At 34.1% G+C, this 60845-nt stretch overlaps 6 protein-coding genes and 1 non-coding gene across 8 annotated transcripts; 6 read left to right on the top strand and 1 right to left on the bottom strand.

The window, feature by feature from the left end:
• Positions 1 to 3017: 3017 nt before the first annotated feature.
• On the bottom strand, positions 3018 to 3764 carry LOC110697364. The gene has a single exon (XM_021874746.1). The coding sequence runs from the start codon at positions 3762 to 3764 to the stop codon at positions 3018 to 3020; it is 747 nt and encodes a 248-aa protein (XP_021730438.1).
• Positions 3765 to 4873: 1109 nt separating this feature from the next.
• TRNAS-UGA lies at positions 4874 to 4955 on the top strand. The gene has a single exon. It is a non-coding gene; the product is annotated as a tRNA-Ser (tRNA).
• A 3441-nt stretch (positions 4956 to 8396) lies between these two features.
• On the top strand, positions 8397 to 17173 carry LOC110697156 (subtilisin-like protease SBT1.3). The gene is made up of 3 exons (XM_021874499.1): positions 8397 to 10128; positions 10245 to 10670; positions 16156 to 17173. The coding sequence occupies exons 1-3, from the start codon at positions 8940 to 8942 to the stop codon at positions 16851 to 16853; spliced, it is 2313 nt and encodes a 770-aa protein (XP_021730191.1). The 5' UTR covers positions 8397 to 8939; the 3' UTR covers positions 16854 to 17173.
• Positions 17174 to 17455: 282 nt separating this feature from the next.
• Positions 17456 to 23025, top strand: LOC110697157 (glycosyltransferase family 64 protein C4-like). 2 transcript variants are annotated; one of them, XM_021874500.1, is made up of 6 exons: positions 17456 to 18124; positions 19756 to 19794; positions 19951 to 20347; positions 21137 to 21300; positions 21388 to 21458; positions 22651 to 23025. In XM_021874500.1, the coding sequence occupies exons 1-6, from the start codon at positions 17865 to 17867 to the stop codon at positions 22809 to 22811; spliced, it is 1092 nt and encodes a 363-aa protein (XP_021730192.1). In that variant the 5' UTR covers positions 17456 to 17864; the 3' UTR covers positions 22812 to 23025. The 2 variants fall into 2 exon arrangements, with proteins under 2 accessions (XP_021730192.1, XP_021730193.1); XM_021874501.1 differs by lacking the exon at positions 19756 to 19794 and having other exon boundaries at positions 17501 to 18124.
• A 2800-nt stretch (positions 23026 to 25825) lies between these two features.
• Positions 25826 to 28811, top strand: LOC110697155 (receptor-like serine/threonine-protein kinase At4g25390). Its single transcript, XM_021874498.1, has one exon. It carries the CDS (start codon positions 26505 to 26507, stop codon positions 28563 to 28565), a length of 2061 nt encoding a protein of 686 aa, XP_021730190.1. The 5' UTR covers positions 25826 to 26504; the 3' UTR covers positions 28566 to 28811.
• Positions 28812 to 45477: 16666 nt separating this feature from the next.
• LOC110697154 (transcription factor bHLH120-like) lies at positions 45478 to 51700 on the top strand. The gene is made up of 4 exons (XM_021874497.1): positions 45478 to 46277; positions 46572 to 46976; positions 47080 to 47182; positions 51470 to 51700. The coding sequence occupies exons 1-3, from the start codon at positions 45873 to 45875 to the stop codon at positions 47158 to 47160; spliced, it is 891 nt and encodes a 296-aa protein (XP_021730189.1). The 5' UTR covers positions 45478 to 45872; the 3' UTR covers positions 47161 to 47182; positions 51470 to 51700.
• A 6160-nt stretch (positions 51701 to 57860) lies between these two features.
• Positions 57861 to 60704, top strand: LOC110697152 (transcription factor bHLH118-like). Its single transcript, XM_021874496.1, has 3 exons — positions 57861 to 58457; positions 58696 to 59040; positions 60251 to 60704. The coding sequence occupies exons 1-3, from the start codon at positions 58122 to 58124 to the stop codon at positions 60314 to 60316; spliced, it is 747 nt and encodes a 248-aa protein (XP_021730188.1). The 5' UTR covers positions 57861 to 58121; the 3' UTR covers positions 60317 to 60704.
• The last annotated feature ends 141 nt before the right edge of the window (positions 60705 to 60845 follow it).

Genomic DNA, 60845 nt, shown 5'->3' with positions numbered 1-60845 from the left:
ATAAAATTTAAAAAAAATTACAAAAAGTTTAAATAAAATTACAAAAAAAAAAAAAAGAAAAAAAAATAAATAAAAAAATAACAAATTACAAAAAAAAAAAAAAAAAAAAAAATTACAAAAAGTAGGGGTGGCGTCTGGCCAGGACGCCACAGCCATGGTGGCGGCGTCTGGCCAGGACGCCACAGCCATGGTGGCGGCGTCCTGACCAGACGCCACCCCTACTTTTCGTAATTTTTCCCCCGGATTATCTCGCTTTCCGGCGACGATGACGGCTCTTCGGTGTCCCTCGGCGATCCACTCCAGCTCCACATTCTTCGTGAGAGTGAATTACGGTTTCGGTAAAAATTAGAAAAAGGGCAAAAGAGTCAAAGTAAAAATATTTGTGGGCTTTATGTGGAGATTTGCGGGCGACGTTTAACAAATCCCCTTTACTTCTGGAAACTCTTCCAGATTCCAACACTCCTCTTCTGTTGTTTTGATTTGGCCTACCTCACTCTCTCTCTTCTCCCAAAAGCGGTCTCTTTTACCTCACTCTCTCTCCTGGTTGAAGCCCTAATTTCTGTAGATCTGGTTGTTCTTCTACTTTCTTCTTCCAAAAACCCATAAAAATGAGTTCCCAAAACGAAAAAAAAACCAGATCTGGACGTTATTGCGACCTACAAGTGCCAGCGACGTACTGGAAAGATGAGATTGATTGGAACGCGTATGGCTACTTACCTGGATATGAGGCGTACGTATGGTGTGGGTGCAAGGCTTGCTCCATACGACTCTAATGAGGAACGTGGTGAGGCTAAGGCTGCAGATCTGGGCAACAAGGGTGAGGGTTAGACCAAAAAGGGTCCTGATGTCGATGTTCTGAAGGGCGAGGAAGCTGAACCCCCTTTTGCAGCCGTTTCGCCAGCGAAAACCGTTCAGGAGGCGGTGGATGTGGGTAGATCTAGGTCTACCCAAGTTCTCTCTGGCAAAAAAAGGGAGAGATCTGAGTCCCTTGTTGACGAGGCTGTTGAAAGTGGTGGGGGTTACAACCCTTCCAACCGTGGCTCTAACTAATCCTGCAGCGTAACTCTTTTCTGACCCTTAATTTATTGATTCATTAAGATCATTTACTCTCAGTCTCTGATTTATCTGCTGGTTGTGATTAGTAGCCTGATTTGGTTGCTGGGTGCCCTAATTAGGGTATGTTTGCTATTTTGAGACTTATTGATAGTAATTGTTAACTGTTGTTGGGTGAAAAGGTGGCTTGTTTGAACTGATTTGTGATAATTAGCCTGATTTGCTTGCTGGTTGCCTTAATTAGGCTCTGATTGCTATTTTGAGACTTATTGATAGTAATTGTTGACTGTTGTTGGGTGAAGAGGTGGCTTGTTTGAACTGGTTTGTGATTATTAGCCTGATTTGGTTACTGGTTGCCCTAATTAGGCTCTATTTGCTATTTTGAGACTTATTGCTAGTATTGGTTGCCTGTGATTGGGAATTTGGGTGCTATGGTTGTTGGATATTGTTGTCTAGTTGTTGGGTTTTCCTAGTTTGTGTTATGTAGGGCTTGAGGTTGTTGATCTCTAGGTTTGTAGTTGTTCATTTGTGGGTACTTCTTTCTCTGTTGGTTGTGTGTGTCAATTTGTGAGTTCTGTCAATTGGTTGGCTATTCCTGGTTTCTGTTATGTTTGGCTTGAACTTGAGGTTGTACAAAATAGGCACCAAAGGCATTCGGGTTTGTGATACGATGAATGATGATGAACTTGTGGTCTGCATGTGTGTCCCTGTATGAGTCCCCTTATGAGATGTCTGTCCCTAGGTGAACTAAGAGTCCCTGACTGTTTTGTGTGTGGGTGAAAAATCCAAGTGATGAAGGGACTCATTTGATCCATAAAATTCATAAGTTGGAATTGCTCCAACAATTTCATATGTGAGTTGTTGTTGAGGGAACCACTTATGCAATTTCTGTGGAAAAAAAAACACCCTCTGATGGATTGATGTATGTGTCTGTGTATCACAGTTACTCTAATTTAGTAATCACTTTTTGAAAATAAACCAACCACAATTGATGTCATAAAGTCTATCAAAAGCTTGTACATGTTCAAAATAAGCTAGTTAAGACTGTCTTACAATAATAATAACCATAACAGTAAACAAAATACACCTAACCAATGAAACTCATACTATTATCAAAATAAAAACAGAAAACACTACCTACTAGGTTTCCAGTTGCTTCCTTGCTATTCATTGGTTATGTGTGGCAGTCTCACTGTCACCTTGCTCATGTGTTTGATTTGTGTTCAGTCTGCATCAACTTGCATGCCTTCATCTTCTTCATTGCCTTCACCTGTTGATATGAATATAGTGTTGAGGTAATCAACCGCTTGTTGAACCACATTCCTGTCCACCTGTAGTTGCTCTGGCAGCATGCCAAGTCTTTCCAGCTTTTTCTTCCCTTTGTGGGGTAGGGTAAAGTTATTCCCTCCTAGATGCTTCAGTATTTCTTCCATGCAACATTGTAGTGTTATCCAACAGTGCTTGTTTGACACTGGGTTGAACAATTCATAAGCCTCTTTGACCTTGTCTATGAGTTCCCCCAAGTTTTTAGGAAATGACTGGTATTGTATGGATTGTATGACATTGAACAAACCAAGATCTAGCACATTTAAGTCAAGTGACTGTGCTGGCTGGTAAATGAACTGAAATATGAACCCATCTGACTGATAGGCAGCAATAAATTCCTCATCCTTAGGAATTTGATGAGGTCTGGCATTATCCCACTGAATCCATATGTCCTTGGACAGATGGGGTGGCCATTTACTTTTGATGGCTGGAAGGACATTGTTCAGAAGCATTGCCCTGATTGCCCCTTGTTCACATTATGTGTTGCCTTTATTTCCACAGCTCCAGCCTCCCTGTTTTTGCTTTTTTTCTTTGTTGTGCTCTCATACACAAATGGAAAGATTTCATACTTTCCATCATGTAATACTACTCCATGGGTGTCAAATATGGCTTCCCTATGACTGCCATGAACATGCCTTTTACCTTGAACCTTTTGGACTGTTGGCACCTATATGGGTTAGGTTCATTTGGCAGGGATAGAACCTCCTTGTTTCTGGGTTCAAGTATAACCATTTTTCATCAATGTGTACTACTTGCTGCATATCCACAAACTTAGGGTCCCCATTCTCTACAGCAGGCAGTAGATGACTTAAAACCCATTCCAGTCTTGCTATCTTGTGGTTTGATGTCAGTGCTGGGTGATTTGTGCTTGTATGTGTTCTGAGTCCCCCTTTTTTCTTTAATTTATGGATGGTGACATGTGAGATTTTGAGAGCAGCTCCATAGCTTCTCTCAGTTGTCCTCTTGTACAGTGGGACTGATTGCAGAAACTCATCTGTGTACTCTGTTGGTTTGGGTCCAATTTTGCCAAGCTTCTTGCTTCTGACATCTATCACATTCCCCACTGCCATTTGGGATTTTATGTCTATGAATAACCTCTGAATTGTTGACCTATGCACATTGAAATTACTTCCTTGCTGTGATAAATACCCTTTTGGCAATTCTCCACCCTCTAGCTTCAAAAGAAAAGCATCAATAAGTTCCCTTTTTTCGGAAACAGTGAGCTGTTTTCTACCTTTGGGTTGCTGCATTGCTTCTTCATGTATGACATTGTTGTCATTGTATTCAGTCCCTTCCATGGTGCTTGACTGACTGTGTTCCATATTGCTTTTATCATTTAGCATTTGATCAATGCTGAAAAAATCATCATCTAAAATTTTTGCCATGTTGCCTATTCTGATGATGCTGAGTTCCCCAGATTTTAGGGCTAGTAATGAAGTGGGGTGGCTGTTTTTTTATTGCTGTGATGTAGCTGAACCAGAGGAAAAAGATGAAGATGCTGTAATTGACCTAGGACTAATTAGTTGTAGGATGATAGTTTAGGTCTAACTTTTATGAAGAAACAATGGCGTTATTAAATGTTGGAACTTTTTGTTGAATGTTGTAATGAATTCTGGCAAGTTCCATTAATACCCACCTTGAATGAAAAATTCAAAGGGAGGGAAAAATTTGGGTACAAATTGAATTTTTAAAAAAGGAGGATAAAATTTTTGGGGGGAAAAAATTGGCCCCCAAAAATTCTGGCAGATTCTCTCTCCTTCTAAAAAAACAAGGATCAATTTCCCTCCTTTTTTAATGACTTAATCACATGCCCCTGTTTCCAATTACCCACTCCTAAACACCCATTAAAAGTTTTGCCTTGGCCTCCGTAAACGGTACGTTTGTTGCAAATAACCATTAACGAAGGAAGTAGTTGAAACTAAAGATAGATTAATACGAAATAAAGTATCTTATCTAAATCTATATCGTTCCAAAATAATAATATATAAGGGGGTAGATGAGATGATTAATACGAAATACTGTGTACTATGTAGTCGTTTGACCAATTATATGCTTCATAAGAAATTCATTTCCATAAAATTTTGGGTATCATTTTTAAACGAAAAATGATACATATAGCCCTAAGGGCTATGTATAAGAAGCTAAAAAAGGAAATATTTAGGATAAAGTAACATTAATTACACCAATTTTCGCGTGATTTTGCCATGAATTCCCAACTTAATTCCATTTTAAGAAGTATATTTAATGCTTATATATAGCCCTAAGGGCTACATATATTATTATTCTTTTTAAATTTAGATCTTTCCGAAATAATAAGATATGAGTGGATAGATGAGATGATTGATACGAAGTACATATGCAGCCGTTTGATCAATTATATGCTTTATAAAATAAAATAAAAAATCATTTCCATGAAAATTACTTCAAGGAAATATGTCAAATTTCAGGGTACGAAATATTTATATTTATTAGAAGTGTCAATCTGAACACAAGAGTCGATATGTCCGAGTGGTTAAGGAGACAGACTTGAAATCTGTTGGGCTTCGCCCGCGCAGGTTCGAACCCTGCTGTCGACGGTTTTTACTTTTCCATTTGTTTTTGTTTTGTTTAACTCTTTTATCGTGGAAGACCGAAAAGGAATTTAAAAAATAATTGCCAGCCCAAATAACAAAAGGACTTTTTGGAGGTTCAGGCCCATATCAACACTGAACATTTTATACGGTCATGGAGTAGTGAGCCCAAACCAATGATATTATCTGCAAAAGAATTATCAATGTGAATTTATTTTTAAATTTATTTTTTTAATGTGAATTTTCACAGTACAATATAATAGCTACTAGCTCTGTTTTTTTTTAGTTGACACGTTTTTGACTTTAACACTATTCACACACTCTCCTTTGACCGTGTTTTGTACTTTATACGTAATGAAAAAATAGTTATGTGGGATCTTGTTAGATTCGTCACGATATGCATCATTAATGTAATATAATGTATATTACTTTTTAAATATTTTCAACACAACTAATCAACAATAAAAAAATTTCTCAATTGTAGTTTTAATACTTTTTGCGTTATTATTTTATTTTTCTATATGCATTTATTTTTTATTCCACAAATCGCCTCATTTTTATATTATTTCACAATTAATTATGAGAAAATGATATTACTCTCGAGCATCGCACGATACACGGGCACTAATCTAGTTCATTCATAAATTGGATGATTCTAAAAGATAAATTATAACATATGTTTCTTATTATGAGCAACAAAGGGATATTAATTATGAGACATAATAAAATTTTCTTTTGTTAAACACTTTAAGATATGGAGGTAGTAAAAAAAAAATATCAAATAGAGACATAGAGTAACTTTTAGTTCCAAGTTCCAACTTATAAAGTCCAAGTGAGTATTCTTTTTCTACAATACAAATTATGTTGACGAGATGACTTTGCCTTAACTGTTAAGCCCATAAAAATAGGTAACTGTGACACGGTGAGAGTTCTTATATAGGCTATTAACTCCTAAATACTTAACAAAAAAACACCTCATTCTTGGCAAAAGTATAGAAATCCCTTACAAAAAGTTCTATTGTTTCAATATTTAATAAAAAAAAATGCTCATCACTAAAAAATATATTTAATCTAGCAAGTTAAGGTCAAATACGGTCTTTAAACTGACGTAATTGTAGCATTTTAGTCCCTCAACTATTGAGTGAGGCAATTTGATCCCTTAGTCACCAAGGAGTATTGTTTCCGGTCAAATAATTTAGGGACCTTGCCTAGTCATCAATAAGTTAGCGTCACTGTTCGTAATCAGCCCACACTTACTAAGTATCATATGTGTCACAATAATAATTATATGTCACCTACGTGACTTGACACTTGGCGAAAAACTGAAATGCCAAGTGGCACTATCTCGTGGTCTGGCTGCGAGACCGACTTAAGTTATTAGTGAAATGATATTAGATATTCCCTCTGACCTCATATTTTTGCCCAATCACAAATAAATGGGTCAAATTTTAAAAACTTTGACCATAAATTCTCATCAATCAATAAGAGATAATATAATCATGTGGGGTCTTGTTATATTCGTCTCGTTGTATATTTATTAATATCAAGTTTTTATAATTTTTATGCATATTAAAATGGAGTAAATTACGTTTTAAGTTGCGTCTTGTAGAACATAAAAAGTTTAATGGGGCAAAAAAATAGGGACAGATGAGTGATAATTATAGATAAGGTGAGAGAAGGGTGAAGACACATAAGGAGACACATAGCACATGTGTGACATCAAATTATATTAAAGAGTGACACATATCGTTAGCATGTTGTTTCTATGAGTTTAATAATATAGATAGATATATAGAGGTGTTTATTCAGGTACTTGGGTCGAGTTCGATTAGGTTAATATAGGTCGAGTCGGGTCTATTTCAAAGTTAAGTTATGCTAAATTATTATGTTCATATAAGTCAAAATTTGAATCGGATTTTTTTATGATTTTTTTACGGATTAGATAGATTGGATCAGTTTTTATTACCTCTAAGTACAAATGGGGTCATCAATTGGTTGTAGGCTTGTAACGTTCTGAATATTCAAACTAAGCTTTTCTGATCCGTTTGTCTGTACTTTAATAATATCCTTTATTTATTTAATTTTTTTTAATGAATGAATAGGTACTCCTATGTTATCTACTCGTTAATTTTTCCGATCGAAAATAATACACATGTTTTTGTTCACTAATTGACTACTATTGTGACACGACACAGAGAGACATAGAATCAAATTGACTAGTATGAATGCCGTATAATAAGGTTTCAAGACCGTGATGATTAAATTATGACTACCTAATCAAAACATATCAATGGAAAGAAGGGACGTGTACATCACTGATCTTTACATACTCCTTTGTTTTTTTATAATCGATTCCAGATTAAGGCCTCGTTCATTTCACCTTATTTTTGTTGATATGAAATTATGTTTACTGAACTGAAATTATTTTTACTAAATTTAAATTATTTTTACTAATATGAAACTAATTTTACTGAACTGAAATTATTTTTGCTGAATTGAAATTATTTTTACTGATTCTTTATATTTGTTCTTTATAGTTATTGATTTTCACTAAAGTGAAATTATTTTTACCGAGTTGAAATTATTTTTGCTGAACTGAAATTATTTTTACTAAACTGAAATTATTTATATTGGATACTCCCTCTGTCCCTATTTTTTTGCTCTATTGCCAAAATTTGAGTCAAATTTTGAAAACTTTGACCATAAATTCTCGTTTTTTTTACAATAAGTAATATAGTCATGTGTAATCTTGTTTGGTTCGTATCATTGTATATTTAATTAATATCAACTTTTTATGATTTTCTCACGTGTAAAAATGGAGATATAAACGATTTAACACGTGTCTTAGAGACCGTGAAAAGTCAAATGGGGCAAAAATAAAGGGACAAAGGGAGTATTTTCTTAAAAAAAAAATATTTTCAAAATATCAAATCTTTATTATTTTTGCTTATCGGGAATTAAATATATGAATAGTTGAAGTTGTGCATTGACAAACGTGACTAAGAAAACATGTCAATTAAAAATAAACAGAGAAAGTATTTTTCCCAAAATTTCAAATTGTGGACTAGATGAGTAAATTATTTTAACCTTATATGTAATCCAATATTATTACGGAGTATTTCATTCCAAATTATCACATAATTTGCTAATATATCAGAATTGATCTTAGAAGATTATTAGAAAACAATTTCATTAGTTAGCCGATTTTTCATTGGCAAGAACCCAGAGGTGGCAGGCGGTCCTCAGATGAGGTCATTAACTCATTTGCTACATGTAAGTCGTGAGCCACAGTAGGGACCAATCTTACATACCCCTCTTAACTTTTAATGAAATCATCTTTCCACCAATCCACCATAAATTCATATTGCTAGATATTTTCCTGAATTCCTTCATTCATTTTTTTCATCACCAAAAGGCACTAATCAATTTTCATCGCCAAGAGTTTTCCCAATTTTGTAAGAGTACAATAATAAAAATTTACGCATGGTAGGAAAAACAAAAAACACGTAACGACAATATTATCCATTAATACCTATAATCAACCCTTAAAACTGCAAATATCATAATTGATAATTCAAACCCGAAGTAACATTAATTTTACTGTCACTCTCTAGTACTCCATAATTCAAAGTAGCGACAGGACCTCTGTTTATAAAACATCGAAATAAATAATTCCTGTCTAGACGAAACACTCTATCCTAGACCGAAAAATCAGTGCCTCTTCTATTACATGAAAAAATTGAAACATAAAAATAAAAAAGACCATATCATATATCATATGCCATGTTGCATTATATTGTCATCCCAAATTAATTTTCACCACCATCTTCTGTACCACCCTATTTTACTCTGCATTCATGGCATCACCCACCTCCTTTAATACATTCACATAATTACGACACTTATATTTTTGCCCACTCTTCATTTCCCACTTCACATTTTTATTTTCTCTCTCCTCTTTTTTGAGAGAAAGTTAACAAGAAAAACAAAATGTTTAAGGAATCAAAATTTTTGGTAGTATGTTTTTTGTTATTTTTATTATGTTTTAATTTTGTTGCTTCAACAACAAAGAAAACATATATTATTCAAATGGATAATTCAGCTATGCCATTGGTTTTTACTAATCATTTTGATTGGTATTCTTCCAAAATTGGCTCGATTGTTGCAGATAATGATGTCGAAGATAGCAGGGTTATCTACAATTATCAACATGCTTTTCACGGGCTTGCGGCCCAACTTACGGAAGAAGAGGCTTCAAGATTGGGCCGAGATCATGGGGTTGTTGCTTTGTTTCCGGAGACAATGTACCAACTGCATACTACTAGAAGCCCAATGTTCTTGGGCTTGGACCGGGAGGAAGTGGTTATTGACAAGGCCCGAGCCCAAGGTAACTACGACGTCGTTGTTGGGGTGTTGGACACCGGGATCTGGCCTGAAAGCCCGAGTTTTAATGATTCGGGGTATGGCCCGATCCCGGCCCGGTGGAAGGGTGCATGCGAGCGGGGTCGGGCTTTTGACCCGGCTCGGCATTGTAATAAGAAGATTGTTGGTGCAAGGGTGTTTTACAAGGGGTATGAGTCTGCCACGGGGAAAATAAATGAGGAGATGGAGTATAAGTCTCCTAGGGACCAAGATGGCCACGGGTCCCACACTGCTGGGACTGTGGCTGGGTCTCCAGTGCTTGGTGCGAGCCTACTTGGCTACGCACAAGGCACGGCCCGAGGGATGTACCCTTGGGCTAGGATCGCCGCCTACAAGGTGTGCTGGACTGGGGGGTGTTTCAGTTCAGACATCTTGTCCGCGGTTGATCAAGCAGTGTCGGATGGAGTGGACGTACTCTCCATCTCTCTAGGAGGTGGTGTGTCGTCGTACTTTCGGGATAGCTTATCAGTGGCCACATTTGGAGCTATGGAGAAGGGAGTATTTGTTTCGTGCTCGGCGGGTAATGCTGGGCCTGAACCGGTTAGTCTTACCAACGTCGCCCCGTGGGTTGCCACCGTCGGGGCGAGTACGTTGGATAGGAATTTCCCAAGTAATGTTAGGCTTGGGAGTGGAAAATCATTTAGTGGGGTGTCTATCTATAAAGGGAGGATGCATTTGTCACCTAAGAAGCTTTACCCGGTTGTGTATTTGGGGAGTAACTCAACGAGTCCGGATCCAAATTCCTTGTGCTTGGAAGGTATGCATACCAATACTTACAACTTCTACTTACTTGAAGCAGTGTAGATTGTAGAGTATAGAATAGCAATGTTTTGTACACTTGTTAACTTGTTTACCTATTTCATGGTTCAAAAGGTACTCTTGATCGACGAAAAGTTCAGGGAAAGATTGTAATTTGTGACCGTGGAATCAGCCCTCGAGTTCAGAAGGGTCAAGTAGTGAAACAAGCTGGAGGAATAGGCATGATCCTAGCCAATACTGCGGCTAATGGTGAGGAGCTAGTAGCTGATTGTCACCTCCTCCCGGCAGTTGCAGTGGGAGAAAAGGAAGGCAACATCATAAAGCGTTATGCATCGCGTGCAAATGCCACAGCAACAATATCTTTCCTTGGCACAAAAGTAGGCATCAGACCATCCCCTGTGGTTGCAGCGTTTTCCTCCAGAGGACCCAACATCCTATCTTTGGAAGTCCTGAAGCCGGATGTGGTAGCCCCTGGCGTGAACATCCTTGCAGCTTGGACTGGCAGCACAGGCCCCTCAGGCGTGTCTGCTGATACACGAAGTGTTGATAAGTATATTAGGTGACTCGTACTTCGTAGCTTTGTCCGCCCGATCGGGCGGACATTGCCCGGTCTGACCGGGCGGAAGAAGAAGAGGTGCCTGGCAAATTCGTTGAAGAAGCTGCTCTCGCGCCCGACCGGGCGAGCCTTCGCCCGACCGGGCGAGCCTTCGCCCGATCGGGCAGACCTTGCCCGGTCTGACCGGGCGGTGGGGGTTGGATACGTTGAAGCATTCGTATGGAGTTTTCTTCTCGCGCCCGATCGGGCAGACCTTGCCCGGTCTGACCGGGCGGAGAAGGAAAAATACGGAACGCGGATTTTGCGGTTTTAGGTTATCTTATTTTATTATCTTTTTGCCCAAGTATCTTTTAATTAGGGATTAATATAAAACCTCCCTAATATCAGTATTAGGGTTAAGAGAGACAGAGTGAGAGCCGTTCTTGAGAAATACAAGAATCATCTTTGTAATCTTTGCAGTTTATAGTGAAATCATTCGATCTCGGTGCCCGTGGACGTAGCTATCACATCGATAGTGAACCACGTAAATTCTTGGTGTTGTTCTTATTGTTTGCATTGAATTTCTTTATTGTTTTCTTGTTTGTTTTCGACCTTTGCTTCCGCTGTCGCACAACAATTGGTATCAAGAGCTCAGGTTCAATCCTTGGAGAGTTTCTTGAAGATAACAATGGCAGGAGATTCAACAATAAGAATTGAGAAGTTTACCGGGAAAAATAGTTTCGGGCTATGGCAAATTAAGATGAAGGCTCTGTTAAAACAACAGCAGATATGGCGTCCGTTGGCTCCAAAGAGTACTACTTCGGAGTCAGAAGATGGACCGACTGACCCGCAGTTAGAAGTTATGGAAGAGAAGGCACACTCTACCATATTACTTAGTCTTGATGATCAAATCATCACGGAGGTGGCTGATCAGGAAACGGCGGCTGGATTGTGGCTGAAGCTGGAGTCATTGTATATGACTAAGTCGTTGACCAACAAATTATTACTGAAACAGCGGTTGTTTAGCCTCCGGATGCAGTCAGGTACTTCCTTACGGGAACATCTAGAAAAACTTAACTCTATTTTGCTTGATTTACGTAATTTAGATGTTAAAATTGATGATGAGGATGCTGCGTTGATTTTACTTGTATCTCTACCGTCTAGCTTTGAGAATTTTGTAGAGTCTTTTGTTGTTGGTAAGGATTCTATAACCTTAGAAGAAGTGAAGGCAGCACTTCATACTAGGGAACTCAGAATGAAAGCTACGAGTGATAATGGGGATAATGGTAGTGGGTTGTTTGTTAAGTCCGGAAAGTCTAAAAAGAATAAGGGGTTTAACAAGGGGAACAATGCTGGGTCGGGTGCTGGAAACGGCAAGGATGGATCTAGTAAAACTACTACTAAAACATGTTATTACTGTAAAGAACCGGGTCACTTTAGGAATAATTGTCCGGTGAGGAAAAACAAGTCCCAGGCTGCTGTAGTTGAAGAGAAACCGAATGAGAGCTATAATTCAGAGGAAGATTTAGCATTAGTCAGTTCTGCTAGGTCTGATGATTTATCTGATAACTGGGTTCTAGATTCGGGGTGTTCGTTCCATATGTGTCCACGTCGAGATTGGTTTGATACATATGAACCTCGCAATGGGGGTATGGTTATAGTCGGTAACAATGCTCCATGTAAGGTCACAGGTATTGGTTCCATGAGGTTGAGGACTGTTGATGGGCGGAGGTTAACTTTGACTAATGTACGGCATGTTCCTGCTTTAGGAAAGAATCTGATTTCATTGGGTACCCTGGATGACTTGGGGTACAATGGTGTGTTTTCAGATGGGGAGTTGTGTATTTTCAGAGGTTCTGAGTTGGTACTTAAGGGTATCAAAAGGAACACCCTCTATGTTTTTGAGGGTGTTACACTGCCTAGTTCTGCGGTTTGCGCATCTGTATCTCACCAGGAGATGACTAAGATTTGGCACATGAGGCTTGGTCATATGGGGGAGAAGGGGATGCAGCTATTGTCCAAGAGGGGTCTTCTATCCGGGGTCAAGGTTGCCAACCTTGAATTTTGTGAGCATTGTGTGTTTGGTAAGAAACACAGGTCAAAGTTCAGCAAGGGTGCTCACATCACTGATGCAGTGCTCGATTACATCCATTCAGATTGCTGGGGTCCATCTAGAGTTGAAGGTATGGGAGGTTACCACTATTTTGTGTCATTTGTTGATGACAAGTCCCGATACACATGGCTTAGGTTGCTTAAGTCAAAGGATGAGGCCTTCAAAGTTTTCAAGCAATGGAAAGCTTTGGTGGAAAATCGACAAGGAAGGAAGATCAAGAAGCTACGAACGGACAATGGGCTAGAGTTTTGCAAAGACGAGTTTAATCAGTTCTGTGCAGATGAGGGTATAGGTCGGCATCATACTGTCAGGAAGACACCACAGCAGAACGGTGTAGCAGAACGGGTTAATCAGACACTGCTAGAGAGAGTCCGATGCATGCTCTCCAATGCAGGGCTTGGGAGGAGGTACTGGAGTGAAGCTGTGTTAACAGCTTGTTATGTCATTAATAGGGGTCCTCATTCTGGAATTGATTCCAAGATTCCGTTTGAGATCTGGAGTGGTAAGTTGCCTAATTTTTCGAATTTGAAGATTTTTGGTTGTGTTGCTTATTATCATGTTATTGAGGGTAAGCTGGATCCACGAGCCAAGAAGGGGTGTTTTGTTGGGTACGGGGATGGTGTGAAGGGGTTTAGAATTTTTTCACCTTCGGAGGGTCGGGTCATTCTTAGTAGGGATGTTACTTTCGATGAAAACACCATGTATTCAATTAAAAATGCAGAGATTTCAGATTTGAGAAGGGAAGGAGACAATTTATTACAGACAGATGGGGTACTTGAGGTACATCAGTCTACCATTGCTGATTTACCTCGGGTACAATATATTGATGATGATGCTGATGTTCCAGTGCCGGGTACTCCTGAACCTGAGATTACTCCTACTCATTCTAACTCTGGGGATGAGGTGGAGCAATCTAATCAGGGGTCATCTAGTCAACCTGACACCATTCTTGAGATGCCTAAACGAGTTATCAAGAAGCCTGTTAGATTGATTGAAGAGATGGAGGGAAGAAATTGCTGTGTTGATGCGATGACAGGTTATGCATTGAGTGTAGCTGATGATGTAGAGTCATTTGAACCTGCCACATATAAACAAGCAATTAGTTGTAGTGAGTCTGCGCAATGGCTTGCCGCAATGGGTGAAGAGATGCAGTCCCTTTACAAGAACAGAGTGTGGGAACTGGTAAAAGTACCGGAAGGGAGGAAGCTTGTGGGTTGTAAATGGATTTACAAGAAGAAAGAAGGGTTGTCGGAAACTGAGCAAATACGTTTTAAGGCTAGGCTAGTTGCTAAGGGGTTCAGTCAGGTAGAAGGGGTTGATTTTGTTGAGATATTCTCACCTGTGGTTCGACATACTTCTATCCGTGTGTTATTGTCAATTGTAGCACATTTTGATCTTGAGCTGGAGCAGTTGGATGTTAAAACGGCTTTCCTTCATGGCGATTTGGAGGAGGAGATTCTGATGAAGCAGCCCGAAGGATTCGAAGTTCCTGGAAAGGAACACTATGCCTGCAGATTGCTAAAGTCATTGTATGGACTTAAGCAATCCCCCCGACAGTGGTACAAAAGATTAAAGGAGATGCTTAACTCGGAGTTTGACATGAAAGACTTGGGTGCAGCTAGGAAGATTTTGGGTATGGAGATCTACAGGGATCGGGCTAGAGGTAAGCTTTTCTTGACTCAGAAAAGCTACATTGAAAAGATTTTGTCTCGTTTTGGGATGGAAAAATCGAAGCCTATAAGTACGCCAACTACTGTTAGTTGTAAGTTGTCTTTGTCTATGTCACCTCAATCAGAGGAGGAGTTGTCTTATATGTCTAGAGTTCCATATGCAAACGCGGTTGGTTGTTTGATGTATGCTATGGTCTGTACTAGGCCGGATATTGCGCATGCTGTTAGTGTTGTAAGCAGGTTTATGGCTCGACCTGGGAGGGAACACTGGCAAGGGGTGAAAAGGATTTTTCGCTACCTGAGAGGGACAGCTGATATTGGTCTTGTGTACGGGAATGATAAGGAATGCTTGGTCACTGGGTACAGTGATTCTGATTATGCAGCTGATGTGGATACCAGGAGGTCTGTGACTGGTTATGTGTTCACTTTGGGTGGTTCTGTGGTTAGTTGGAAGTCTACATTGCAGTCATCAGTTACGTTGTCAACTACTGAAGCTGAGTATATGGCTCTAACTTCTGCAGCTAAGGAGTCTATTTGGCTCAAAGGCCTAGTAGGTGAACTGGGTATTGCACAGGATTTTGCTACAGTGTATTGTGATAGTCTAAGTGCGATTTGCTTAGCTAAAGATCAAGTACACCATGATCGGACGAAGCACATTGATATCAGGTATCATTTCTTACGTACTGACAAGAGGATTAAGGTGAAGAAGATTGGGACTGCTGACAACCCGGCTGATTTCTTCACTAAGCCTGTTCCGTTTAGCAAGTTTAAACATTGCTTAGACTTGCTAAATATTGATTACTACGTGATGTAGTAGGCCCTGAGGGGCGAAGTTGGGGAGCTCCTGGTGTAGGTGTGTTGGCATTAAGGTGGAGCTTGCCCGGGGCTTGTGATGCAGGTGGAGCATTATGAGTTGTTATACTTGAAGACGAGTATGTGATGGGTCTTGGTTGAAGACTTATCGGGATGTATGGCTTATGCATGAGTCCTGCATCGGGTTTGGCTTGAGATGTTTTTTCACTATGTCTTGATGGGGTCGTTTGCTGACTACGAGTTCTCGTCAAGGTGGAGATTGTTGATAAGTATATTAGGTGACTCGTACTTCGTAGCTTTGTCCGCCCGATCGGGCGGACATTGCCCGGTCTGACCGGGCGGAAGAAGAAGAGGTGCCTGGCAAATTCGTTGAAGAAGCTGCTCTCGCGCCCGACCGGGCGAGCCTTCGCCCGACCGGGCGAGCCTTCGCCCGATCGGGCAGACCTTGCCCGGTCTGACCGGGCGGTGGGGGTTGGATACGTTGAAGCATTCGTATGGAGTTTTCTTCTCGCGCCCGATCGGGCAGACCTTGCCCGGTCTGACCGGGCGGAGAAGGAAAAATACGGAACGCGGATTTTGCGGTTTTAGGTTATCTTATTTTATTATCTTTTTGCCCAAGTATCTTTTAATTAGGGATTAATATAAAACCTCCCTAATATCAGTATTAGGGTTAAGAGAGACAGAGTGAGAGCCGTTCTTGAGAAATACAAGAATCATCTTTGTAATCTTTGCAGTTTATAGTGAAATCATTCGATCTCGGTGCCCGTGGACGTAGCTATCACATCGATAGTGAACCACGTAAATTCTTGGTGTTGTTCTTATTGTTTGCATTGAATTTCTTTATTGTTTTCTTGTTTGTTTTCGACCTTTGCTTCCGCTGTCGCACAACACGAAGAGTCAAGTTTAATGTACTGTCGGGTACATCAATGTCGTGCCCTCATGTTAGTGGGGTGGCCGCCTTGATCAAGGCTAGGCACCCAACTTGGAGTCCTGCTGCCATAAAATCTGCTTTAATGACTACAGCATATATCCATGATAATAGTAAGAGACCACTAATTGATGCTGCAACTGAGACACCCTCAAGCCCCTTTGATCATGGGGCGGGTCATATAAACCCGGTGAGAGCTCTCAACCCGGGTTTGGTCTACGACATTACCCCTCAAGAATACTTCGAGTTCCTCTGTGCCCGAAATCCAACTCCCACACAGCTCAAGATTTTCTCAAGAGGTGGTAAATTGGCTTGCCATAACAAACTTTCTAAGGCAGCAGGGGACTTGAACTACCCTGCTTTATCAGTTGTCTTTTCATCAAATGCGAGCATCTCTAGTATAACTATTCAAAGGACAGTCACAAATGTCGGTCAACCTGTATCGAGTTACCGTGCGAGAGTCACTCCATTTAAGGGTGCTAAAGTGGTCGTTGAACCAAAGGTCCTGCATTTTACCAAGCTGTATCAGAAGTTGTCTTACAAGGTTACATTTAAGACGGTTTCGAGGCAGCCAGCACCAGAAGCTGGGTACTTAATGTGGAAGGATGCAACTCACAAAGTAAGAAGTCCTGTAGCGTTGATGTGGTTGCCACCGTCCAATTAGAATCGCCGAGGATAAAGATACTTCATTAGTTTGAATTGGGACAGTAATAGGTTCAAGTTATTTACCATGGACTAGGTTTTTTTTTTTTTTTTTTTTTTTTTTTTTTTTTTTTTTTGTTACAGTAATGGAAAAGGATTTTTATTATCTCTGAATAAGACCAAGGGGTGGACCTTTTTTTACAGGAAGAGGAAATTGTATTGATATGGTATGTATTAATGAATGCAATATTGCAGTAGAGTTTTAAAAAAAAATTGGGAAGAAGCAGCTTTTTGGTTAATTTAAATTAGTGGTAAGAGTACATATATTTGGACCTTCTCAAACTTTATTTTGAAGATATTATTATTGGGTTAATGTTATTGTTCCTTTTTTTATATATATTCTGTGTCGAACCAAAAGTCTATTATGACTTGGTTATTGAAAATTTACTAGGCAATTCATAAGTTAGAATTATCAAAGAAAATGAAAAGTTTAATGAAGATATTTACCAAAAAGAAAATGTGGCAAGTAAATTGTTTAAAAAAAAGAGAAGGATTAGACAAGCTAAAAGGGATAAGGGGCGGGTGTTAATGAGCCTAGGTAACACATACAAAGTTAAGTTGAGATTCTTGATAATTTGAACTTGAAATATTAAGCAGGAGCCTATTTAAAATTAAAGTATAACAGACGATTTTAAGCAATCCAAGCTCACTCAATTATCATTCCTATACGTATACAAACATTCTATAAAAGTAGAAATTTGGTAAGAGTATAAAAACTCCTCAAGTCCATAAACATATGACAAAAAAATCAAATTTCTTCTCTTTGTTTGTTTTCTACCCAATTTCTTTCTCCCAAAATCACCTACACAAAACTGTCAATTGCTCTTTAAAAACCAACGGTACAACAGCAAGGTTAGTGACATAGTTATATTACGGCGTGCCGTTGGAATTTTCACAACGAATAAAATTCAACTACCAGATCGAACTATCCAACACCGTTAATAACAATCCTTCGCCGGAGATTCGCCGGAAAATGACGACACTAAACCTAATCGCCATTAGAGACGGCGAAAACAACGGCGGATTTTACTCTCCGGCGAAAGAAAAAGCCGCCATTAGAGGTCCTTACCATCAACGGTTCCAAATTTTCCGGCGTCTCAGTCATATCGCTAAGCTTAAGCTTCTCCTTCTCATTTTATTTGCGTTATGCGGCGTCGTTTTTTTCTCCTCCCGAATTTCCTCTTCCTTTGGCTGGAATCTTCACCCCTCTTCTTCTTCCTTTTCTCCTTCTAGGTGATTTTATTTCTTTAATTTGTTCTTTTCTGCCATAATTATAAATTTCTGTTTTTCATTTGTTGATTCTAGTTTGGGTTTTAGCATTTGAGTAACTGAATTATGATCATATATATGCCTTTTGTATTTGGGATTAAGATCTTGGTTTAATCGAGATTGGTATGAAATTAATGTCACTTATAATATGGAAAACTTTAATATATATATATATATATATATATATATATATATATATATATATATATATAAAACATATTAAGCTCCAATTACTACTATTGTTAAATTGAGTGGATATGGGATTTCTCTATACTAGGTGTGTAATTTATGAAAGCAGTATGCTTTAGCTTTTGGATGATATGGTTTTTAGATAGTGTGTTCTTAGAGTCTTAGGCATATAGCAAGAATTATGTAGTAAACTCGGGTGTGGCGGCGAATCGATGTAAATTGTAATGATTTGAAGTTTACTACTGTTTTGGGGGTTAATCTAGAGAACTAGAATGATACGAAGTATATGTTTGTAAAAAATTGTTATTTTGTTGATAAAATAGGAATTGGGGAATGATATATAGTGAAAGAGTGGTGGATCATGGATGGTATAGTGCAATTTAGCACTAGTATATTGGACCTCAATTAGGGAAGGTGTCACTCATTTGGCTTGTTGGGTGGAATGATTGCTTTCATTGCCTACTGTTTTAGATTATTATCTCGGCACTTGGTGGATCAATCAATCAATCAAAGCCTTAATCCCATAAATGGGGTCGGCACTTGGTGGATGATCATTCAAATTTCTGGATCAAAGTAGTTTTTGGGGCTTGAATAGAGATATAAAGAAGTAATAGGAGGAGATCTAAAGGAAGAGTATAGACTTTAAATCAACTTTTTACTTGGGGGAATTATACTGTGACTCTTACTTCCTAATGACTTGGGTGATTGTCATTTTGGTGGTCCTGTAGCTGGCAATATATACAATTAAGTGAATTTGATCGGAGAGTACAATATTATAGAAAGATGATTATTTTTAGCTCTTTTTGACAAATCTTATTTAATGCAAATCTGTATTGAAATTTCAATGGATTCTTGTCCAAGCATTGTATATCCATGTTATGCCTCTGATAAGGTAAGCAATGTAGAGGTGCTAATGTGATATTCAATGGGGACTAAGCTTGTTTGGTTGTTACAGCTCTTACGCTGAAGTAATGATGAAATGATGATGTAAGAGTTTGTTGAGTTCAGGGAAATCATATCCCTTTGTATGCAGTGCTTAATACTCCATACTCTATTATCATCAATACAAAATTTTTATTTTGTTTTCTATGCTTGCTTAAATTTTGATGAAAATTCAAGTGGCTCAGTTTGTTGGATGAACTGTATTGTCAAGGGAAAGAAGATTTTGAGCCAAATCTAATGGTAGATAGATTATATATTCTGGAATGTATACGAAAGTTATAAGTATATAATTATATGTAATTTCGAAACCACCGGGATCTTATAGTAACCTCTCTGATAGATTGATATTTAGTGTTATATTGCCTCTTACTATAATTTTTTTTTGCACTTGCTTTCATTTCACATTTAGGTTATATGCTGTATACTCCTGACTATATTTCCTTTATATGTGTGTGCATGTGCAGGGGTGGGGAAGCATGCACTGTAATTGCATTTCTGCTTGTGTATGTGTGTACAAAGCTACGTATACTTGAGTGTTTAGAGTCCTTAGTAGAACTTTATCATATAGCATCTTCTTGGGTTGGAAAGAAATTTAAGGTGCTGGAGTAAATTTGTTTTCTACTAATTTGTTTCCTATATCATTTTTTCCTCCTTCACAGAGGTGGATATACTGTACTCATGAATACATGGAAGCGCAATTCTCTTTTAAAGCAGTCTGTTGCTCACTATGCTTCATGTCATGGTACCGATGCAATACATGTGGTATGGAGTGAGAGTGATCGTCCCTCAAGTAAATTAAAAAACTATCTTAACAAAATTGTGATAGCGAAGTCCCGTACAGCTCGGAAACCCAACTTTAAGTTTAATGTGAACGAGGAAGATAATCTCAACAACAGATTCAAACCAATTAAGGACCTGAGGACTGATGCAATCTTCTCTGTTGATGATGATGTCATTGTACCTTGTGATGCACTAGACTTTGCTTTTACCGTGTGGCAAACTGCTCCGTCAACGATGGTTGGATTTGTTCCTCGCATGCATTGGCTGGGTGAAAAGGTAGACCTATTGATAAGTTCATATGTCCATTTCCTCCCTCCCCCGAAACTAGTTTTTGGGTATGATATCCTAATTGCTGTAGATATGAAAGATGATGAGTGACAACTTCACTGAAGCTGAATTTTGCCACCATGTGGTTTACATGTATCAAAGTAATAGTCTGTCTTAAGATGATGGGGAGTCTTTTTAGAGAGGTGACATTATAAGCTCGAACATCATTCATAATCATGCATGTTTTTTTTTTTTTTTTTTTTTTTTTTATGTTTTTTTTTTTTTTTTTTTTTAACCATCAATCAATTTCATTGGTAAGATTTTTACTGGCCAGTCAAAAGAAGTATGCTTCACCCTTCACCTTGCTTGTGGACATTGCCGGAGCTGGCTACAGAGTCCTTCCAGAAAATTGTTGCATTAGGACTTTCATTTTTGAAGGGAGATGGGAAGGAATAGCTTCATTAATTCCCAATAGAAAGGTTCTCTCAAAAACAATAGCCACAGTATTAAGATCTTAAATTGTTTCTCTAAAGGTCATCACGGGTTTTGAAATTGAAGAAACAGCTAAATCACGACTCTTATGCGTTGTTGAAAACTATTCAATAGATACATTAAGATGGGATAGAGGGTAAAAAGTTATGATAGGATTGAATAGATGATTTGTGTGAACAGTGGTGCAGAGGATTAAACTTTACTTTTGTAAGGAGATAGAATATTGAATTGAGATGATGTATTTGTCAGACTATCAAAATATTATGCTTTTGGTTCTTACGCACCCACCCTTTTTCTGTATGGCAGAAGAATACCCATGCGTATTATGATTATGGAGGATGGTGGTCTGTTTGGTGGACGGGTACTTACAGTATGGTTTTGTCAAAGGCAGCATTCTTTCATCGGAACTATCTTGATATGTATACCAATCAGATGCCAGCATCCATCCGTGACTATGTAACAAGAGAGAGGTTTGGGCAATTTCTTACTTTGAATCATTTCTCTTTCCAAGGTTAATTCCACCTTTTCACGTTCCTGGTTTGTTAATTCCATCACAGGAACTGTGAAGATATTGCGATGTCCTTGCTTGTCGCCAATGCCACAGCTGCTCCTCCCATCTGGGTCAAGGGTAAGTGCTGCTTTATTTCAAAGATGTTATTATGATCCGCCCCAAGACCATGTTTCCCTTATTACTCAGTTTTTTTTTTTTTTAATTTATTATTATTTTTTTTTATAAATAAACTAAGAGCTCAAGATAGTGGCTGTGTAGCTGTGTACTTGTCAAAGCTATGTATCTGAAGGCTATATTAGTCATGAGACTACAGCAAGGTTCTATGGGTTTATCTCAAAGTCTCGCAAGAACTTGAACCTTGCTTTAATTTTGATTAAGAGCATATTTATGCTTTATAGCCTGTGTGATTAGAATTTACACCGGCACTCCCTCTATCTCATAATGACTGTCCTGAGATTTAACCAATGCTAGCTTAATGGGAACAAGTAAAGATGATAAGCCATACCAATAGAGAGTACCATGGCCTTATGGGGCGGATGGAGTGAGTTTCTATTGATTATTTCTTAGTTTCATATACTCATAGAATCATAGGAGATTATGGGAGCCACAGTTTGCATTGCTATTGGGGACAGACTTTGTAGAGTAAATATTCGTTGCAGTTTGGTGCTGCTTAGTAACATATCCTCCTTTGAAATTTTAGCCTTCTGCATTTTCTTGTTCTGTTAATCACCTCCAAGATTTTCAGTAGAATACATTGTGTAATGGAATATTAAAATTTAATCTTTAAAATGAGCTTGGAAACTTGATTCTGTGGGCTGTCAGTGTCCGAAAGTGGGTTAGCAGAATTTGGCTTTTTTATTTTTATTTTTTATGGGGTGTGTGTGCGTGTATTGGAACAGGGAGAGAGAGAGAGGGAAGGGAAGCTCCTCACGCCCCTTGGCAGGATTCAAACATTGTTTGTGTGGTAATTGGTAAACACACCCATGATATACCCAATTGTAATGTCTATCAGTGTAACGCTGCATTGTCCCTATTAAGTGACATCACTTGGAGAATGAAATTAGTGTCGTATATGTCTATCAGTGGATCCACTGAAGTTGTTCTCTGTAATACTATTATACTTTGCTTGTGATTAGCCAGAGGAAAGATTCTTGGGACTTCAGCTGTCAAAGCCAGTTAAGCTATTGTGGCAGCCAATTGAAAAGCTATAGTCATAAATCATTCAGACTTTGTTCTTTTATTGTAGCATGCAGAAAATCTTTAGTCACTAAAATTTTGTCGCGTCAACTAAAAATTCTTTACTTTGCAGGGAAAATACATGAGCTTGGCTCATATGGCATTAGTAGTTTGAAAGATCACAGTAGCAAGAGACGTAAATGCCTGAACGATTTCATTTCCCTGTATGGTGCTCTTCCTCTTGTATCAACTAATGTAAAAGCTTTGGATTCAAAAAACGAATGGTTCTGGTAGCTGTTTTTATGTTCTTAATCCTAAGTTCAATTCATCTGATCTTGGTGTTTTGCTCATAGGTTTTTGTTACAAGTTCATTTACCATTGTTCGTTTCCTTGATCATTCGAAATCAGTATGGCAGGTCTTAATCATGTTGCATAATACAGCTGTGTATATCTGTAATGTGATCGTAATTGTGCCAGTTATTAATCAATCGGAAGTAGTTTTGTACGACACCAGCTCAATATGATCCCGTCATAGGTAGCATATTGCGTCTGTCTCGCAATCCCGAGTTATGTTGCCCCAAGGAAAAGAAATCCAACTGTCTAGTTTTCTGTACTTCATTGATTTTCTTCCAGTCTTATCAGTGCATCACTATCTTTCGCTGATAATGGTTGGAAAATAATTGAAGCCAAAAGCATTATTGGGAGTGGACATGAATTATCACGGACATAGATACTGACATTTGGTGCATAATTGTATGCAAATTAATTATCATTTATTAATTCAATCAATGGCCTTTATTCTCAGATAAGTGACAAGTTTGCAATTAGATTTTGCAAAACTTACTCGTACTTTATTCAAATTGCTTGATTCCAACTCGAAGTGTAATTGATATTAAATCACCAAAATTTGACCACACTAAAAAAAAAAAAAACTCAAAAGAAACCGACCTATCTAAAAACTAGATAATGTATTATAATTGATTATATATGAATATGACCCGACTTGAATAGTCTATGAATAGATCCGAGTAGTAGATTAGATTAGCAATCTATACTTAGGCCTCGTTTGGTTGCATTTGGGAAATAGAAACCCATGGGAAGTTAATATTCCTAAGAAATGCTAAAATCATGTTTGGTTGATATGAAGGAAATTGAATTTCCCATGAATTAATTTCCTATGTTTGTTTGGTTAAGCTTATGTATTTCTCATGTATTATGACTTCCTTAACTACTTTTTGTATAAATAAATATATTTTCTAATTTTTTTAGGGTAAATTGTAATTTTATCCAAAAATACATAAGGGAATTTTGATTGACCAAGGTATAGTGGGGGAATTAAATTCCCATGTTTTGAAGGAATTTCCATTTACCAAGGAAATTCAACTTTCCTCATATATGTCAACCAAACAACTATGCATATACTCACTTCCCATGAATTTCTATTTCCACCATTAGTAAAGTGTAACCAAAGAAGGCACTAGTATTTAAAAACTCAAACTCGAAAAGACACGTGTCTTCATCCTATTACACTTCCCTATCATCTTTTCCAACCCAATGTGCCACATGTAATCTTACATTTTTAATTTTTTTTTACAATGTCTTTCTTAACTCTTTCATTAAACACTTCATCTTCATCTCCCCTCTTCAATTCAACTTTTTCGTTTTCTCTCTTTAATTTTAGCCCGTCCACCTTTTTTTTCAAGCCTCATTTTGAATTAAAGTTCCAAAAATTTAATTTCTTTAATCAGTTTTTCGGTTACACATTACACCCATAATGATTTATTGGTATTTTCTCACGTACTCATCTCTCAATGTATTTTTTTTATGAACAACCCGTGCATTACATAGGCTAGAAGGCTAGTTAATCATTAATGAACATTCTTATTTTGTGCCGTACTGCCGTGCTAAATACTCTATGAATAATGCAAATTGATTGATGGGATTTTACCCACCTTAAAAATAATGGCACTAAGCTTGAAGAGAGTCTAATCTCAGAAGAGATGGACCGAAGATCACACATTTTCATCGTTGAATATTTCGTAAAGTTTATGCACCTTTTGCCTTTTGTCTCCCTTAACCTTGAATTCTAGAGCTGTGAGTTACATTCTTTGATTACTCACTAAGGCTATCATAGCAACTTTATGTCCCACAAAATTTTTAATTGCTATCCCTTTTTTTCCATACTTGTACGACAATGTCGACAAGGCTAGAAAGAAACATATTCATTACTAGACAAACTTTATGTGGGAAGTTTTATTTGCGTGTTTGAGACGGGGTACGCTACTAACTTCTATATGTAAGAAGTAGAACATTTTAGACAGCGTAATTTTCTGTGTTTTTGTCAACGTAATTACTTTATATTTACTCTATATTAATCGAATGATGACTGATTGGGTTCAATCTTCCCTATTCAAGCATACAGCTATACTTCCATGTCTTTGTCATATGATCATATCTAATGTGAGCTGTAACAATGACTTATTTGATCATTTCTACCCATGCAAATGTTGAAAAATCCTTGATTAATCTCACATAAAATGACATGGTTGACTAAGTCTAAAGGTGTATATTATTCATACAAAAATTATATGGTAGGAATAGAATTTCACAAATTTGACTTATATGTAAAGTGAGTATTTTTCTATAGTAATAGTCGGCAAAATTGATAATAGAGCTATGCTTCTAAAAAAGGTGGGGTATTAACAATTAAAATGAAGTAAAAAGTTGACATAATGGTTAAGAATTGTCAAAACAATATAAGGAAAAAAAATATAGAGGAGAGAGAAAAGGTTGGGTGTTTTTTTTCTAGTTCGTTGGCTTACTTTAGGTGAATATTACAATGTGTTGATTGAAGTATTAAAGTTTAAAAATTTAGACTAATGAAGAAGCAAACAAGAAATGATACCAACCAACTATATATATCTAACCTTATATAATTAGATTTTATGCATCAAAAACAAATCTCACACGTGGATAGCTTGCTTGGTTGGACCCTTTGTTTAATTAAAAGTTGGACTTAAAGAGTCCTATTTGACTATAGTATTTTGATTTTCATTTTAAGTCTTTAGAAGAGCCGAAAACGTTAAAACTAACCATTCAAGATATTGGAGATGAATGATACGTGTAAGATTTGTCAAATTAAATTAATACAAGAACAATTATATGAGTTTGTAATAAATTAGTGACTTATTAGTTTTATGGTTTGAATCCCTAACTGGTAGTCACATACTCTTAGATTGATGAAATAATAAATTGATAAGCTCATAAGTTTGATAAAACAAAGAATTATTGTTATTTGGAAGATTTCCTAAATCATTATTAAACAATACACAAAACACCTAAAAAAATTTTCTACCTACTTTTAGCTAAGTAAAGTGGATATCACATGCTCTACACTCATTGTCTAAGCAAAACCCTTGACAAAAATAACAACTATTTTTAATCTTCTTTCAATTAATCACCAGTGGAGTAGACTACACTCCAACTAATGCAGATAAATAGCCAAGTCAAATTCCAAATACAAAATAATACGTTCTTTCTTTCTATAAACATCAACCCGTAAAATTAAGCCGGAATAACTCCCTTACGACTTACGAGCCGTGGTCCGTGCATAAAACAACGCGGTCCATCCGTCCATGGATAAAACTCATAAAACAACTCAAAATCTAAATCCAAATTCAGTCCAAAAAAGAAACAAAAAGAAAAAGAAGAAGCAAAAAAAGAAGGCAGGTAAGCGTAGGAGTACAGAAAACGAGGGGGAAAGAGAAAGAAAATATACTCTCTCTCTCTTCTCGAGTAACAGAAACAGCTCCTCTGTCTCAATTCCTAAATTAGTAATCCGTACCTTCTCTTTCTCTTTCTCTTTCCTACTTTTCTTTCTCCAACGGCCATTTCACAATACCATGGCTCTTTCACTCTATCAATTTCCCAGATTTATCAGAACCCCTTAATCATCTTCTTCTTCTTCTTCTTCTTCATCCTTCATCAATGGCGTCTTCACCATCTTCACTACCCATCTTTCTCTCTCCTCCTTCACCTCACCTTCACCACCACCGTCATCACATCACTGCTTCTCGTCTCCTCCCACCTCTCCTCGGCGCGACCCTCACTTTCTCTCTCCTCTTCCTCTTCGCCTCCTTCTTCCGCCGTTTCTTCCACCGCCTTAAACGCTCCCCTTCTCTCTCCTCCTCTTCACCCACTCTTCCTCGCCGTTTCTCCTTCTCTACTCTCCGACGCGCCACCGCTAACTTCTCCGCTTCCCGCCGGCTCGGTCAAGGTGGGTTTGGGTCCGTTTTTTCTGCCACTATCTCTGTTTCTCGCACCCGGAAGCTAGCCGTTGCAGTTAAGTTGCTCGATTGTGGATCCCTTCAGGGTGAGCGTGAGTTTCAGAACGAGTTGCTGATTGCGAATAAGCTGGTTGAATCGGATCGAGTTGTGAAACTTCTGGGTTTTGCTTCGTCTCGGAAACGACGTCGTATGTGTCTGGTTTATGAGCTTATGGAAAATGGTAATTTGCAGGATTGTTTGTTGCATAGGAAATGCGAGGAGTTGATGGAGTGGTCTAACAGGTTTCGGATTGCTGTTGAAGTTGCTCAAGGTTTGGCGTTTTTGCATCATTGTTGTGATCCTCCTGTAATTCATGGTGATGTTAAACCTAGTAATATTTTGTTGGATGATTGTTTTAGGGCTAAAATTGCTGATTTTGGACTTGCTAGGTTAAAATTGGGGGAAATTAATGATGGGGTTGTAGTTAATATTGCTGGGGATAATCAGGGGATTAAAGGGGGTTTAAATGGTAGTGTTGATAATGTTGTTAATAATGTTAATGTTGGTATTGATTGCAATAATAATGTTGATGTTGGGGTTGAGGATACTGGGTCAGTGATGGAAACTGAGAGTGTGACTACTACGGCGGGGTTTGAGGAGGGGAGTGTTGGGATTGATCTGTCTCCGATGAGGATTGAGACCTCGCCGGAGATGGTGACTGCGAAGACGTCTCCTTCAGAGTTTAATGATAAGGGGTTTGATTTGGAGGGTCAGTTTAATAGGATGGATTTGGAAGAGGTTGGAAAAGAGGTGGGGAAGGCGCGGAGTTTGAATGTCAATGGAGGGGGGGCTGGGAGGGTGAAGGATTATGTGATGGAGTGGATGGGAATGGAGGTTGGGAGGGAGGGTTTAGGTAATGATTGTAATAAAGGGGGAGCTTCGTCGAGCTCTGTAGTGCCCAAGAAAGGTGGGAAGGCAAAAGGGAAGATGAAGACGTTGGATTGGTGGGTATCGATGGAAGAAGGGTGGAGTTCGAAGAAGGAGAAAAGGAGGCCGGCGAGGGAATGGTGGAAGGAGGAGTATGGTGAGGAACTTGCTAGGAAGAAGAAGAAGAAGAAGAAGAAGAAAAAGAAGAATCAAGAGTCTAAAAGTGATAATGAGGAGAATTGGTGGCCTAGGGATGATGATTTGTATGCTGTGAAGAAGAACAAGATGTATAGTAGGAGTAGGAGGAGCAGCCGGAGTAGTGTTGACTGGTGGTTGGATGGTTTTAGTGGAGATCTTAGGAATGCCCGTCATACGAGCTATGATTCAATGAGTGGGGAGATCCCCAAGAGTGGTGGGGTTAGTAGCACCCCTAGTATGAGGGGGACTGTGTGCTACATTGCTCCTGAGTATGGTAGTGGTGGTGATCTCTCTGAGATGTGTGATGTGTACAGCTTTGGTGTGTTGCTTTTGGTTCTTGTCGCTGGGAGGCGGCCTCTGCAAGTGACTGGCTCGCCCATGTCAGAATTCCACAAAGCAAACCTTGTTTCATGGGCGCGTCAACTTGCTCGTTCTGGAAAGCTTCTTGATTTAGTTGACAAGAGAATTCGTTGTTTGAACAGAGAAGAAGCTCAACTCTGCACCATAGTTGCTCTCATGTGCCTGCAGAAATCACCAGCTCGCCGGCCTTCTATGAAAGAAGTTGTAGGAATGCTCTCTGGGGAATTAGCTCCTCCTCAGCTTCCAATGGAATATTCTCAGTACTCTTTCAGGTCCCGGAAAAAGAATTTCCGGTGAGGTTTTGGTTCAATTTGTTGCAAATTATGGTTCAACACTATACTTATTATAGGGTTACTTGTTAGCACCTAGCCTTGCTGATTTTTTACTTAATTTTTTAACTGGTGAGGGATTGCATATTCTTATTCTTTTGAGAGTTCTTGTACAATAAACTGTAACTCCGAAAACCTCAATGTTGAGTTTACCTTCTTGTACAGCTATAAGTTATACTTGAATTCAAAGAAAAAAATACACGTACTTTGCAAATCTTTTGTCAATTAGGATTAGATCAGTTATTATTTCCTTGGAAGAGTTTCTTATTCTGTTTGTTTAGAATCATTCATGGTACTGGCCATCAAACAATCTTAACCTATGATTATGTGAGAATCTGTATCAGATATATCTGTTGTGGTTACAGACCACAGGTCTTAGTAATCTTTGTGGCTATTCACTATTGCCTTTCTGTTGAACCAATTTTCTTCTTGGGCCATTAGGGAAGGAGAATATATCTTAATTTTGTTTTAAATTTTTATGCTAATTCAACACTCCTTTCTGTTATCACTCTAGAATCTTGTTGTCAAGCCTATGGCTTTATCTTCTGTTAAATGATATTGACGCTCGGTTAATTTGCTGATGCATAGGAATAGAACGTTGTTGCACCAAACACAAATGAAGATGAACTATGGATTTATGTCCAATTTTTGGACCTAGCTATTTTTTTCCCTCTTTTTGTCTTTGATTTTGGTAGATCTGCTATCTGGCATTGATGCTTGCTTTATTATGGATCGTCCTGTTATTGCTTAGTCTGGTACATTTTTGCTTACACTGACTTCTGCTTCCTTGCTGAGTCTGGTATTGATGTTTGCCTTTTATTTTCTTTTACCCTGTTATTTGTTTCCCTACTGAGTCTGGTATTGATGCTTGCTTTTTCAATTATATTTTCTGCATCAACATCTCCCACAGTAACTGCATTTATCTGTCAGTATATAGTGAAGTCCCTGCTCTTGAGCTGGACTTTTTCTAGAATTCTATTATTGACTTCTTATTGCTGTTGTATCAGTGTCGTAGAGTAATTATACGGATATCTCATAGTTAGGCTCCTATTCTAAGGAAGATCAATTTTCATTGTTCTCACTGCAGCATATGTTCCATGTATTATGTACGCTTCTTAATACATGGATATCATTCCGGGTTTATTTTAGGAGCGTAGTTTTTAGTGGGGAGGACTATCAGAAGCTGATGTGAGCTTCTACATGAACTATGGTGACATGTTTGCTGCAAAAGTTTATTTATTCAGTGATATATATAGCTGGCTTTGAGATTGTTTTGGTTTCTAGAGCTGTATCCCCAGACTGTTAATCAAGGCGCAAGGGACTGCAGGATTGTGCTGCTGATGGAAGGGTTTCTATGAAAGCGAACTTGAATTTAAATGTGCTGGATCTTTGTTCTGGGGCTCTCTCTTCAATCCTTTGTGTTAAGTCATGTGTATGATTTGGATACCTACTGATAATTTGGTTCAACTTTCCTGCACTGTTTAGCCTAATATTTCATCTACTACTATTCTGGATCAGGTTTCCTGGCACGATATGAGCACCACTGGCTGGGTAAACCGCAAAAAAAATGCAGGTCTGACCCATTCATTGATGGTATGTTTCTGTATTTTCCAGGTTTCTCCATTTATAGAGGGGTTAAGCGGTTGCTAATTGCTATCACAAAGATGCTGGCTTCTGCATTAAGATGTAAAAGCTGCCTTCTAGAGTATGCTGGATTTACATCATTCATGTGGAAAATTTCTTCTGATTTTTTAGGATCTTTATAAGTAGTAGTTATTGAGTTTGTGTTTCTACACTCAGGAATAACTTGAGACCTTTGCCACGCGCAATCAGTGCCGAGTCTGGTACCACTAGATCTCAGATTGTCTGATGTGTGATGACAATATGATAAATTGAGGTCTCTTGTGTGCAACATGGAGTTCATGCCACATTCCAGGCCGCAAAAAGTCAGTCCAAAAATCCAGTAACGTTGTGTCGTGCCCGATCAGAATGAACGGAAAAAATTATTGAGCCGAGCCACCATGATCAACTCTAAACGTACTGTAATACTCCATGATCGGAATTCATTGCCGAGCCCATGAAGGCTAATAACTGAGTGTTACTTATTGCTACTGAAATGGGCTTCTCAGCGGCTATTTCCTTTGGCCATTGAAATGTTAAATATCTTGCTATTTTTATGCCATGATGATGTTGCCATTCTTTCTTGACTTCTTAATTGACATTGGAAATGCCATGATGACGCGCCTCTTATGCCATTGAAAGTTTATGTAGCAATTATGATTAGTCTCAGTATAAGTTACCTTACTCAAGTCTTCAATTTGGCAATCAAGTGAAAATATGCAATGATTTGCCCTCAATGAATATCCCAAGTGTCCAAAGTTCCAAACCCATACTAGATTGTTGAGAATTTGAAACGGGTATTCAAGGTGTAGTGAAAAGTCCGATTAGCATTGAATACTAGATAAGTGATAATTAGTTTGTACTCCATAGATACTAAGGTTCATAAGTTTGATTTTGGAAGCTGCGTATTACAGAAATGCAAGTCCTGCAAATTAAGAGAACTACTATATGAAGTAGGAATGAAGATTAGAGTTGTACTCTTGTTTGTAAGGTTATGAAAATTAAATGTTTTAAAGATTGTATTTCGGTCTAATATTCCAGAGTTTCCAACAAACACCTACACAAGTGTAAATGAAATGTAAGGGCTTAATTTTTTTAACCTGGATCTCCAAAACTTTTGAGGCCAACTATTATGTTATTGGGCTGGATTATTAGTCCATGTTAGTGAAGAGCCCACTATGTTTACATTCACCAAAATAACAGTCAAACTCTAGAATATATCTCCAAAATTTTTGTTCACTTTTAGTGCCTCTCCATACAGAGAGAGGCACAATTTTATATATATATATATATATATATATATATATATATATATATATATATATATATATATATATATATATATATATATATATATATATATATATATATATATATATATTTCGGTCTAATATTTCAGTGTTCCATATATTTTTGATGGGTAGAGGAAGATATTTAAATGATATATGGATGATTAAAATGAATATTATTAGTTGAATATCATAATATTGAATAAATAACACCACATCATTAATATTATACTTCATATATAAGAAAAACATTTTACTGTGTTAACAACCTTTGGTTAGGAAGTAGAGATGGCAATGGATCGGATTCGGATCGGGTGGAGCTTCACTCGCATCCATCCATCATTCCAATTGCTTCATCCATATCCATCCATCCATCACCCGCTTCACCTATCATCCATATCCGTCCATCCATCATCCACGGATGAAACGGGTGGATCGGGTGACTAATGGATGAACATTTTATGAAAAAAATTCACATAAAATTTAATTTATGGTTATTTTTACCATGAATTATTATTATTTTTCAAATAAAAAGGAAGCACTAACTACATATTCTTTGAAAAAATTAACTTACAACAAAATAATGTATTTTTATTGTATATTTTTAAAAAAATTTAATTAAAATTCTTAGATTAAAAATCTTTATATATGTTAAATGGGTGGGTGGATGGTTAGCTGGTGAAAAAATCTTCATCCACATCCGATCCGTCATCCACTCTATCCGTCACCCGCTTTTCATCCATTTATTTCGGGTTTTCGTCCATTTATTTTAAGCAGGTGAATCGAGTTAGCGAATATCCATCTAATATTGACATCCCTATTAGGACGTGAGGGTAGTGTTTGTCGTAGCTCATAACTAGTTAACTACGGCAATATTGTTTGGAAAAGCTCTGTCGTACAGCAAATACTCCTATATAAAGTGATTTATAATATCATAGTTTTGTACAAACTTTAATTAATCGACATATGCATTTGATAAATATAAACATATGATAGAAATATTATTGCCTTTGGTGTGCACATTGTTTAAAATAGATTCTGCCTTCAAATACACATACTGACCATTTTAATACTAAGATCAGAACGTATATTCATGTAACCTGACAATATTCGGTGATTTTGGTTTTCCATGTGAGAAGAATTTAAAGAATTTTGCTTTACAAAACCAAAGAAAATCCTGACAACCATATCTTCTTCGATCATTTGTTTGTACATAAATATTTCTGCAGAGATTTTCAATCAAATAAAGTATGATTTCGATCAAATTCTTAATGAAATCCTGACTACGTAGTACGTACCATACTTGTTTCTCTGTAATCTAAGATTCTTCTCTGTCGTCTAACATTTTTTATGGCCTTTTTAATCATTATTATTGTACACATTTTGTGAAGTTGTGAGTTGTCGATACCAAATCGATCTTCAATAATAGTACTAATTTAATTTAGATAATGTTTTAGTTGGGAGTAACGAAGAAGAATGATTGGCATGATCACGGATTTTAGGCATCGTCTTCTATATCGAAAGGGGGGGGGGGGGGGGGGGGGGGGGGGGGGGGAGTAAACTACTCGATGATTGTACGATGGGTAAACAAGTAGAGCTATGAAAAAGAACGACTCACATGCAAAGTATAATTAACAATCCTTTTTGAATTTGTAAGGTAAACAAAAGAGATCCATATTGGAGTGAATCATAGCTGGCCATTAGGGTGTACAAAGTGATCTTTATATAGACATTTTTTTAAAGGCTCAATTTTGATTCGTTAGAAGATAGATATAGACATAAGCCCTGTATGTATATTGGAAAATTTTATAATAAGGGGAATCTAATAAGATTCTCTCTATGTATAAGTGAAAATTCATGGGATCTCAACATTGAATTGTGTAAAATCTTGTCTAATATATATATTATTTTAAAACAGGAACATTTACAAGAATTTTAAAGTGCCACGTGTCATGTTTTGACATTTTTTCTTCTTTTATTTTTTCTTTTTTTTATCTAAAAGAAAAAAAAAAAACACTTCTCTCTTCATTTTAAACGCTTCAATTTTCAATTTTCAAAGTAATAAGACGATAAGATTTTATTTGTTTCACTTGGTTATTCAAAATGTCACCATAATGTTCTTTAGTTACACAAAAAATTATTTCATGATACTCTTACTTATTGTTCTTTTGTTTCTTTCATCCTTCTCTAATCTCTATTGTTCCTCCCTTGCACTCTCACTCTATAAGTTCGAAGAACCTCTCAATAACAAACTACAAGAAAAAAATTGGTGATCTTGAATTCAAAAGAGCATGTAAATTTCTAACTTTTTTTACAATTCAATTTATTATTTTTTAAAATTTGTTTCGGATTTTGTTTTAAATTTTTTAAATTTGGTGATTTTAGGATTAATCATGTTTATATTATCCTTATACTTTCGCCTGACTTTTTGTAAAGATCTATATAGGTTTTTTTTTTTTTTTTTTTTTTTTTTTTTTTTTTTTCATATGGTTTTCTTTATTTTAATTTCATTAAATTTTTTTACTCTTTTTCAATGTCGTAATATTTAAATTTTTTTTGTTTTAAATTTTGTACCGGTAGTTTATTTTTTTCAAATTTGTTTTAGAAATTAATTTTAAATTTTATTTTGGGTGATTATCTATTGAATCATTTGTTTTAATAGAATGTGGTTTAGAATTTTGTTTGAAATTTTTCTAAAGATATATATATAATTTTTCCATTAGTTCATTTTTATCTTTTTCAATATTTGAAGATTAATTTTTTTATATAAATTTTCGTTTTTTTTTCCTTTGGGTTTTAATTTCAAATTTTTGTTTTTGAATTTCGTTTTACAATTTTTTTTTTCTATTTAATCATTTTTAAACACATTGGACTTTAGAATTCCATCTAAGGTTTTTCAAAGATCTTTACAATTTTTTATGTTAAAAGTTTAAAGAACGGCTTTATATTTTCGTTTCATATTTTTTCATCTCGATTTTTATTTATTTTTTATATGCTTTAATTTCTTTTTTGAGTTTGTTTTAAGAGTTATTTTTTATAAGCTTTCATTGCAATTTAGATTTTATTATATTTACAATTAAAATTGTTTAATTTCATCGTTATCTTTAATGTTTGTTTTAATATTTTTTTTAACAGTTTTTGTAAAAAACAATATTTTGGTTGTTTTTTTACTACTTATTTAGATTTTATCCTAACATTTTTTTAAAAAAAATTATTAAATTCAGTATTTATTTTTCGATTTTGTATTTTTTTGGTTTTTGATTCTTGAGCTTGATTTTTTTTTTTTTTTTTTACCGTTTTTGAAATTTTACATTCTTCTTTGCTATATATTTTTTCTTCATTATTGCTTTTGACTTATGTTTAAAATATATGATAAAGGTTTTTTTTTTTTGCTGTCGTTGTTATATAATTTCTCAAATTTCAATTCAGATACTAACTATAAATTAAATTTGAATCTGACAAATTTGTTGGTTTTAAGTTTGGGTCTTTAAATTATATGGTTCACAGATGCTATTGTTGCATTAAAATTTTAATTTGTGGTCATCACTTAGTATACTCATACTTTTTTAATGGATGATTTTATTTACAGTATTAATCATACTTTGGGATGAAATTATTTTGTTCAACAAATTGTATTCTATGCTAAAATGTATTCTTTTATTCAAGTACTGTACATGTTGCTGTTGAAAGTTCCATATTTTTAATGTTTTGGTTCACTTATTAATTAATTTATATTGCATTTTGAAATATAATAAATTATCATTGGTTTTTAATTCATCATTAGTTTTTTTTTTTTTTTTTTTTTTTTTTGCTTGCTTGCTTTTGGATTTTTTAGGTTTATATTGCATTTTTTATTTTGATGTCAAATATCTTCATTAATCACGCCAATTTAAAAATTATAGTTAATCAGTAACTTGTAATTTGATGCTTGATATAGGATGTATCAATTTATGGTTATGAGAATTTTGATTAGTTTTTATTTAAGTAAACGTTTACATGAATTGAGTTTAAATATCTATAGAAGTATTTGGCATTATAATGGATTTAGAGTGTTGTAAATATTTCTATGTAAATAAAAAATAGATGTTCTATTAAATTCCATAACCATATGAAACAAACATTTCCCATATTAGTATAATCACATATGCTTTTGTTTCAATTCGCAACCAGTGGGTTTTAGAATTTTTGTTTTGTTTCATTTCGCAACCAGTGGGTTTTTGAATTTATCACTAGTATTAAAATATTTTCTACTATTTTTTTTATGAAATTGAAATACTAGGCAAAAATACAAATACAAAAACAATTATTATAATACATTAAACCGTCGTGCATCGTACGGGTTTAAGACTAGTTATAATTCAAAACGGAATTTGTCATTTCGCCTATTAGGCACGTTTCTAATTAGTACAGCAGTAAAAGGGAAAGTCCTTGTGAAAGCAACAACACCAGGCAATGATGTAACTCATGTAAAAGAGTAGTTTAGCATCAACTACATATATCGCATCTTTTATTCTGAAGGTGATGATAGGTTATACTATCTGCGGCTTCAAAACATCCACCATACTACGTACTTCGTCGTCAAATATGCCATCCCCCACTTGTCTATCAACTGTTATATATGTACTATCTCCATTTTATACTTTTTGCAACTTTGAGGTATTATTTGTGAGATATAAAATATTTCAAAGTTGCAAAAAATATAAAACGGAGGTAGTAATATGCTTTGATTACACGTATTCTTTATTCTTTCGTTCATCTATCTTAATACTATATTTAACAATTGAATTTTTACGTGTTTTTAAGATAATTTTGTTTTACCATTAATATCTTTAATTATGAGTTATAAGAAGTAATTTTTTTTTTTAACCATTTAAGTATGAAATTATGCCTGAATACGTTTTTTTTTTTTTTTTTTTTTTTGAAAAATATAAAAGTATCTTCGAAATGAAAAGGGTAGTATTTTTTTTATATTTAATCATACCCACTTTGAATCTTTCTTTCTCGAGCATCTTTACCCTTGCCCTTCCTTTTTTCTATATGTTGACCACTTTCATTCACGTTTTAAAATGATCTCACTATTATTGAATAATTGATAGTTTGATACAAGTAGGGTATATGTTGTGAGAGTACAATTTATGTTGCATATACTCACTCTGTTTTCGAGAGTTCAATTCACATTAAATTTTGAGTCATATCAAAAAGTTTGAGAACGACGGAGGAGTATAAATTATGGCTTTAAATTTAATAAAATTGATTTTTACTAGTGACAAAGAGAATCTAAAATGGTATTACTCCTTGTTTTAGTGTATATTATGAAAATTTGACACATAAATTAAAATTATATTTAGGTGAATTACCTAACAAAATCTCATAATAATTGTTAAATACGGATCTGGACCGCACCCGTAAATTAAGAGAGAAAATCCACTTCACAAATCCAAAGGAGGTTCGTTCTATCCCAAAACCATATGGTAATAGGAGGTCTGACCCCTTAGGATTATAAAGTGTTTAACTCTCTCAACTTTTATCAATGTGGGACGCTTATATGTGTTATTTGGTGCGTAGGATATATTTCCACACTAATTAATACTCCGTATCTTTCTAGCATATAAATAATGAGTATAATCAACATCTATTATTTTGACAAAAAATAAAAGTGTAATAAGGAGACTAGGCTATGTTTAGCTCACATGATTTGATCTAATCTGAATTTTTCTAATTTGATCTGATTCCAAATTTGACAAAACTTTGACCTAATTTGCACACTAATCCATAAAATAAAAAACTATCAAATGAGATGTTATTAGATTCGTTTTAATACGTGCTTTCCAAATATGAGATTTTCATAATTTTTAAAAATACTTAAAAAAAGATATTTAACAATAAGTAAATGCAAATAGATACATCTGATCTGATCTAATCTAATCATTTTGAAATAAGTTGATATTAACTTAAAATAAATTGAAATTAACATAGCCTAAACATTAAAAAAAACAAAGAGAGTAAAATGTATTGAGTACTGAAACACTCCTTCAGTGCTCAACTCCTCACTACTCTAAACAAATACTCCCTCCATTTTAAAATACTTGCTCCATTTTTCCATGCGCGGAGTTCTAGGAGAAATTGAAAAAAGTATTAAAATATGGAGGTAGTGGTGTAGGTAGAAGAATAAAAAATTGTAAAAAACAAAAGTAGTTGAGAATATTGGAGGAGAGAGAATATAAAATTAATAAAGGAAAATGTTATACATAGTCCTTAGGGCTATATATAAGCATAAATTACACACTAGAAAATCGTAATAAATTAGGGAAACATAAAAATATAAACATTAATTACACTGATTTACGCGTATTTTTGCCATGAATTCCTAATTTTATACTTCGTACTATTTTCAAGAGTGTATTTAATGCTTATATATAGCCCTTAGGGCTACATATAACATTACCTATTAATAAAATATAATTTATGTTGAGTTCACTAGTTGAGAGAAATAAATTTAATATTGTAAAAACTTTCTAAATAAAGAAATGGAGCAAGTATTTTTAAACAACCGAAAATAAAAAGTAGAATAAGTATTTAAAAACGGAGGGAGTAGTCGTCCTGAAATTATGAACAATACTTTGATTTTAAAGACACTGAATAATTTAATTTACTTGTACATTGGGGCCATTTAATTATTTACAGTGATTTGTTGCAAAATGGGTGAACAAAATGGGTTAAACAGTTAAATGGATGTGGTCCCTGTACCAATTGCTGCTGCTCTGGATGGATATCAATTATCAACTACTTGAGGTTTGACAATGCAAGTTTATTAATGGATATGGAAAGCAATAGCCCAAAAAATTGATTGCTCCTTTTTTGTTTTTCTTTTTTTTTTTTTTAAATAAAAAAAAATTAATTTAACATAAAATAAGTAGTGTTATTCTTGAGTAATTTATAGTGTACTCTCCATAAACATTGGGATGTGAATTATTGACTTTTGGTTGATATAAACACTCCACATAGGAATAGGACAGACCATTTACCACGGAAATATGTCGGAATAAAGGCACAGAGAAATTGAAGATGGTCGCTTCACTTTCCACTTTGGTTGAGATAGGGTTTGCTTTGCATTTCATCATTTGAATCCCATTTTGGCCATTGTGGAAAATGGTTTATACATGTAACGACGTGTGTTTTTCTTTGAACACTTCTTAACGATGATAATTTGTTGCCTTGTTGGATTGAGCTTGTCCATACGATAACAATTGCGTGAAATTAAAGAAGAATCAAATTTGTCATGTAAATTAAGATATCTAAAGCCCGTTGTCGCCTAATGTGTGACTCAACTTAATTGAGGTTGAGAAACTACATAACTTCGTTATTCAATTTATAACAAATAAAGAATGGAGGGTTTTTGGCAAACAAGGTGATTTTTATATACATATATCATGTGAAAGTACTTTTATAATAAACAAATCCAAAATTTAAAATGTTGCTAATATATACAATACGTTGTAGTATACTAGATAACACAAAAGTTGAGCAAGAAAGTATTCATGTAGGTGAGTTTAATGGACTTGACCATTAAATATATAACGATTCCTTTGAACATATACATGAGGATAATGAATTGATCTGAATTACTATTTTTTTTTTTTAATGTATATAAAGTGTACATTATCAAGTCTCATATTAAATTTCTCTCAAGTATTGTATACTTCTTTCGCGTTTTTTTTTTAAAATTTTTATTTTAATCTTCCTACTTATTGTTGCAAGAAAAGGAGGCAGTTGGCGCGTGAAAAGTGGTAATCTGAATTGGTTTTCAGAATTAAGCGAATTGCTAAAAAGAATTGATCTTTATAGAAATGATTTGGTTTTGCTAAGTTATATTGATATTTACTTAAATTAATAATTGTTATTAAGATTATTGAAATTTATATTTAAATTGTAAATTCCCAAATAATAATACCTCAATACTCTAATAATAAAGAAATCATTTTTTTTAGGTTAAAAGAAACTACAAGAATGATTTATACTTCTTATATTTTGAACTTCCTTCTATTTTAAAACGCATTATAAAACGCCCATTTGACAAAGTCTATTTGTATTTAAATTTGAGAATTTTTTTGTGTGTAACAGTTATGAAAAATTATTCTCTATTGAAAATAATGACGAAGTATCCTTAACACAATAACACATTACACATATATAGGGGTGGGACTTCGGTCTGGCAGTTCGGTTTGACCTCGGTTTGAGTCGGTTTCGGTTTGGAGCGGTTCGGATTGAAACGGTTTAGTTTAGCTGGCGGGTCGGTTTGGTTCGGTTTGGGTTAGTCACGGCTCGGTTTGGTTTCGGTTTATTTCTTTGCGGTTTAAATTCGGTTTGGGTCATAAGCGGGTTGGTTTATAAACGATTCGGATTATGTCGGTTCGGTTTGATACGGGTCGGTTTAAGGGGCGGGTTTACCCGGGTCAATGTCAGTTCGGTTTACAAACGGTTTGGATCAAGCCGGTTTGGTTTGAAATGGGTCGGTTTAGGGGTGGATTTACCCGGGTCAATATCGGTTCGGTTTATAAACGGTGCGAATCATGTCGGTTCAGTTTGAAATGGGCCGGTTTAGTAGAGGGTTTACACAGTTCAATTGGTTCGGTTTATGAACGGTTTGGATCATGCCGGTTCGGTTTATAAGCGGTTTGGGTCATGAATTGAATTCATGATTGTTTTAAAGATCGCGTCATGACCATGATTTAATGAGTTGATACTTATAATACGATAAATCGATAATTAAGAATGTACAAATATTCAATTAGATTGATCAACAAGTGTTTTAAACTTATAAGTTTTAATAATCAGATATGTAAATATGTTTATCGATTGTAGATTTGTAGTACATACCAATAATTCAATGAGGCAATGATACTTATGATAGTATGATAAAGATACCAACCATACATTCGTACGATATGATATACATAATAATTAATCTATAATTACATATACATTAACAATATCGTATTGAATCAATTTCCATTTCCAAACATTGCATTTCTTATAAATTATAACTTACACGAGATTAAATGGATTCGTTATTTAGTTTGTTACTTTATTTAGATTACTAACTCAAACAACTTAATAAGTTAAATGGACGAAATCACGAAATCATGACCATGATTTAATGAGTTGATACTTATAATACGATAAATCGATAATTAAGAATGTACAAGTATTCAATTAGATTGATCAACAAGTGTTTTAAACTTTTAAGTTTTAATGATCAGATATGTAAATAACTAAATATGTTTATCGATTATAGTACATACCAATAATTCAATGAGGCAATGATACTTATGATAGTATGATAATGATACCAACCGTACATTCGTACGATATGATATACATCATATACATAATAATATAATTACATATACATTAACAATATCGTATTGAATCAATTTCCATTTCCAAACATTGCATTTCTTATAAATTATAACTTACACGAGATTAAATGGATTCGTTATTTAGTTTGTTACTTTATTTAGATTACTAACTCAAACAACTTAATAAGTTAAATGGACGAAATCACGAAATCACTAATTAAAGTGGTGATGAAAGCATTATGCAATACTAATGTACGAATAGTCAAATATACAACGGTTAGATTGAATGCCCATGAAAAACAATGGTTAGATTTTCATTACTTTATTAGTTATTAGTATTATTACTTATTAAGTTATTATTAGTTTTATAGTTTATTATATATACTGATATACAATCACAGACTCACAGATGTCAGATATTGTCATATTGATGAGCATTAAGCCATTAACTCATTAAGTCATTAATTATGTCGTATTGAATCAATTTCAATTTTGAAACATTTGCGTTTCTTACAATTTATAACTTATAAGTAATAAACTAATAATAATAATAATAATAATAATAGTAATAATAATAATAATAATTATAATAATATTATAATAATAGTAGTAGTAAACTAGTAATAATAATAATATTAACAAATAATTATACTAACAATAATAATAATAATAATAATAATAATAAATAATTAAAAAAACGGTCAAAAAGACCTAGAAAAGCACAAAGAAAATCTAGACCGTTAGATCTAGATGAATATTCTAGAATCTACAAAAAAAAAAAAAAAAAAAAATGAACGGTTAGATCTAACTTAGATGTTGAGATTGAATATGGACGGTTAGATCAACTGAAGTAAAACCTAAACCTAGAAAAAAAACCCACTCTCACTCTCTCAGCCATTCTCATTCACTCATTCAGCCGTTTCTCTCTCAATCTCACAATCTGTCATAGTTTCTCTCTCTAACTTCTCAGTTTCTCACTCTTTCGTTCTGAAATTCTCAAGAATCTCAAGCTCAATTTCGTTTCATTTGTGTTTTGGATCTACATTTCTGATTTCTAGCTTTACATTCTCGTTTTTTTGTTAATTTTTGTTGTTTTCGTTTTGATTTTTTTCGTTTTTGTTCCGGTTTGTTTATTTAGGGTTTTTGTTTTCGTTTCATTTGTGTTTTGGATCTACATTTCTGATTTCTCGCTTTACATTCTCGTTTTTTTGTTAATTTTTGTTGTTTTCGTTTTGATTTTTTTCGTTTTTGTTTCGGTTTGTTTATTTAGGGTTTTTGTTTTCGTTTCATTTTTGTTTTGGATCTAAGTTCTGATTTCTGATTTCTGATTTCAAATCTTCCTCTCCTTCAAGCCGTCAAACCCTAAGGTAATTTTTTTGTTAATTTATTCGATTTTTTTCGTTTTCGTTTCGGTTTTTTTTTTTATTTCAAGTTCTGATAATCTACATTCTTGATTTTTTCTTTTGATCTCCAGTTCAGGTAGTTCTCCATCTTCAAATCTCCTTCAAGCCGTCAAAGGTAATTACTTTTTCCTTTTTGTTTTTTTTTTTAATACAGTTTTTCTGTTTTTGTATTTGATTATTGTTGTTGTTCTTGCTTGAATATAGTCGAAATATGCCTAAAATGAGTAAAATCTGTTGTTGATTGTATTTTTGTTTTTTACGGGAAAATGGTAGATTTGTGCTGTTTTGTTGTTTATTATGCTCGATTTAAAAGTAATGATGATGGGTTGTTCAGATTATGTGATTATTATTGTTGGAATACATGCATTGTTTATTTATTGGGATTTTAGCTTTATATTTTTAACCCATATTGTTGGAATACAAGCATTGTATATGATTGGCTTAAAGTTAGTACTTAAAATGTACACATATGTGACTGTATCGTATATAACTTTCTATATTCTGTTAGGATATATGTTGTAATCACGTTTGTTATATAATTCTGAATTTTGAAACATTGACTAGTGCAAATAAAATTCTGAAATATGAACTATCTATTTAGTTGAATTTTGGTATTGAGTGAATAGGATTCACTGTCGTGACTTCAGTGTCAGTCACATGAGACAATGCATGCTTAATTGCTCACTATTAGTAGAATCTGTCACTTAATTTGGTACTTATAAGTTATAAATGCTGTTTTTTTTTTTGTTTCAGTCATGTCTCGCGAGTATGATGAATTTGACTATGAGAGGCAATCAAATTTTGATACTGTTAGCTCTCAAGCTGCCTCTGTCTCGGTTGATGATGCTAGTAATAAAAAAATCTGTTGCAGTTGCGTGAGGTTGATGACGAATGTGATGATTCAACTAGTTGCCCTCTGGCTGATCTTGAGGCATATTTGAATGGACCACGTTCGCGATTAATTCAAGGGGAACATTTTGACGTTCTTAAGTATTGGGAATCTCAAGCTTCTTCTCTTCCTATTTTAGCTAATATGGCAAGGGATGTTTTGGCCATTCCTATTACATCGGTGGCCTCTGAATCTTCTTTTAGTTTGGGTGGTCGTATTTTGAACAAATATAGGGGTAAACTTTTGCCAAAGAATGTTGAGGCATTGGTTACCACCCAAAATTGGTGCCGTGGTTATCAAGCGGATGTTGAGGAAGACGTCCTCCTTATTGGTAAAGAGATTGAAGCCGAAAGTGCTTCATCTGCATAACTGGTATTTGTGTCTCATTGTGGTTTATTTTATCTTGAAAAATCGTTGCCCTTGTCATTTATTTTCAGACTTGCTGGCAGCATTTTTCTAGACTTTTAAAATCGTTGCCCTTGTCATTTATTTTCAGACTTGCTGGCAGCATTTCTTAAGTTTTTGTTAAAATAACCATTGCTCGGTGATGTAAATCTGAGAGCAATTTTAAAAAACAAAAGCTATAATTTTGAAGTTGCTTGAACTTGTTATGAGCTGCTGCCTGCTGGTAGTGCTTTTGCCTTTTGGTTGTTGTCTCTGCTGAGTTGTTATTGCCTATATTGTTGCCTGCATGAGCTGGTTCCTGCCTCCTGCCAGCTTGAGGTGCTGTGTTGCTGCCTTTTGTGTTATGAATTTATGATAAGTTTTGTTGCTGCTGTTTCTTATGCTTGCTGTTTTAATTTTTCTTGAATCATCGTTGCCCTTGTCATTTATGTTGAGACTTCAATGTATATGTACTTGCTGGCAGCATTTTTCAAGTTTTAAGTTAAAACAGCCATTGCTCAGTGATGATACGATAAACGTAAATCTGAGAGCAATTTTGAAAAACAAAAATAAGTTCCTGCTGAGTCCCTTCTGCTTATATTATTCCTTGCTTCGGATAAGTTGCTGATCTGTTATTGCGTGTGCTGGTTCCTGCTTGTTGCTGCTATTTCCTCTGCTCTTGGGTGCTGGGCTGCTGCTTCAAGATTCTGCTTCAAGATTCTGCTCCCAAATCACTCACATTCTCACTCCTCCCTTCATCTTATCATGTATCATTTTTTGCAACCCTAAACTTGATGATGTTTCAGTTGATAAATCTGAAATCTAATCTGGGTAGTAGTGATAGTAGTTTCATTATGTATTGGTATATGTATTGTGAATTTTAATCAATGAAAATGGTGACTTTTTTTAATTGCTTGTTGATATTACTCTAATTTTAATGTTATTTATCTCCAATCTTATGTTATCTTATTGGATGATCATGAATATCAAGGAACAATGAAGATAATTTGGGTGGACTTTATTACTGGAATGAAAAGATACAAATGATATATCTTGTAATTAAAATAAATAAGTAATCTAAAACGATATTAATAATGTCGTTGGCCTAGATCTAGGTGATATAAACCTTTGTATAAACCTAAGCCGTTTGATTAGATCTACATTTATTAACATTAATTATTTAATTGTATTTACTATTTAGCCATTTAGGTTGTAAATAATTCAATTTGAATTAAGCAGTTTGTAATTGGATAAGTTTAAACAGGTTGCGATTCGAAAACAGTTCGATTTTAACGGTTTAACGGGTTATGGCAGTTCTGTTTAGACGGTTAGCGGATTATAACGGTTCGGTTTATACGTGCGGTTTAAACGGTTTCGGTTCATAAACGGGTCGGTTTAAACGGTTAGCGGGTTACAAATGGTTCGGTTTAAACGGTTTTTTTTTCGGTTTAAACGGTTTCGGTTTATAAACGGTTCGGGTCATTAACGGGTTTATAAACCATTCGGTTCGGTTTCGTTTCGGTTCGGATTTGCGCAGTTTGGTTTGTTATCGGTTTACGGTCCGTAACGGGTTGACATTTAGCGGTTCAATTCGGTTTCGGTTTGATATTGAACGGTTCAGTTCGGTTTTCGGTTTACATTTATCGGTTTATAAACGGATCGGTCCGTGATGGTTCGGTTCGGTAACGGGCGGTTTCACGGTTCGGCTTGAAAAGTCCCACCCCTACACATATAGTAAGGGAATAAACTTAATGAAGTACCAAAACCCAAATAAAAAAATGATAAGCAACAAGAAAATCTCTTTAGTGACCAAATCAGATCTTGCTAGTGTGTTTAAAATATAATTAGTCAATTATTACTACAAATTATATTAATTAAATTTTAATAACCCTTTCCTTTACCCATTTAAATGATACCCTTTTTTAGACAGCTCTTGGTCCACCGTCCATAAAGTTTTTGTTATATTAAAAACTATACAATATACAAATATACAGTACATTATATTATACACCACCCTTCTTTTCTTTCTTCTTCTCTTCTTTCTCTTCAGTACAGTCCTTCTTTTACAGCATTTTTATGGTGCCCATGCTTCTTTCTCTTTGCAATTTGCATCATTTCTTAATCTCATAATCAATAATTAATAATCTAAACCCAATTAATTAATCAATTAATTACAATTTCTTTTTGCTTGTTAATTGGGATTTGCCACTTATTCAAAAAGATCTCTCAAATCGCCTAACCCTAACTACCAAATCTTCATCTTTTAATTATTATTTTCTTATTTACAGAACCAAATCTTCTTGAAATACAACTTTTTTGATCTTCTACTCCATGTTTCCATTTCAAAGTGGTGAGTTGTCTTTTCAAATTTCCAATGATTTAGAAAATAATAATAATAACAATAATATTATTACTAATACAAATTCTAATTTTCTCTTTGAGCAACAACATATCGCTGCAGTTGCAGCTGGTACTACTACTAATATTGACCTTGTTCATCAACCTCATTATGGTGTTGATTCAAAATTCAAGAGCCCGAAAACACGAAAACCGCGATCCGGGAAGTCTGTCCAGAATAATGCCAATGTTAATAAGAATAATATAGAGGATGAGATCAATGGAAATGATGTTACTAACAAGAAGGTTATTCATCGAGAAGTCGAAAGACAACGAAGGCAAGAAATGTCCAATCTTTATTCTTCCCTTCGCTCCCTCCTTCCCGTAGAGTATGTTAAGGTAAATTCTATGAATCTTTCTTTTTCTGTTTGAAAATAAAAAGGGATGTAAAGTCTAAATTACCTAGAATAGTAACAAAAAAAGTAACAATTTTGGGGTTTTTTTTTGTTAAGGATAATATAGTAATTTACTTTCGTACATTTGTTGTTGTTGAATACTATTATGCATTTGGCAATCGATCATGTACATGTTTTTTTTTGTTATGTTTTAGATTAATTTTGCAAAAGCTTGAAAAAAAAGTGTTGGATTTTTTTAGGTTGATGTATGTTGATTATCTAGTGATGGTGTTTTCAGGGAAAAAGATCGGTATCAGATCACATAACCGAGGCTACAAGGTACATCAAAGACTTGGAGATGAATGTAAAGGAGCTAGGAGAGAAAAGAGATAGTCTTAAAGACACATTTTCTTCATTAGAAAATCGACGAACTAAAAGAGAGCATAATGTTGGATGTTCATCATCAAGTAGCACTACCTCTACTACTTCAAGAAGTAGTAGTAGTAGTAATACTAGAGATTATAATGTGAACATTCATAAATTTTCTAAAACACTTCAGATTGAGATAACTGCCGGAGTTGAAGAGGATGATCCATGTCCTATTTCGAAAACACTCAAAGTGTTAGCTCAAGAAGGCCTTGATGTTGTTAGTTGTGTTTCTAATAAAGTAAATCAGAGGTGGATTTACGTGATTTATTGTGAGGTACATAATTATGATATTAATTATAGGTCTTAAATTAAACTTTGGAATCGTTTTCTTGCATTATCTCAATTTGATGAATAATGTATTGTCGTTGTTGTTGTAGGTTAATGAAGAAACACCAGTCGATTCGTGTCATTTGCGAGAGATATTGATGAGTTTAGTTGTTTCTTCAAGTAATGTATAAGAGTTGGCCCTTTCATATGCAGGTTTGTTCTTGATCTCTTTTTACCTTGCATAATCTTTCTTTGAATACACTAATTCAATTACTTTATTAGCAAGTGAGGAGAATGACCTATTTGATTAAAAACACATTTTGTATATGTTTAATGTTAGTAAGAAAAGATTACAAATAAAGGTTGGAAGAATATATATAATTTGGTTGTTGTAATATCAATAAATAATTGGGGTATCGCCGTTTAAGTTTATATATATGTGATTGGTAACATAGATTTACAATGTTACCAGGTTTCGCGAATTGAAGTGGTTTTTTACTTGCAAGACCTCAACTTCTTTTGTGCTAAGATTTTTGGCAATACTGATTTTGTCCCTTATTTGTATGCATGTGTGCTCTACTTGTGTAGACTTATATCTAACTTTCCCCTGCTTATTTATATAGAGTTTAAGTACTCATATATACAACAATAATAAATTCTCCGTTTTTCATATTGTTGTGAAAAAAGGTTGTGCATATCTTAACCTCTTATTACTCTGTTAAGCCTTAAGTTATTGATAAGCCATGTATTTATGGGCATTTTCGAGAGAACATTTGTACAGAAATGAAGAGATAGACTAGGATCACACCTTCATTGATTTAGCAAGATAGACCTTGACCTATGGAGGGATCCTTAGTTACCATATGCTAAAGATCAGATCTTTTTCTTGCATGGAATCTTAGCATCCTGTACTATGAGAAAATTCCACATCCACAAACATGTCATCTATTGTTGTATGTCTCGTTCTCAACACAAAAATAGTGGTTTGAGATATAGGATGACACACCATAATTAGCTACCGTTAAGAGTGAGCTTAATATGTCATTGTCAACACAAGGTCCATAGTTACAATAATTTTTGATGTTGATACCATATATAGTAACAATATCGAAAAAACAAAGGCTAGCTATCCTTAACTACATTGAAGAGTTGCAAGGAGTTTTGAGTGTGACAAACCCAAACAGTCCCCATAACAAGTGTAAAACTCAAATGGATGCAGAAGATACTCGTAGCTCCTAAAAAATTCAACAACGTGTTGGAAAGAGACTAAGGGTGGAGCATGATGTTACATGTACGATCCACATTATTGAGGTTTTATCTCAAAATCAATTGGTGGTGGGCGTGGAAATTAAAATAAGAAGATAGTCTTCCTTCAAGGATTGTTCTTACCTGGCATGTTATGACATTTTGATAGTAACCTATTAATGAGTTTATATACAATTATTACTTCTCTACATAATTTATGTTCAAAGTTCAATGACTTAGGTTAGGTATGGATGTCCTTCAAAATGAGATGAAACGTTTTTGTTGTAAAAATGTAATGTATATATATGTGTCCATGGGTTGGAAATAATATGATAGGTAGATAGCATGCATACTCCCCGGCCGGTTTATCTTAGAGCAACCGAGGAAGGCTGAAGTGGAATGGAATGATATAGATATATGGTATATAGTTTACAAAGAAAGAGTGCAGATTCATCTCCTATTTCAGTTTCCATGAATTATTATGATCAATATAATTGATTGAGATTCATATTTTTGCTGAATTAAGTGGCTGACTTTGTGATCAGAATGCCAAAACATTGGCCTAACATACAGAGGCTGCACGTACGTAGGACATATAAACACAACATCTACAATAATTGTACTGTATGAAAGTTAAGCATGTACGTTTGTTGCTCATTATTATTGAGTTTATCGAATGTCGAGCAGTACAAACACTTTTCTTAATAAGAGATACAATACTAGCAGTACAAAACTACAAACAAAATGATTAGATAAATCAAAATTTGCACTCAACTCGTATATCATCGATCATATTTCAACCTTCACGATCAACTAATTTAATGTAACACTCATCATTTGAAATATTGTCAAATGACTGTGTGCTGGAGTAGTAGTACACATCTTCTCAAGTGTCACCTTAACTGTTGCTTGAGGGTTGTCAAACAATTGATCTCTCCTAATAATTTAGCTTAGGTAGAAATCAATCAAACATCATTATTAGCTAATTGATTTTGATTAGTCAATTGGAACATGGTTAATTATTGTGCTTGACAGATTCTTAAGCAAAGACAAAATAAAAGAGATAGCTCTTTATTTTACTTGTACTTTGTAATTTAGTTTTATAAGGTAGATATTTTCGATTAAGTGTTTATTTACTTTTATTATTTATTACTTTGGATTGATCTGAGTTGTTACTTTCCAAAGTTATTTTGATTTTTCTCCCATCTTTCTTGTCCCTTATATATTCAATTCGATCCTTGAATGAAAGGGAAAAATAGACATTATTTTTTGTATTTTTTCTCCTATATTTATTTCATCTTGCATTTTAATTTCCATCTTACTTTTACTCTAGATCCATGTAATGTATGGAGAAAAACTTGTACATTATTACAAGAACTTTAGAAATCCACCTCACTGATAGATAAGCTGATCGATAAGGAAAATGGTGTAATTAAAAGAGAAAAACGAAAAAGAAAATCTTTTGTACTCTACCTCCGTTTTATATTTTTTTTGCAATTTTGGAATATTTTATATCTCATAAATAATACTCCAAAGTTGCAAAAAAAATGAAACGGAGGTAGCAGATATTTTTGTTTTACACCATGACTAGTAGCTGAGCATGGAGTGAGTCTTTAGTGTGTTGGATGACAAGCACAGCTATAAAGTGTTATTTTGTTGTAAATCAAGGATACATGCATCTTAATACAGTAGTATATAGTAAAAAACTAAGAATATACTTCGTATAAATGAGGGGGTCCATAATCAAAGCAATGATGTCTACACTCTATCTGGCTAGCTATAAACGTATAGCTAACTGCTTATATATAATGCATGAAAGTTGTATGACCCAGGTCATCAATGCTGTTAAGTGTTTGACAGGATTTCACTAACTAGAATTTCTGCACGTGATCCAAACAAGCAAGTGGATCAGATATTGATATCGCTTTCTTGATATTTCCGTGATTGTTTGGTGACATAGAAAGTACTCAATATGTTAAAAAAAATGAAAAAAAATTATATTATTCGATAAGAGTGAAATTGTTTGATCATTTGATTTAATGAAGTAAAATTTAGTACCTCAATTTAGATCTCGTAGTTTATTATAACATTATCAGATAAAAGTCTTATCAAGTACTATTAACGTGACAACTAATCCTATGAAATAACGAGTATAGTTTCCACATACTCTCAACATTTTCATACTATAATAAGTGGTGTTTGTTAGGGTAGTACCTATCATAATATCCACTGGCTCATGCATCTGCACTTACATTTACAAATAAGTCCTACCTGCATGAAATGTCATAAATCTGCATGGACTCCCTCCCCCTAAAATTGCTAGTTAAAGCTCTTTGATTTGTACTTTCCAATACTTTTTTTTTTTTTTTTTTTCAGATGTCATAAATCATGGCATATTTATTTTCTGAGTTTGATCCTTCTTACTCATTGAACTATCACCATTGATGAATAGGAGACCTAAATATATTATAGTGCTTTCTTTTAATTGCTATATTATATACTCCATACTTCGTATACTCCATATGACCGTATTATAAACTACTCATCTTACAAGTGGTAAACTTGGATATATATATAAAAGTACAACATACTTCTTTTTTGAAAGGATTGCATTACTATCCATGGAACAATTTAAGTTCTCATGGATGATTACAATATATACAAATTCATTAGGAGTACGTACAAAACCTTTATATTATTTAGTTATATCGAATAGACCTAAAAGTAGTACAGTGTATTAAACACGAAAACTTGCATAATGAGATGAGTTTTTTTTGGTTAATAGGAACTAATATATTAATGTAGATAGAAGTTTATGGCACAAGTATGCTCTAGTGTCAAATTACAAAAGACCACCTTCGTACTCAAGGTGGTTGGTGGGTGACTGGGCTAACACCCCCTTGCTGCATATATACTAGCCAAAGTAGTAGTTATAGTTGTACCAAACCTACAGTAAGAAATATTACAAGTCGAAGTAGAAGCCACATCTGGCTGCAAAATAGTGAGACTATATATATACGGTGAATTATTACTTATCTAGTTGTTATAATTCTTAACGTGTCATGCATATGTAATAAGTTACTCCCTCCATCCCTAAATTAGAAGCCTATTTCTCTTTATTATGTGAGTAATAAATATTAGAAATAGGCTTCTAATAAAGGGACGGAGGGAGTATTAATTAGTTTGAAATTTTCTAACCCAATACATGTAATTTAATTCCTTGAATTTAATGTCTTACTGTTTATATTTATACAGGTCCTTTGCATCAATAGTGCACTGCATTGTGTTGTTGGCCTTGGTGCTCTTTGCAGTTATGTATGACATGACTACTTGAAGGCGACAATAATCAGTCTACAAAAAAAATCAGCAACATTTTGGCAGATAGAATTAATGAATAAGGCCACTTCATTTTAATTATTTTTGGAAATATGTATAATTGTATGGATAGAGGAAATTTTCTTTAATTTATCAACTGTTTGACAGGCCTATTTTTCTCAAAGACGTTAAGGTAATAGTAATGGTAATTATCACTTTTTTTGGGACACATTTGTTGTCCAAGATTAAAAAGAAAATGAAGTTAGATATATTTCTCAAGTTCAATGATTTCAAATAAAGGAAGAAAGAGAAGATGATAAATTTGAAATTGATTGAGGTGCATGTATTATTGTTATCATATGATCAGGTTGGATTTAATTATTTGTAAATCGTGCAAGTATTATTGTAAAGTTGTATATCATGTCAGGTTGGTCATGTCACATTTCTTTAATTTGTATAAAAGATGACAAGGCCGGAATTATCATCTTATTCATCCCCAAAAAATGGGAAAATTTGGTAAAGTAATTATTTTAAAAATTTTCCTCTTGAATTTTGCACTTAGAGCATATGGCATAGAATAAGCATGCAGATTTGGGACATAGTTTCAAACTTTCGATCCATCATCTCCTATATGTCCAGCCAATTCAACCTTTTTTTATTTTTTTATTTTTTTTTGGACGAAACCAATTTAACTTTTTAAACATTGATGTAACAAAAAAAACTGATCTATTATGTTGTGTCTGGATTTAACGGTTCATTTAGGTTCACCTTACAACATTAATGTGAAAATTAAGTGCATAATGGAGAAGCTTTTAGTTACGTTGTTCATAATGCATAATGATTTATGGGGAACTTCTAATCTAAGGTTTGCGTGGTTTAGATAAAGAAAGAAAATACACTTGTAATTATTTTTTAATTGCCAATGCCCTGGCCTAGCTATAATTGATCCCTATAAGGAGAACCTTGAAGTTGTAATATATCTTTCGAAAAAATAAAATAAAAAAACCTTGAAGTTGTAGAACACAAACATTTTTACCTAGCCCAAATAATAATGTTTACAAATACTTGTAATACTATAAGCTATATAATAAGCTCAAAATTGACAAGAGAGTGATGAAATTAAAGTATTATTACTCTTTTATGTTTTTTAAGCTCAATACCAATTTCCATTGAAGGTATATTATAGTTTCTTCAAGATAATGTTCGGAGTTTGCAACATCATGTCACTACAACAATTCTATACATGCTACCATTAATCTATCGTGCAACATACTACGAGTACTTACATTGCTACATCACATTTAAAGAGTCATTAGGATATCAACCAATGTCTATTTTATTATATTGGACAAGTTAGTTTTTAGTATTGAGAGAAGACGTTTTGAACGGATGCCTTCATATATTCAAAAGTTAGACCCCGTAAAGAGAAAAAAAGGCCGACCAATTTCAGGCATCAATAGACAATAACCCAACATATTAGATATCTCACCTAATTCAATAATCAACAATTAAACAGAGTAGCATTCCCACCAAATACAAAATATTTCCACTTAACATGTGTGCTGTGTGAGTGTGACTACAGTGAATATCTTTTGACTGAATATTCCTTGCTTTGCTAAGGTCAACTTCTCTCCTAATCACCCCCAAAAGCCCTATTTAATGGCTTATTCAATTAAAATTAATTTCATTTTTTATACTTGCAAGTAATTTTTATACTCTTTTCCTTAATTATTTTTTATTCTATCACATGATTTAAGATCTCTAGCATGAGTGCATGACCAACAAAAATCTCTACAGGTCATCAAACTTGCATCCATTTTCCATTTTTTGGAATTTTAGTATTTACCAAATGTGGCATTTTTTCTATTACTGACTATATATAGAATTATCATCACGATTTAAAATAATTGTGAGCCGATAATTATTGTGACTTATTCTCTTTTGAAATGTTCGAAATAAAAAAAATGACATATTGTAAGGAAATGGATAATGGTACAATACAGATTAATATTGCAATAGCCCTTCATAATGATGTACTTTTGAATCCATCTTAACATTGAGAACTTTTTTTAGAGTGATATGATAATCTTATTGTTATTTTCACAAGGCATATGCAAATACGCCCGAAGATCATGAATGATATAAACAACGTACTCCAGAAATTTAGTTGTTTACAGTTAAATCATAGCACGTTTATAAAGAGTCAAAATAGAGTTCAGACTATATCGTCGTACGAGGACGTACTCTTAACAAACATGCACCTTTCATGAAACATATTTATTCTTAGACATCAATCTTGAGACTAAAAAAGGATTTGAATATATTGTATATGTCCGAAAATAAATGATAGCAAAGAAAAGTAGTACTCCATAATTAATTCGTATTTAGAAATTACAAAATGGGTTTAGCATGTAAGAGACCCGGCCTACCAATTAACCTACTCCCAAACTTCGTTGATCATTTGATCATCCTGGCTCTACCAAAGATTGTTGACAAACTATAATCATCGTGTTATAGATTCTATTAATCAAGATATACATATTAATGATAGATTTAGATCAAATGTCCCAAGATTAATAAATAAAATAGATTTTTATTGATTAGCTCCCATTAGTTAAAGGGTCCTAACACTAGGACATGGACATCGACCTTATCAACTTACCTACTATATGTTGATAATATCAATCCTCTTATACTAATTGTATTTTGTACTGTAGTAGTATTCTGATTTAGAAGACAATAACCTAATTTTGAATTATTGTTGATGTCGCTAAACATCAACTATCTTAGATGACCATCAACAATTTAAAGTAATGCTTAGAGCTGGATGATTACTGAAATTTGTGTATTTAGATCCTTGAATAATAATTCTTAACCATCGTCTATTTTGTGCTGAACTGCAATAATCGTGATTTATGTCCGCATGTCTCAATGACATATTTGCTTACACGATGTACTAGCTTCAGAAAATTTTTCATATTACTTAAAACTTACATTAGTTTTCTTGGTTTAATTTTATACGACCTAAAAATTTCATTAGAAATTGTCAATTAATCAAGGTAATTAAGTAACATTATTACCCTACTTAAAAGTTAATAAATCATCTTTATCTCTTTATGTCACATATTTATTATATTTAAAACTAATATTGTTATAGAGTAATAAACTACTCTTCGTAATAAATAAATATGGAGTATAATATAAGTGTGTCCAAGCCTCCAAGGGGGTCATGGTCAACAAATGCTAAGTGTTCGTGATTAAATAAAGTGGGGGCCACCTACATCATGTTATTCGCTGGAAGATTATCCCGTTTGATACACTGTTCATTTTGCTGCGACCCTTTTGATTTTCCACTCAGGATAATTACGGACTACAGACCAATTATTTGTCTGAATAATATAATACTCGCAGTCGTTTTCCGTACGTGTTGTTGCTTTGTGGTCTTGTCGATTTATTTTGATATATTAAGTTCCACTACAAATTAATATTCCGCACGTTTTGGGTTTGAGTCTTTTTAAGAGTTGGGTGTACATGAATATTACTCATATTAGTCGTATATGACAGATTGAAAAGTAACATTTTTTTTTATTGATAAATTGACGGTATTTGCAAATCACAAAATTTTATATGTGGCTAATCACATGCCGTGACTACTTTACATATAAGCAATTAATTAAATAATAGGGATTACGATGATGATCAAATAAGGTTACTTTAACGAATAAGGGTTACCACAATAGAAAGTTGGAGTTACTATTAATCAAATGTATTTTTTTTTTCCAATATTAAAAAAAGGATTACTAAAATGAAGTATCAATATCTTTAAGATAACTTTAAAGCTATCCCTATCTAACACCATTTTTGAACATTTGACATCGTTTTGACTTTAATCATATAATTATCATTATCTTTAAGATAAATCTAATAAAATCTTTCTTAATAACGAGTAATATATTATGGAACGAAAGTAGTATTACTAAAGTGTGGTTTTGGTTGTTGCCAAAAAAAAAGTGTGGTTTTGTTTATTTTGTTTGACAATACTTTGTACAAGTATAAAAATTACTGTACATAAAAGGACTTGTTTATTCTTGTAAACTGATAAGAATCGGGCTCTCACTAAGGTGGTCGGCCCATAAATTATTAGCCCATTAATCTCTCTAGGCATTATTGCACTTTACAAATATAATTTTATTTATCAACCCAATGAGTGAAATCAAATCATTTTAATTTTGATGTTTTGGGTTCAGAATAAGGTTATTCATAATCCAAATTGGTTGTTTGGGTTGTACAATGTATTAAATTTAACCTATTTCACCTATACTATGTAAATTACTTATTATAAAGTTACTAATTACAGACTACTTCGTATTAAAATTTAAACAATTCTAATTTAATAGAAAATGACAACAAAGCATCATTTTAACAATTTTTCATTTTTTTAACAAGATAAATGGAGAAATTCAAAGACATCAAGATTGATACATACAACATCACGAACTTTCCTCTTTTTTTTTTTTTTTTTTTTTTTTTTTTTTTTTTTTTTTTTTTTTTTTTGAATTTTATAAAATCTATAAATAATCTACTTTAAACTATATTTAGACTTAGTATGACCTCGCACTATCTATATGACTGATTGACTGTATGAGACATTCAAATTCAATATTTAAAAAACACGAAATTATGTTGAAAGATTTGTCTATATATTGTAGAAAGTATTAATAGAATTATTAAATATAAATGTTTTAATTTAAGTAAAAAAAAAATTGAATGTTTAGTAGTATTAGCATATGAGATATGACGGATGTAGGTGTTATTGTTATTGAGGTAAATGTCGTTCTTTATAGTCTTCTTTTGAGATGACGTTTGAGATGACGGTCTTGTAAACATTAGATAGTGGGTTCTTACCTTTGTAAGGCCTTTTCTTGTCGAGATGATGAGGGCAGTTGCAATAGCTTTGGAGGTGGCTGAAAAGGTAGGGGTATTAGTGTAGTCCAACGTCTAATGCTTTAGATGACCAGCTGCTCTTTTGGCATGACAGAATGACGATTCTTATGGGCTGTTTGCGTTCTTTCATTTGGTTGAAAAGAAATTTGGTTTAAGAGCATGTTTGGTAAGAGTGTTTATATATTGGGCTGGAAACGGATTTAACCAAACCATTATCGTTATCTAGTATTTGGTTATAAGGTTTATGTAACGATTGTCATTATCTAGGGGTAATGGTTTCCACCTAATTGTTATTTCTCTTAAACCTAAGGTAACAATTGCCCTTACCCTCCTCAATTAAAAAAGAGAGAAAGTTATGTTTAAGTAATTCCTTTTCATGGTTAAACCGACCATATGAAAAAGTAAGGGTAAAATGATTCCTTTCCCCTCTTTTATTTTTTTCCTCCACTTTATTTTCAATATTTATACCAAACACCCCCTAAATTCAAAGTGTTATGCCGATTAAGTAATACAGTAACAGACTAGCTAGTCATTAGAGCTTCTAAAGGTGTGGAAAAAACCACCGAACTATATTAGAGTGCACGAAAATGTAGCAAGACTAACTGTGCCAAGTATTTTTAATTTTTTTTGTAGTAGAACGTCATTAGAGGTGTGGAAAAAAATGACCGAACATAATTACGTGAAATGTAACAGTTTTATTTCTAGTTATTGAGGTGCTATTATGTTTAACAGTAGCCGCCCCTTGTTTGAAGCTAAGAAACGAAAAATTAAATTTTGTTTGGAAAATTGAAATACCTTAAATTCGATCCAATATGTAAAGTACTTTTAAAATCTTAAAATCAAATTAAGACCAATCCAATTCGATTCAAAAATAAATATAGTAAAAACATTCAAAGTTTTAATTCAGTTTGGATTGAACGATATGTTTTTATCATATGACTACCACTATATTTAAATTTCATTGGCTGACTTCTGATTTATTTATTTGATAAAAGCTACATATACCCTCCCTAAAAAGAGTTACCTAGCAATACATTCCTTATCAAAAAACACATATAACATATAATGCAATTTTTTAATAAATATTAGTACGTACATCATTAACATTAATCAACACCTATTATTGGATCAACTCAACATAAAATAATTAATCTAGTAGATTTTATGTATCCTAAACAAAGTCATGGTCTTGATTGAGTAGACTACACTATTACTTAGTTGGTGTGTCTACACCCAATACTATAATACGTGCTTAGGATAATTAATTAGATACTGTATATCTTTCCTTAATCATCATGATCTTCCTATATCTTTCCTTGATCATAATACATCATCAAATCATATCATCAGATCAAGCAGCTATTATTAAAAGCGAGTTCATTATAAGAGTGTACGACAACTTTAGGGTAGTCCCACAAAGATTTTTATTCCATCAAATTATGGATTACCCTTAGATTAATTAATGCCCTTTTATTTTATTTTATTATGTTTTCTTGTCTTAAAATAAAAAATAAAAAATAAAAAAAACTCTTTTAGAAAGAATTATTAATCTCACCCTTTTTTCTCCCTAATTTCTTCTAGTTAGTGTGAAATGATCTTGATTTGATCCGTTTTAATTTCTCTCTCCTAAGTTAAGAAAAAAAAAAACATGTTCCCTTTCCAACGAAGTTGTGAGCTGTCGTTCAAAATTAGTGATGAGGGGGACCAAATTGAAGAAGAAGATCAGATTATGTTGAATGATAATAATGTTTCGGTTGGCCTCAATTATACAACTAGTACTAATCCTGGCCGAGGCCGAGGTAGAGGTGGTCGAGGTCGTAGATCATCATCATTATTAGCTAGTAGTAGTAATAATACTAATACTGCTAATAATGATGATGATGAAAGAAAGGTTATGCATAGAGAATATGAACGTCAAAGGAGGCAAGAAATGGCTGATCTTTATAATTCCCTTCGTTTAACCCTTCCTTCTGAATCTACTCAGGTTAATTTAATTTCTTAGGTTACTTTAATTTTTGATTTAATTTACATTTATATATCTTGGTGTTCTTTTATCTTTTTATTGGTATGTTTAATTTAATTTGATGGGTATATATTATTTTTGATTTAGTATATAGTTTTTATTAGGGTTTTTGTTTAGGGTTCTATGGCTTTAATTAGAGATATTTGAGTTAATTAATTAGGTTTAATTTGAAGGTTGTTACTAATGATGGAAATTTCAGGGAAAGAAATCAACAAGTGACCATATAGGGGAAGCTGTGAATTACATACAACACTTGAAAAAGAATGTAAAGGAGCTTGAAGAGAGAAGAGATCAGCTTAAACAATCAGTAGATCAACAAGAATCGACGAGTTCAACTTCTGAATTAGGTGGATCCAGCAACTCATCTGTAACAATTAGACAATCTGTAGTTGGTTTTGAAATAGAAATTAGAGTTGGATGTGAAGATGAAGACCGATTTTCGCTGTCAAGTGCTATACAAGTTATTTTTGATGAAGGACTTGAAGTTGTGAGTTGCACTTCAACCAAATTCAATGATAGACTAATTCACCATTTGCAATGTCAGGTAAATGTACAATTTTTTTTTTAAAACTAGTTTATATGTGGAGCTTAATTATTACTATATATCTTGAAGCTAAGTTGGTTAAAATTTTCGATCTCCCTACACCTTATGGTGTCCATTTGACACTCGAGTGTAATTCAGATCATAGAGCACACGAGAAAGAAAATGTGAAGGGGTGTAAAATTACATACATTTGGGTGTTATGTAGGATGCAAATTATATTCCCAACATCTAGGATCACAAGATTCTATCTGGTTTGATGTCATTGTCGTTGTTGCTATCATGAAAACATGGTAAAATTAACAGAGATACTACAAAACCAATACATGGATAATATAAATTTCTTGTAGAGTTTTTATCCTTAAAATTAGGCTCTTCGTGCAAGAAGATTCCTCAAAACATCTTTAAAATTATAGCCGCCTTTTTCTAATGGTAATGATTCTACCATCCATTTGGTAGGTGGTAAAAATTGGTGGTAATAATTTGTGTTCATTTTGCAAGAAAAGTTCGTTGCCAAGTTGAATTGTATCACATTAATGCATCTATAGCTTTCTAAGACACTTATTTTTGATAAAATTCTATTAGCCTTTTTATATGTATGTGGTATTGAGGGACATAATGGATATATCTGAAGAAAATCATATATTTGTAGATGTTATACTTCGAATACAGCTTCATTATTGTCTACCAAACCTGTGCTATTTAGCTAATGGTACGAACTACTCGTAGAGTTGTAGCTAGGATCATGCAAGTATATGTAGAGCCTTGAGTCAATAAGCATGCATATTACTACTCTGTGTCCTCCTCAAGTGTAAATTTGTTATGTTATTTGATTCAGCAAAGTTTACCATGCATTCACATGTTGTTAGACCCTATTTATTTTCTATATTAAGGTTTAAGCAGTTTAATTTATTGTGGAAGAGGTTTCATGCTACTTGGTTCAACCAATTCAACGAACAAGCTAGAGCATAAATCTACATCAGAATAACTTATATAATTACATCCTACTCCCTAGCCTATTAAGGCCGTGAGTCTTTCTCTTTAACGATATTGGGGAAATGTTTATGTTGATAGTAATGTTGGTTGTCAATGTTTTACGCGAGTTTTGAGAATTTGGTAAATCGAAAGCTATTTTTTCTCTTATCAACAAGTATTTCTACAATACATTCCTTTGATGATAATTAGTTTGATAAACAATTTGTTTATGATGCAGGTAGGAAACACAGCATGCATTGATGTGAATCAACTACAACAGAAATTAAATAACCTCGTTTGCTGATTATATACACTATCATTATACATAGCTTGTTATGGTCTGTGACTTGATCCAATTCTAGGTTTTTGTTTTCAAAATGGAGGGAGCGTCGTGTATGAAACAAGTTATATGAGTTTAGAAGTATGTTCATTTGATAGTTCATCATTTAGTATTTTGGCAATCAATTCGTATTGCTAGTGCAGGAAGGGTGTATGTATGAAACAAGTTACGAGTGTAGATGAACAATCATTTGGTTGTTCTTTTATTATTTAGGCAATCAATCGAATATTGCTAGAGCAGTGAGGTTCTATGAAACAAGTGTAGTTGTATTCTTGTATATTATAATTTTGTGAGAGATATTTGTTTAATCTTGAAGAGAAGTAAAATATATATTAGCGAGCAAATTATGATATATTATGCTTGTAAAACTTGTATTTTCTAAGATTGTACTGATTTATGTGCATGCAGCTAGCTATCAATGTAACAAAGCTTTGATTAGTTTCATAGATTATGTTCCAACTACAATTCTACATACGATACTATCATCAAAATC

Source organism: Chenopodium quinoa, unplaced genomic scaffold (assembly GCF_001683475.1).
Source record: "Chenopodium quinoa cultivar QQ74 unplaced genomic scaffold, ASM168347v1, whole genome shotgun sequence".
In the NCBI taxonomy this organism is placed as follows: domain Eukaryota; kingdom Viridiplantae; phylum Streptophyta; class Magnoliopsida; order Caryophyllales; family Amaranthaceae; genus Chenopodium; species Chenopodium quinoa.
Note: the sequence above shows the minus strand (reverse complement) of the source record. Positions and strands in the feature narration are given on the sequence as shown.

Excerpts from the sequence above, each read along its gene's own strand:
- LOC110697364 (XM_021874746.1), bottom strand. The coding sequence starts at position 3,764 with ATGGCAAAAATTTTAGATGATGATTTTTTCAGCATTGATCAAATGCTA.
- LOC110697156 (XM_021874499.1), top strand. The coding sequence starts at position 8,940 with ATGTTTAAGGAATCAAAATTTTTGGTAGTATGTTTTTTGTTATTTTTA. Across the intron at positions 10,129-10,244 it reads AAATTCCTTGTGCTTGGAAG|GTACTCTTGATCGACGAAAA; the intron begins GTATGCATACCA and ends ATGGTTCAAAAG. Across the intron at positions 10,671-16,155 it reads CGTGTCTGCTGATACACGAA|GAGTCAAGTTTAATGTACTG; the intron begins GTGTTGATAAGT and ends GCACAACACGAA.
- LOC110697157 (XM_021874500.1), top strand. The coding sequence starts at position 17,865 with ATGACGACACTAAACCTAATCGCCATTAGAGACGGCGAAAACAACGGC. Across the intron at positions 20,348-21,136 it reads TGCATTGGCTGGGTGAAAAG|AAGAATACCCATGCGTATTA; the intron begins GTAGACCTATTG and ends TCTGTATGGCAG. Across the intron at positions 21,301-21,387 it reads GACTATGTAACAAGAGAGAG|GAACTGTGAAGATATTGCGA; the intron begins GTTTGGGCAATT and ends ATTCCATCACAG.
- LOC110697155 (XM_021874498.1), top strand. The coding sequence starts at position 26,505 with ATGGCGTCTTCACCATCTTCACTACCCATCTTTCTCTCTCCTCCTTCA.
- LOC110697154 (XM_021874497.1), top strand. The coding sequence starts at position 45,873 with ATGTTTCCATTTCAAAGTGGTGAGTTGTCTTTTCAAATTTCCAATGAT. Across the intron at positions 46,278-46,571 it reads TTCCCGTAGAGTATGTTAAG|GGAAAAAGATCGGTATCAGA; the intron begins GTAAATTCTATG and ends TGGTGTTTTCAG. Across the intron at positions 46,977-47,079 it reads TTTACGTGATTTATTGTGAG|GTTAATGAAGAAACACCAGT; the intron begins GTACATAATTAT and ends TTGTTGTTGTAG.
- LOC110697152 (XM_021874496.1), top strand. The coding sequence starts at position 58,122 with ATGTTCCCTTTCCAACGAAGTTGTGAGCTGTCGTTCAAAATTAGTGAT. Across the intron at positions 58,458-58,695 it reads TTCCTTCTGAATCTACTCAG|GGAAAGAAATCAACAAGTGA; the intron begins GTTAATTTAATT and ends TGGAAATTTCAG. Across the intron at positions 59,041-60,250 it reads TTCACCATTTGCAATGTCAG|GTAGGAAACACAGCATGCAT; the intron begins GTAAATGTACAA and ends TTTATGATGCAG.